Below are 72,089 nucleotides of genomic sequence, written 5' to 3'. Positions count from 1 at the left end.
AAGATTTAGTAAAAAGTGAAAGAAACAAGAGGGAGATGAGTCAGCTGTGCCGTCTCACCACAGGGAACACATATCCATTACTTGACAAATACAACGGATCATATTAAAATGGATCCATATTAAAATGGCTCTTGGCCACTTTAAAACTTTGCAAGAAGCAAGTCCTAATCTTACCTGCCCTTCACCTTCATTTCTCTAAAGTCTCATGTTAGGTCGTCCACCTACAACCTAACTATACTATATTGGAGATCTTCTCCCCCAACCACACACACACAGATAAATATATAAATATATATATATATATATATATATATATATATATATATATATTCATGTTTGGATTTACAATATTGCTAATATAGTTAGTAAAATATAGAACGGGTATACATAAAAAATATGTAACTGCATTATTTGTCAGCTTTTTCTAAAACTACAATGAATAATTCGCCAATTATTTGTTCAATGTTGTGAACTTTTTTAGTTTAAGTGTGATTGTGTAAATCCTAGATTAGATTTGATTCTAATTAATCTTTCCTATATGAACTTGTATTCCTTGGGGATGAAGGATTTCTTCTCTCCTTTTACTACTATAAATAAAGGCACTATGTAGGGAGATAATAGATCCTAAACACAATTCCCTACGATTCTACAAACACATCTCTCTCTCAATCTCTCTACCCTTGCCGCCAGCCCCATTCCAGACTTCCCCTTGTCAGATAAAATAGGCTACAACACGTTATTAGCACGCTCCTACTGCTGCGCTTAGGAATTTGACGAGGAGATTTTCTGCATCAAACCAGTTCATCCATATCATCACGCAATCAGGTTCTTCCAAAACAACGGTTTTTATCTCGATATTTTTGTAGCCCTGATAGCATGAACATTCACCATAATGCATACCCAACTTTACGTTTTTCGAATTTTAGATTTGACATAATTTGTGTATGCATATTCATAATTGTTGAATTATGTAAATTTGATATTTTCCATGAATTGCATCAAATATATGTAGATGCATTAAAATTATTAAATTGAATATGCTATATATTGAATTGAAGAAAAAAAAGAAAAAAAAACATTGAAATTGCCATATGGGTTCTTCGAACCCAAGACCCCGAGCAAGCATGGAGCATCAGACTCCTTTGGAACTCGACGCCTATGGCATCCAAACCTAGAAAACCCACATCGCTTGAAGCGAGACCACGACCTTGTAGTGTAATTTTCTACCTATATCCAACATGGTGCCATGATTTTTTATCCAATATCATTAAAATTCCTGAAGAATTTCATCGAATTTGGGTGAAATTCCAGTTTGAATTTCTTAGGTTTCCTTTTCCCCTTGATGTTGAAGTACTCCCTCCATTCCTAGGAACCTGCTTGCTGTTGAACCCATGACCTTGCATCGAGATATTTCTTCCAAAACACGGTCACTTGCAGCGCCGGCGCCAACCTTCGTCCTCGATGACTGCACCCAGCTCCAGCTAGGGTGTTCTTGGTTGAAACCCTAAGCCCAATATTTGGGTTGGCCTTCTTGGACTACAGAGAAAGAATTTTTTTCTTTTTAGAACGATCTCGCAGATGCAGCCCAATACCTGGCTCGACCCAACACTGGCCCGAAAGGCCATGGTGTCCCAGCGATGTGTGCTGCACCACATCCCAACTCCGCTGACATATCTATGTTCCCCTATGTTATGACACACATGATTTGGCCCTCATCTAGGCCATCATTTTGGGCCTGGCTCCTTTTGTGCAGTCGGTTTACTATATTGGGCCTATAACCCATTATAAATATTCGGGACTGATCAGCCTGTGCCCACTCAAGCCCAATTTTTGGGCCTGGGCCGTATATTTCACACCACTTAGCCCACCCATGGAGTAAGGCCTTATTTTGGGCCCAAGTTTATTTACCTAATTATTTTAGGCCCAATGGGTTTTTTAATTTTTTACACACATTTTAATTTTGGCCTGAAGTTCTATTTGCATATTTTTGTGTATATATTTGTGTTGCCTGCAGAAACATATGAACCTGAAGTTCATAATTACTTTGAAACCTGAAGTTTCTATAAACATGCCTTGTTTGAAAACCTGAAGTTTTTTTTAAAAACATCACCCATGAAAACCCAAAGCTTTTTCATGTGAATTTAACCAATACATGACTTTTAGAACCTGAATGTTCTACTCCTAAGTGAATGGATTGATTTTTTTCTCCATTACACTAACCACATCTTGTCCATCTATTTTGTGATAAGAACATGTCGAATTTGAACAAACTCGACTTCACCGCTTTGGAGGTCTTTGGAAGGAACTACCTCCAGTGGGTCCAAGAAGCTCCACCTCACTACAATGAACTTGCATCATGCCATTGAAGATGAGACGGACAACCCTGTTGACGAAGCTGAGAAAGCCATTGCTATGATCTTCATCCGAAGACATATTCATAATGCCCCGCAAACTGAATACCTTGCTGAGGAGGATTCGTGTGCACTATGGGTCACATTGGCTGATCGTTTTGATCACTAAAATGACATTTTCTTGCATGAAGCAAGGCATGACTGGCAACATTTGTGCTTCCAAGTGAAGGAAGATTTGTGAAAAACAAGTTCATTTGAGCAACATCAACAACATGCAATTAACAATTAAAAGGCGGAATCATGTTTATATGCACTCAAAAACAAAACTTAACCCATGAACTTCAAAGCCTAGTAGATAGGTGAACCAAGACTCAACTCAAAACAAAGTGAGTTGAGAAATCAATACCTTTGTAGATTCCTCTTTGCATAAGCAAAGGCTAATCACCCAAAGAGAGGGCCTTCATTCCTTGCATCTTAGATCCATGGATTTGGATGGATGAAAAGGTTTCTCCAAGTTCCCAAAATTGAAAACCTCTAAGTCTCCACACCAAGGCATATTGTAGAAGAAATGAGTGACCTTGGAGGAGTTTGATTGCTAGATGATCCCTCCAAGGTGGCTGAAATTTTAGAGAGAAAGGAGAGCTTGTGTTCTCATCCTTTCCCCAAAAATTACCCTTAATGAATTTTGGCTATAAAGTCATACTTATTCCTTAATTCATTTGAGTGGCAAACTTGTAAATAAGTCCAAAACCACTCCTTCTTTAACATGGGATTTATTGGGCTATTTGGGCATTTGTGAATCATTATTCATTAAGTTGTCACACAACTTAAGTCAATGGACTTGACGTTCGAAGCCCATTGGGCCTTAAGGTCCAAAACTATCCCGTGGTCTTTTAACGAACTTATTCGTTTGATTAATAATCATATTAATTAATCCTTGCCATAAATAATTAAACCATTTAATTATTCTTACTCATCTCCGTTGAATCTTCAATCTCTACCTTACACGGTGTACGATCCATTAGGTTCCTTTTAGCGAGGCAGTGGGCGATTCAAACTCTTTCAAATCGATTGTGAATTGAAACTTACTTTCAATTCTCCCGTTAGTGATAATACACTTTTAGGGCTTCCACAAACCATGGTTGACGCCTAGCAGCATGTCATGGTTACCCAAGCTAATCAGAAGAGGTGGAGAACCTATTCAGTTTTAGGATTACAAATGCAATACGGTCTTTCTCTAATACAATACTCTTGACCACATTGTTTGGTTTGATAGTTTATTCATGTCTACTATCCAATGTGAGTCTTGTGCTTATATGATTACCTTGAATGTGATTTGGAACACATTCCTAAATCTCATTCATACTCTGGCCAGAGATTCTAAATCATATCATAGAGTATTCTCCCTCAAACAGTTTGAAGGTTAGAGATCCCTTGTTGCGCATTCACTTGTCTCCATGGCTAAGTGGCTTAACCCCAACGATGCCGTGGACACCCTCCTGATGGAGTGACTTTGACATAATCAAAGATTAAGGACCTAACCACAAGACAACTGTGATGCCTCAGGTCAAAAGACTAATTTGCATTATCCCAACCATGAGTTCTCATGTGACATGAATATGAGAACTCTTCGTTGATCGTGTTCAGTGAACTCATTCTCTATTGAGCACCTACGTACTTGTCTTGATGTCACACACACCAATGACTCGAGACTAGTCACTCTCCCTGAGAGAAGACATAGCACGTGCTGATCTTAACGGACTGTCAATGCCCAATTGACAATCCTATGATCAGGAACGTTTAGGATGTGTCAACGAAAGAATGGTCTCATGAATCTAACTTCTTTAGATCGCATTCTTCCAATCACATATTCCTTGGACTTATCGTTTAAGCATATAACATTTATATGAGACGGCTCAAACAATAATCTTTGCCCTTTACATTAAACTAGATTAGTTTAACATGTGAAATGTCCATAAAGTATCATCATATGATTGGTTTTAGGGCACATTTCCAACAATCTCCCACTTGCACTAGAGCCAATCAGCTTAGTCATCAGTGATGATACCTCTTCTGTAGTCATTTCATAAATGGCTGAGTAGTAGGCCTAGACAATGGATATCTATATGTTATCCATAGAAGCAACCTTGAGAATAACGACGTCACCATTATACATGATTCTCAATCATGTGGTTCAGTCTCTCATTTGAGTTCGGACCTTGATGAGACCTTGATTCCCTGGCTTGAGCTATCGCCCCATTAGTGTCATACACTTTCTGGTTGGAACCGAATGGAGAGTTCATAAATGAACTTTCCCATCCAAACAACAATGTTGTAAGCTTCTATATGGCAATATATTTTGCATACATGATGGAACACATTAAAGTCATTACTTTTAACGTTTCCACCCAAATATCTCTTTAGTCATAATAAAGAGATATCTCATTATCACTTCATTCATAATGAAGAGATATTCTATGATGGATTAGATTCATAATCTAATACATTTACGCTTCCATTACGTTACTCTAATTCTTACTCATTCTTGAGGAATCCATCCTTAGTATTTCTTAAATACCTAATGATTCACTTGACAGTTGCCATGGTTCTGATCCTGGGCTTGCACTGATATCATCTTGTACCGTTCTAGGTACAACTTATATCAATGTTTTCATACAATATGAAATACATAAATCACCTTTCTGCGTACGCATAAAGGATTCTATTTACGCATTATTTCTTTGGGAGTCAAAGGGTACATTCCCTTTGATAAGAACAACTTCCTAGTCTCACTAGAATTGTCATTCTAATTGAAGTTTATCATCATATGAGAAACTTCCTAGCATCTCTTGTCTATTTTAGGGATTGATATAATCCAATTATATCTTGAAATATATCTTTATAGATTTCCATCCCATAGACTTTATCTCCCATATACATTCTATCATTATAGAATGTTTAAAGTCATAACTTTAACGATGAAGAATTCCTTTCATTTTCAAAATTAATATATATCATGTATATATATATTCAAATTTAGGAATATGATTAGCTCCCACTAATCTTTTGTAAACCTAGTAAACAAAAGATTCATTTACATCTTTATGAGAAATCAAACGATTTGATCCTTTTTCTCATAAGATGCTTATAGCTCCCACTAACTTGCTGAGATTCATGATGGATGGATCTCTACAACTTATATGTCTTGAGACGATTTATAAATCCTTCTCGACTACCTTGGAGCTTGTGATGTAGGAACTAGGTTGTTATATTTGTTGATCATATCAAACAAATATTGCTTATTAGCACACAACCCCAAATCTTAACATGTTTAAGATTTGTCTTTCTTTCCAACTACATCTTATGGAGTTATGAAAATTTTGGAAGATCTTCTAATTGACAATCATATTGTTTTAGAAGTATATATATCCTATATATGGGTAATAGATAACATCCAACGAACTAAATTTTATTCAAGTTCGTTCTTCTCCTAATGGAGAAATTCATTATCTTATGATGCCATTTTCCTTGATATCTTTCAAGGAAACTCATCTAAAGTGTTATCTTTCCTTGGATCAAATCCAATGAGGTAAATACTTTAGACGTCTTACTCATCAACTTACATTTCTTGAATTCTTTGAAACCTTTTGCAAAGTATTCGGACTTGTGTTTATTCAAAATAAACTATAGTCCAACCGAGAGTGATCTTCGGTGAATGTCATACAGCATGAGTAGTATTATGTTGTGGACAAGTGCCACTAATATCTAAGTGAATTAATCTCAACAACTTTGTGATTCTTTCTTCTTTCCAAAAGAATAAAGATTCAAACATTTCGCCTCTATACAATTTTAACAAGAAGGTATTGGATCCGGATCTAACGATCCAAAGCATCCATCTATGACCAACTCGTAACTTATATTTTAGAGGTATCACAACTCAGTTGGGATTAGTCACTACCTTGCAACCTTTTGGGTTTTAAGCATCATCGTATTCTAAACAGTTAAACTACCACATCATCTCTACTATAGAGACAACCAATTAAATTACAATAATCTAATTATTGATTAATAAAGAACAATGTTTTGTCAAACAAAACATTTATCCATCTCTACTATGGTGACGGATTTAAGTTCCTTAAAATTGGAATGTAAAGACAATCTTTAGTGTTTTCCAATTTCTTTGGTAGTTCATATGAGGAAGTAAGTACAATCCGCTTTCGCAGAGATCTATATTTTATTCACTTTCCGAATGTGAAGTACTTTCTCTTCTCTCATTAATCTTCTACTTTTTATTAGCACACTTTTACAACAATTGTAAAACATAGTTGCTAATATAGAATCATGTATTCAAGTAGAAGAACCAACTGTTTTGAACTATTTCAAGAACATATTACAACACCTTCGAAAGGTGTGTTCTTGACACTTGCAAGACATTTCTTGCAAATACCCCTTCCAATGTCCATCCTTTCATAAAGAAAGTTTGTTCCCTTGGAGTTATTTTGCCTTCTTCATTTGACTTCTCCTTTGACTACAATAGTCATGGTCCCTAAACTCCCACTATCTCTCTTGAAACTTATTTCAAATGTGTTATACACATCAAACGATTTGGAGAGCGTGCGGTTATTGTTCACTATATAGTTTATCATAAACTTAGTGAACCATTAGAATAGGGACACAAAGGTGAAGTCCTTGCCTAATTTCCGTCTCGTTAAGTGGTTTAACACTTCAACACTCAATGATTCAAAATCATCATAAGTCCATGTTGATGTACTATTTTTGTCAACCAACCATTATGTTCTCAACATAATTACAAACTTTCAAGAGTTGTTCAAGGCAACCCTCATTTCTTCATACAACAATTTGTAAATGGAGAATCATGGCACATAAAGTGTCCATGCCCTTGTGCTTACTTCTCAAGTTCCTTGTTCATGTAACAAAGAGACAAGCATTAGAGTTTGCATTGTCCTCTTCATGGTAGACTTATCTAACATGTTCTTCCATTGATACATTATCAATAGGAAGATTGTGAGGATGAGACTACTTAGGCACTTTTACAATCCATTCAAGACAATCTATGGGATTGTGGTACCAAGTTCGGAAACTAAAGCGTTCGGTTTTTCTTTGTCAAGTTTTGGATAGCGTTTGCAAATATATTGGTAAACAAATACATAACGAATATAAATTGATTGATTTTAAGCTATTTGATCCGGGTCTTTAAATCAAAATAGCACCACCCACTATTTTTAGCAAATTCCATATCCCTCATCGGAATTCGAGAGTTTTTGGAGGAAACTCTTAGTAGGGTATGGGAGGCTCACTATTACCAAGCCCACCTCACGATGATACGATGTTGGCTAGCATTAATAATAATGAGAGAGTACTCTTACTCATTTGCATCTCTTGCAAGTACCCATCTTATTTGGCCTCTAGAGAATGTTGCCTCACAATGATATGATATCGGCGCCATTGCACTTAGTTAAGTTATTCCCACCATGCTTAGTTCATGAAGGGGTTCAAGAATAGCCTCACAATGATATGATGTTGGCCATCCTCGTTGCCTACACTCACCTCATCATATGCGTATAGACTCCTCCTGAGTGTAAGCATGCACTTTGTACTCCCCCATGATAGGGTGAAGCCGGTGTACAAGTCACAAACGATTGGAGCCTACCACGGTGGAAGGCCACGAAGAGATATTCAAAGCATCTCTCGCTTATCAACTTAATAATGGTTTGTTGAGGGTTTTAGGTCTCATCACATATAAACATACATTTTAATCCAATTAAAACATTTTGGTCCTATTACAACTATTGGTCCATATGATTGATTTAGTAGTATATAATACTCCCACTATGCTTTTAAAACGGTTTTTAAAGCAAGACTATATGGTACTACTAACATAAGATTTGCATTCATTGATGGACTATATAGTTGCCTTAGGGCCTTAGGATGACTATGAACCTTTGATTCGATTCAACACGAGCCTAGTGTTGAATCTCGGTCTAGGGGTGGTGATTGATTTTAGTTACGCGTTTAATCACATTAAGGCGTGTTGTCTTATTGGGCGTTGGACCCAACTACTCCAATTTCATGCATATTGAATAAAACAAGAAAGGAGTACTTCAAAGTAAATAAGAGCTTATGCTCTTTTACAACAATTGATCAAATCAAATTACTTTAAAGTAAAGAAGAGCTTATGCTCTTTTACAACAATTGATCATATCAAATTACAACCAAAATTTAATCTACACATTCCCATGGTTCAAACAAATTTGAAACGGCCTTTCACATAGCTCAATTATAGTAGACTTAGGTTCATAATCACCCTTTCTTTAATTAATTAACGTTTTAACTAATTAAACTTGAATGCAACATTTTCATTTGGTTTTTGTATCCATAGAATTGATTTAAATGGAGCTAAATGAAATGAAAATCCAATTCTCATTTAAAGAGACAAAACAATTTTGTTCTCTACCTAATTTGGGCAAAAAACAATGACCTCAACTTGTTTGGGCCATTTTGCAAAAACTTAAACTTTTGGGGTCACTTTGTAAAAACACGAAAGTCCACTACTTCATGTAATTACAACTAGAACCCAAAAAATTTCCACAAAAGCTAAAACTTCATTAAAGGAGAAAACAATTTGTCCTTTTAGTGATTTTGGACCTTTACGTAAAAACGTAAACTTTTGGGTCAAAGTACAAATACACAAAAGTATCAAAACTTTATGTAATTGCATAAAAGCCCCACAAGGACCCTAATTGAGTAGGGTGGTTGGTTTTGAAGCAAAGTAATAAAAAAAATTTCAAAGTTTTTGTAAGTGGGGTGGGTGAAATGGAATAAATCATTATACACCTACCCACTAAAATTTCTTTAATCTTTCAAAATAAATATCTAATATATTTAAACATAAGAAATATTTCAAAACAAAAACTTTATGAAATAAATCAAAACTTTGAATCAAAACACCAAACCTTTTGTTCTTGGCAAGAACATATCAAGAACAATGAAGAACATCCATGAAAACCCATAAGAGCTCCATGAACATTCTTCACCCAAAAACATACCAAAACCACTCAAACTTAAGGGAAATAACATACAACCATACTAGGGTACATAGGGGTTCCAAAAGTCACTTTAAAACACTTTTAACAAGTCAAACAAGAACCCAAAAATCCACCCTTTGGATTTGGCCGAATTTCCCCAAAAACATGGCACCAAAATTTAGCTCCAAAATTCATGCTCATATGAACTACATCTACAACATTTGAGATGGCAAATTTTCTAACAAAATTTACATTCAAAAAAGCAAGAATAAAGCTTGTAACAATTACAACATTCAAATCACAAACTATGAACTACAAAACCCAAAAGGATTCACCAACTACTAGACTTAGGCTCTTGATACCACTCAAAGGAAGATTTGTGAAAAACAAGTTCATTTGAGCAACATCAACAACATGCAATTAACAATTAAAAGGCGGAATCATGTTTATATGCACTCAAAAACAAAACTTAACCCATGAACTTCAAAGCCTAGTAGATAGGTGAACCAAGACTCAACTCAAAACAAAGTGAGTTGAGAAATCAATACCTTTGTAGATTCCTCTTTGCATAAGCAAAGGCTAATCACCCAAAGAGAGGGCCTTCATTCCTTGCATCTTAGATCCATGGATTTGGATGGATGAAAAGGTTTCTCCAAGTTCCCAAAATTGAAAACCTCTAAGTCTCCACACCAAGGCATATTGTAGAAGAAATGAGTGACCTTGGAGGAGTTTGATTGCTAGATGATCCCTCCAAGGTGGCTGAAATTTTAGAGAGAAAGGAGAGCTTGTGTTCTCATCCTTTCCCCAAAAATTACCCTTAATGAATTTTGGCTATAAAGTCATACTTATTCCTTAATTCATTTGAGTGGCAAACTTGTAAATAAGTCCAAAACCACTCCTTCTTTAACATGGGATTTATTGGGCTATTTGGGCCTTTGTGAATCATTATTCATTAAGTTGTCACACAACTTAAGTCAATGGACTTGACGTTCGAAGCCCATTGGGCCTTAAGGTCCAAAACTATCCCGTGGTCTTTTAACGAACTTATTCGTTTGATTAATAATCATATTAATTAATCCTTGCCATAAATAATTAAACCATTTAATTATTCTTACTCATCTCCGTTGAATCTTCAATCTCTACCTTACACGGTGTACGATCCATTAGGTTCCTTTTAGCGAGGCAGTGGGCGATTCAAACTCTTTCAAATCGATTGTGAATTGAAACTTACTTTCAATTCTCCCGTTAGTGATAATACACTTTTAGGGCTTCCACAAACCATGGTTGACGCCTAGCAGCATGTCATGGTTACCCAAGCTAATCAGAAGAGGTGGAGAACCTATTCAGTTTTAGGATTACAAATGCAATACGGTCTTTCTCTAATACAATACTCTTGACCACATTGTTTGGTTTGATAGTTTATTCATGTCTACTATCCAATGTGAGTCTTGTGCTTATATGATTACCTTGAATGTGATTTGGAACACATTCCTAAATCTCATTCATACTCTGGCCAGAGATTCTAAATCATATCATAGAGTATTCTCCCTCAAACAGTTTGAAGGTTAGAGATCCCTTGTTGCGCATTCACTTGTCTCCATGGCTAAGTGGCTTAACCCCAACGATGCCGTGGACACCCTCCTGATGGAGTGACTTTGACATAATCAAAGATTAAGGACCTAACCACAAGACAACTGTGATGCCTCAGGTCAAAAGACTAATTTGCATTATCCCAACCATGAGTTCTCATGTGACATGAATATGAGAACTCTTCGTTGATCGTGTTCAGTGAACTCATTCTCTATTGAGCACCTACGTACTTGTCTTGATGTCACACACACCAATGACTCGAGACTAGTCACTCTCCCTGAGAGAAGACATAGCACGTGCTGATCTTAACGGACTGTCAATGCCCAATTGACAATCCTATGATCAGGAACGTTTAGGATGTGTCAACGAAAGAATGGTCTCATGAATCTAACTTCTTTAGATCGCATTCTTCCAATCACATATTCCTTGGACTTATCGTTTAAGCATATAACATTTATATGAGACGGCTCAAACAATAATCTTTGCCCTTTACATTAAACTAGATTAGTTTAACATGTGAAATGTCCATAAAGTATCATCATATGATTGGTTTTAGGGCACATTTCCAACACCAAGACCTTAAGTCTGTGAATGAATATAATTATGAAGTTTGTCGAATCCGATCACTTCTCAAATTTTGTAATGAAACTTAGACTGAAGAGGATCTCCTGGAGAAGTCCTATTTGACCTTCTCTGCTACTAATATTGTCCTACAACAACAATATAAAGCTCAGAAGTTCACTAAGTTCTCTGATTTGATCTCTATTTTACTTATCGCTGAAAAGCAGAATCTATTGATGAAGAATCATCAAGCTCGACCTACCGGGGCGACTGCTATGCCTGAAGCACATTATAGCATAAACCAATGCCCAAAACGCCAAAAGAGGCATGGTACGGGTGGCCAGAAGCGATCCTGCCAAAGTCAACAGAGCCAAGGCCCATCCAACGGAGGAAAGAAAGCCCAGGCTCGCCCAAACCTTGCTCTTAAGGCCACGAACTTCAAGAATAAGGGCAAAGCATCTAAAACCATGGATGCGGATATGTACTATCACTGTGGTTCAAAGGACCATTGGTCCCGTGTTTCCCCAAAAGGTTGTAGCTGAATATAATTCTCGTAGTAAGAAGTTTGAATCAAACTTTTTGCAAGTGGAAGAACCGGAGAATACCAAAATGGAGGTTTCTGACTTCCAGGAGGATACCACCCCTATGAAAGATTAGAATCTTAGACATAGACTTATTTTTAGTTGAAATAAGACATTAGGGTCGAATTCCATTTAGTGGCCGACCGCCCCTCTTTCTTTTTTTTTGGTTAAATTTTGAACAATTTTCATTTATCTTTGGATTATTTGTTGGTGATTTGTTTTTGGATATTAAGTTTTTAATTAATTATTGTCCTTGAAATACTTAAAATTATTTTGAATTGATATTTGTTTTTAAGAACTTTTATACATGTAATCAGTTCAAATTAATTTTTCATTCTAGGTGTATGACTAGTGGGGAAGTTAGGTGTTTGGCAGATAGTGCAACCACACACACCATTTTGAGTGAACGCATCTATTTCACTAACTTCATACCTAAGAATGCACCTCTGACAACTCTCTCAAGCCCATCCATCATGATTAAGGGATGCAGTAAGACATGTATAATATTTTCTAATGGTACAATTGATGAGGCTTTCTATTCTCCACGTTCTGGAAGAATGTTGTTGAGATTTAAGGACATTAAAGATAACAATTACCATGCTGAAACTCACGTAGAAAATGGAATTGAATTTCTGTGCATAACTTCCTACAAATATGGCCAGAAGCGTATTCTAGAGAAGATAGAACGTATCCCGAGTGGTCTGTACATTAGGACCATACACCCCATAGAATGCCACTATATGGTTAGCCTTACATCTGGGACTGCGCATGAAATTACACTTTGGCATGATCGTTTGGGACATCCTGGACGAATAGCAATGTGTCGTATCCTTAAATCATCACACGGGCATCCACTAACTCGAAGTTTAGGTTCGATTCAAGGAATCACATGTCAAACATGTTCTATAAGAAAGCTTATTACTAAGCCTTCTTATGAAAAGATTCGTTCGAATCCTCCTATTTTTCTACAATAGATTCAGAGAGACATTTGTGGACCGATTCACCCTTCATGCAGACCATTTAGATACTTTATGGTTTTGGTTGATGTTTCCACACGTTGGTCACACATGTGCTTGTTGTCCACAAGGAACACTGCATTCTCCAAACTGTTGGTTCAGGTTATTAAGCTCATGGCTCACCACCCTGATTAGCCGATCAAATCTATAAGATTGGATAATGTTAGAGATTTCACATCTAAAACTTTTGATGACTATTGCATGTTGGTTGAGGTTGAAGTTAAACATTTTGTACCCCATATTCATACCCAGAACGACCTGGCAGAGGCATTTATCAAGCATTTACCAATGAATGCTTGATCGTTGGTTATACGTACCACGCTCCTGATCGCTGCTTGAGGCCTGTTGTGACACAACCATTTAATGCCCTTCAGTTGGTTACCAGATATGAACCTGACATATTGCATCTATGTGTTTTTGGTTGTGCGGTCTATGTGCCGATTTTGCCGCCCTTACGTACAAAAATGGGGCTTCAGCGAAGGGTGGGAATCTATGTTGGATATGATTATTCTACGATCATTCGTTACTTAAAACCTTTAACAGGCGATCTGTTTATTGCGTGTTTCACAAATTGTCACTTCTACGAGGCATTCTTCCCGTCGTTAGTGAGAGATAAGAACGTCAACGTTCCTGAAGAACGATGCAAATTATCATAGACGACTCCAACTTTGTCTTATTTAGATCCCCGTACCGCTCAGTCTGAAATTGAAGTGCAATGCATATTAGATATCCAGAGCATGGCTCAGAGCATGCCAGATGTTTTCACCAATCTAACGCATGTGACAAGATCACATATTGCAGCAGCGAATACGCTTACAAAGATGGATGTACCAAATGTATAATGGATTTCCCTCCTGGAAGCTCAGGATGCCAATTTTGGCAATCCACGTACATTAGCAGCTAGCCAATTATCTTCCCCTACACGAAAGCATGGGAGACCTCTTGGTTTAAAGGATTCACACCCTCAGAAGAAGAAACCCATGGCATAAGGTCCCGAAAAGCCTACCATGAATCTGACTATCGCTTACTCATTCTATCCAACTCATGAGAAAATTCTTGTTTATCGAAGCGTCGTTGAAGAGATGAATCCTCTTCATGCGAATCGTGAGATTTTGGTCTATTATGATAGTGTGTGGCGTAGAAATGAGATGATCGTCGACGATGCATTAGCATATGCAGTGGCTACTGAGATCATGTTGAACAATGACATTGAATCGCGTTCCGTTGATGAATGTCAATGTATAACTGATTGGTCAAACTGGAAACAAGCAACCCACGTCAAACTCCATTTGATTGCGAAATGTAAGGTGTTTGGACCTGTAGCTCTTACTCTTCCACATGTGAAGCCCGTTGGCTACAAGTGGGTTTTCGTTCAGAAGCATAATGAGAAGAACGAAATTGTGCGTTACCAAGCTCGTCTTGTTGCACAAGGCTTCTAACAACGCCCCAGGATTGGCTATAACGAAACTTATTCACCCGTTATGAGTGTGAATACTTTTCGCTACCTTATCAGTTTGGTAGTTTTCGAAAAACTAAGTATGCAGTTGATAAGCGTAGTAACTATGTATCTCTATGAAGATCTTGATACGGAAATTTATATGAAAGTTCCTGAAGGACTTACATTGACTGGTTCAAATATTTCCCTACCCCAAAACACGCTTTCAATTCGGCTGAGGCATTCACTTTACGGTTTGAAGCAATCCTGAAGAATGTGGTATAATTATCTGAATGAGTATTTGACTAGTCAAGGATATGTGAACAACAAACTATGCCCTTGTGTGTTTATTAAGAAGTCACATTTTGGATTTGCAGTTGTTGCAGTATATGTCGATGACATGAACCTTATCGGAACTCCTGAAAAGCTCGAGAAAACTGCCGTACACCTAAAGTTGAAATTTGAGATGAAAAATCTAGGTAAGACTCAATACTATCTCAGTCTCAAAATAAAGCATTGTTCGGATAGAATCTTAGTTCATCAATCGAACTATACCCAGAAGGTGTTGCGCCGCTTTAATGAGGATAAAGTGAAGCCTTCGAGTACTCATTTGGTCGTTCAATCGCTAGATGCAAAACGAGATGCCTTATGTCCGAAAGAGGATGATGAAGAGATTTTGGAGCCTGAAGTTTCTTATCTAAGTGCGATAGGCGCTTTATTGTACTTAGCTTAATACACTAGACCCGACATCTCCTTAGTTGTTAATCCATTGGTAAGATACAATAATGCACCAACACGTAGACATTGGACTACAAATTTAGGCTTGTTCTATCTGTACGGATCCTCGAGTGATACTGCACCCTCTAGTTCTTGAGTCGATTCTCGCCTTATTGGTTATGCCGACGCATAATACTTATTTGATTCACATAAGGCATGCTCTCAAATGGGTTATGTCTTTACCGTTAGAGGCACCGCAATCTTTTGGAGGTTAACTAAACTGTGAGATCCCACGTCGATCAACGGAGAGAGGGTAATGTGACTTATATGTGCATACCCACCTCCATATAACACGAGGCATTTTGGGAGCTCATTGGTTTCAGAGTTCATCGGAACTCCGAAGTTAAGCGAGTTCGTGCGAGAGCAATCCCAAGATGGGTGACCCACTGAAAAGTTCTTGTGTGAGTTCCCAGAAACAAAACCGTAAGGGCATGGTCGGGGCCCAAAGCGGATAATATCATGCTACAGCGAAGTCGAGCCCGTGGGATGTGGTGGAGCCTGGGTCGGGTTATGACAATTTAGTATCAAAGCCACTCTGCCGTTTGATACGGATGTGCCGGTGAGGACGCCAGGTTCCCCTTAAGTGAGGTAGATTGTGAGATCTCACATCGACCAACGGAGAGGGAGTGATGTGCCTTATATGTGCATGCCCACCTCCATATAACACGAGGCCTTTTGGGAGCTCACTGGCTTCGAAGTTCATCGGAACTTCAAAGTTAAGCGAGTTCACGCGAGAGCAATCTCAGAATGGGTGGTCACTGGGAAATTCTCGTTTAAGTTCCCAGAAACAAAGCCATGAAGGCGTGGTCGGGGCCCAAAGCAGACAATATTGTGTTACAGTGGATTCGAGCCTAGGATATGGTGGAGCCCAGGTCGGGATGTGACATAAACAGACCTTAGTTGCCACTTCGTCTAACCATGTTGAAATTCTCGCCTTACATAAAGCAACTCGGGAATGCTTTTGGTTGAAAGCGGTAGTGGGCCATATTAAAAGCTCATGAGATGTTTACCTCGCCGTTAATGTCCTGACAACAATCTATAAAGACAACGCAGCTTGCATCGAACAACTCAAGAAGGGTTACATAAAAAGAGACAAACACCAAGCACATTGCACCGAAGTTCTTTTTCTCACATCAACAATAAGAGCATCAAAAGATTGAAGTCACACAAATCCGTTCATAAGACAATCCGGTCGACCTCTTCACTAAATCACTGCCAAAGAAGACATTTCAAAAGCTTGTTCAAGGAATTGGTATGCGTAAACTTTCTGAGTTGTAATATTGCTATTTCTCTTTGGAATTGTGTCAAACTTAGGGGGAATAACCTAAAGAATACTTGCTTGATTTTAATGTACTCTTTTTTCCCTATGATTAAGAGCATTTTTCCCACTAGGTTTTTGCTACCTAACTAGGTTTTAACGAGGCACCCACCTTGGCCTGGTCATATCCCCGATGATGTCCCGTAGATGTTTCTTTTGGCTTTGCATTTCTCACGCATTTTTCCTTAGACTATGAATTTTGTCCCTACTCGGGTTTTTGCCATAGCCTTAGGGTTTTTTAGTGAGACTTACTTCAACTTACTCCTTTATGCCAGTTCCTACCTTATTGGATAAGCGTTGTTCCTTAGAATGAATGCCAACGAGTCGACTTCCTCAACTTCTGCATGATGCTGAATCTACCTTGAGTATTTACACACTCAAGGAGGAGTGTTGTGAACTTTCCTAGTTGAAGTGTGATTGTGTAAATCCTAGATTAGATTTGATTCTAGTTATTCTTTCCTATATGGACTTGTATTCCTTGGGGATGAGTGATTTCTTCACTCCTTTTACTACTATAAATAAAGGCACTACGTAGGGGCGATAATAGATCCTAAACACAGTTCCCTACGATTCTACAAATACATCTCTCTCTCAATCTCTCTACCCTTGTTGCTGGCCCCCTTCCCCTTGTTAGAGAAAATAGGCAACATCAATCAATAATATGTTTTATTTTGTCAAAATCATAAATTTTGTTAGATTAGATATTAAATTGATCACCAACGGGGTTCGAACCCACACTGCCATGCACTGGTCACCAACGAGGTTCAAACCCACATCGTCATGCAAGGGCTCAACACCTTTCCACCACTGTGGTAAGGAGCCACTTGCTTTGTTCAATAATATGTTAAAAATATTGTATTTGAATTTTATAAGCATGTGTAGCAATCGTGAAAATACATACATACCGCCATAATATTTGTATAGTATGTGTAATTTTAAATATAATTATGTTAACAATTCACTGTCAAAAGTGTACAAATAAAAGAAGAATACTTTTAATAATACATAAGGACATAATACCCATATTATACCCAAATTTTTTTATTTTATAATTGTAACCTCACGTAATATATTGATGTGATAATACAATATTACCTTATAGTCCTATTATATTAGAAATGTGATTGTGTAAATCCTATCATATATGGGATATTTTTATGGGATTCTTCCATATCTCTTAGACTAGATATTGTAATGCCCCGCCTTGAAATATATATTTTCAGGAAATAATTACCATAGTAGGCCCAATTAAACTCTTGTTTAATGTACTACCATCAAACACTATTCTTAATTTAACATTCCTTAATAAGTCATGTAATCTCAATCAAAAACATCTTATCAAACGCATAAGATTTAGTTTCATCTTATTCATCAAATTTCTTTCCTTAAATCAACTACCCAACCAAAATGGAATTCTTGATTATTCGAGGCTGCATATAACCCTGTTAGACTGCCTACGTACCCTTGAGGTGGATCAAGCCTTTCGTAGTTCACATTTCCACCTTCTAATTCATTTTCAAAAAACATTTAAGTAACTCACAATCATTAACTAAGTTCAAAAAAGTGAATCACAACAAATGCATGTTAAATATGGATTCAGAACATCGTAATTAGCATAAAAACACAACATTGGCTCACTGGCCACACGCCGCCACACGCGCCACTGCGAGTGGCAGTCGGCCACCCCGACTCGCCGAAAAATTCCAATATTTCTAAAAATTCTCAAATATTACAAAAATGTAGAGCAAGTTAAGGGGAACAATTTTTATACTTGGGCCAAAGTCCAATTTGGCTGGGAAAATCCCCAATTTCACTCAATTTCGCCGAAACCCTAAAATTTTGTTGTCCTCGATTTGTCACCTCTGGTGCTCTGCAGCCCCAACCAAGGCTTGGGACATGTTCCTAGGTTCACTAAAAGTCCATTGAGGGTGTTGGGGGTGGAAGTTTGCTTCAAATACGGTGGATCGCAACCAAGGAGTTCCGATGCACCACTGTTTCGATTCGACTCGAATTGGGGCCTATCTTCCGTCAATTTTGGAGTGAGAATGGAAGAGGGGGAGCTGCTGAGTCGAACGGTAGCAGTGCGACACTCAACTCATTGGGAAAACGCCGGAATTGGCGTCGGAGGTGAGGTTTTCTAGGTCAGGTCATGCGGGTCAAATAGAGGACCTGTTTCCCCTTTTTTTTTCTTCTCCCTCATTTCCCTTCCTTTCCTCTCTCCCTGATTGGCTAGTCCCATTCCTCCCTTCTCTCCTTCTTATCCCAGCCGTCCATCTCTCTCTTTCCTTTTCTTTTCTTTTTTTTCCTTTTATCCCAACCACACACATGGCATATCACATGGCTCTAGATTTTCTGGAGCCTTCTAGATTGAAGTAAAATTACTAAAATATCCCTAACTTAAAACGTTAATAACTTCTTCGTTATAACTCCGTTTCATGTTTGCGCCTATGCGTTCGTGAGATCGAACTCTATTCAAAAATATAAATCATGACCTCTAAAGGTCTACGGATTTTAAATAATTATTTTCCAAACTTCAACTTCATAACTAGTTTAATTAAAATTCTAAATTCAAATATATTAATATAAATTCTCAAAAAATAATATAAAATCTCAATAATACAAATATGTAAATTATAATAGTCTTCGGAAACAAAACTTTAAAAGTTCTCAATTCAACTTTTCACAACCATAAATCAAATTTTTTTTTCTTTTCGATTTTCTCCACATATTCATATATTTGAATTTTCAAGGCATCGCATATATTATCCTATTAGATTTGTAATCCTATTGGGGTAAGGAATTTGCCTTCCCTACTACTATTAATAAAGGCACAATGGGGTGGCATAACACACTCCTCACAATTACACATCTCTCTCTCTTTCTCTCTATTGCTGCCGCACCCTCTCTCTATGTCCTTTATATTGTTCAGTAAATTAGGTCTACAATATGTTATCAGCACGCTCTTGACGCTACTCTAAAGAGAGTTTGATCTTCAATCATGGGAGTATTACGTTTTAATCATTCATTTTATGATTAATTTATTATTTTATTGAATTGATCTACATGCTATTGATTCAATTTAATTTTTCTTTGTTGAACGTGATACAACGCATTGGAGATGCAACAATTTTCAAGAAGGATCTTCGACAAATTCAAAGACTCAGTTGTTTTCTACCGGTCAGGTATGCTTATAATAAAGGAAGATATTTGAAATGACCAAGAAGCATGAAAACATTTCCAATGATGCATGAACCCCCTACATTTACATTTACCTTCCGATATATATTGTATATGTTTATATATTTGTCAATATATATAAACATTCATGCATTTTTGCTATGTGGAATTTGTGAGTCAAAGAATCGAAGGAAAATATAAAAAATTAGGTGTGTGAGACCACCATGTGTAACAACCCATCCTAAATTTTACAGTTGTTATAATTTTAAAGGTGTGATTTTACGAAAATGCCATTTGAGGTGGAATCATTGATTTTTGTTGACCCTCGTATTGTGAGACGTATAACCCATTTTGTCAGTGTATCCTTGTAGTACTCGTCACTACGAACGCATGGGCGCAAGCGGAATTGAATTTGGAACATAAGGGGCATTTTGGTAATTTTACTGTTTTGTCTTTTCTTGCCTTATTTGGTGAGCAAGTAGGGCCCACCTTTGCTTTTTGGTCTCCTGGCTCTTTCTCTTTTTCCCCCTCTTTTCTCTAATTTCTTCCTCCTCGTGAAGCCTCTCTCTCAAAAACTCTCTATTCTCTCATCTCTCTCTTTGCCCCGAGGGCACCACACGCAAACAAACAACAATGGCAACATCACCAAACCACCACCACCCTATGAATCATGTTGTCTCGACCTTAGGCCAAGGCCTTAGAACTCCGGCAGTGGCAGAAACCACTGTTCATCATCTTCCCCGATAAACCCATGGCGAGTTCTTGCCAACCCCGACATAAGTAAGTCCCTAGAACCCTTTAGATTGTGTTTTAGGGTTAGATTAGTGAATTTTAAGTTATACTTGTGTGTTGGACACAAAAAAAACTCGGGAAACCCTTCCTTAGTTTTTTGGCGAAGACCATAACTTTTACAGGTGTTTTCTGGCCAACTCCTTCCACAACTCAGCCTCTTTTTGGTATGAATCCCTTCTTCTCATTCCAAGCTTCATTTTCATAGGTAGAACGATGATTTTGGTTGAGAAATGAGCTCAAACAAAGCTCTGGAAAAGCTGCCCAGAATCAGGCTCATTTCAAGCCTCGCGAGGAATGCAAGTATGCTTGTTCTTGCAGGCACTTGAGGTGGCACATGGGCTGCAATGCTCGATGTGTAGAGCACACGCACCTCCACCGGCACGTGGTGATATGTGGGGGAACTTGAGGTCCCTCCTTAGGTTTTCAACACCCCGAATGAGAATACGATGTCTGTTTTTCTCAAATTCAATAGTTTTAGTAGGTCTTACTAAATGGTCTTTCTATGTGCTTAGGTACATTTGTTAGTGGCGACCCTATCCTCTCTAGTCTATATGACTCTTCGATGACGGAGTATCTGTGAATGGCCCCCTTCTCCAATTGCATGTTTTTATAAAAATATTAGGCTTGCATACATTTCGTGAATTAATTTCATTTTACATGTTTTACGGAACACATGTTTATGAAAATAACGTTTATGGAGTTGTTTATGATTTCATATGATGATGTTTTAAGCCCTAAGCTTTGGTATGAGTTTTGAATTACGTTTTCTGTGCTTAAATAGTGGGTATTCATATGACAAATACACACAACATGAGTATGTATACGTCTATGACCATAGGACATAGTTAAAGAGCAGTGAGATATTTATGACAGACTCCTAGAGTGTCAAACAGCTTCACTAGCCACGGCTAGTGTCGGTGTGTTATGTTATATTTCTTCTTTGGCGTAACCCAAAGTCGTACATCTTCACGTTCGGGTGATAGAACCTACCATATTTCTTCATTGGCGTAACCCAATGTCATACAATTTCACCTTCAGGTAATGGATATGCCTTCAGACGACTATTAGTGTTTGGATTATGAGCTTTTCCGGATTTGCCTTTGGAGGATTTCAATACCACTTTTAGATATGGTTTTATTATCTACGACTGTTTTCATGGCATGTTAGGGTTTCCGAAAAACCTATTATGTAGTACGATATGAGCTTTTCAAAACAAGGGGTTAGTATGTTCAAAAGAAAAATGGTTTTCTTACTAATATTATATTAAATTGGTCCACTCACGCTTTGTTTTGTGCCCCTTTAGGATTTAGAATTGAGGCGTACGATCCTTGTGTCAGGGCACTCCTGCATAAGTATCTTTGAGTCTTCTTAGTGTATGACCCATTCCTTTGTTTGTACCTTTTTATAATAATTCTTTCACAGTATTCTTAATTAGTTGTATGCTCTAAACACGTTTCCGCATTTGCTTATTTCTATATTTACATATTTTATTTACTTTCATTTACCGATATCACTTGCATGCATGTTAAAATGGTTTCGTCACCCTCGGGTGTCGGCCATCTTGTGCCCATCCTGATATTTGGAGATATCGGGATCTGGGCGTGTCAATGCCTTCGGCCTAGGATGTTTTTTACAAGTTGGACTTGTAACCCTCAGTAGCATATGCTGTTGGTCTCCCTTCTATGCCTTGGCCCACTTTAACAAGCTTGATGCTTGCTCGACCCGCCTTACGCCTCAACCCACCAGCAAGCTGGATGCTTGTTGGGCCTCGCTTCCTCTTGGCATGCTGCCACCTATAGCTATCTGGGCTACTTTGCACCAATGACTCAACCCCTAAGCCTATAGCTTTTGCTGCAAGGCCGTGACTTTGTAGCCAACCAATTCGTGTTAAGCTGTAACTTTTTTTCGACTAGATGCCATATTTTGGCATCCCCCACTTCTTAACCATACCCAAAAAAATTTTAGGGCATTTTTGGTTAAAGTTGTACCAGGCTATAATTTCATTATCGCTTGGTCTGAAGCCAATCAATGTTAATACGACCCGGACTTCATTATTTGGTTCCACAACCAACCCCGAATGGTCCCGATTTATTGAGTTAATTAAAAGTGAGCACTAGTCCATTAATCTGACAAGACATTCAAAATTATCGGCCTAAAGCCCACTTTTGAACATTAACGATTCAATATTTTATTTTTCTTCTTTGAACCATTAACTCTCTTTCAGAGTCCCGAAGCGCTCACACTTGAGTTCTTGAAGTAACCCAAATCCACTACACTTAAGATTGTACGTTGTAGTCTGTATTCTTGCAGGTACCTCCTTTTTATGAACCAGAAGTTCATAACTAAATCGAACATGCAACTTTGGATTTAGTGCATTTGAAACTTGAAGTTTTCTTAAAACAATACACCCATGAAAACCCGAAGATTTTCATGTAAATCATGTCTAAGAACCCGAACGTTCTAACTTTGATACTTATGGTTGTTTTATTTCCCATAGCACGAATCACAATCTTGTCCCTCCATTCAGTAAATTGACGAACCATCACAAGTTCGATTTCCCTGATTTGGACGTTTGTTGACAGAAACCACTTTATGTGGGTACAAGGCATGAATCTCTACTTGACTATCAAGAAGCTGAGAAACCATTGAAGCTAACCATGGCATGGAAGAATTGAATAAGCCTCTGCCATGATCTTCATCAGAAGACTTATGCCTCCCTAATGAGGATTCCATGGCTCTTTGGCTTGCACCTCTGGACCATTTAATCGTGAAAGATATTGCTCGAAACACACCATGATTACGTCCATGAATGAGTACAATTCTAAAATTTATAAATTCTATCGAATTTTGAATGGAGAATATTTTTCTCATCCTTCCATGTTCCTAACTTCTCCTGAATGAGCAGTGTAAAGAGCAGAAGTTTACCAAATTACTACCACAAATGTGAGAAAAAGGTATAGACCCAACATGGGCTGGGGTTTATCGAACGACATAGACCCAGTTTGGTCAAAGCTTACCGAACTGTATACCTTGCTTTGGTAAGGATGTACCAAACAGACTTGCATGGTTCAGATGGAACCTTTTGAACCTGTATGTCTCTCTTTTACCCAATTTAAGGTGGTTTCACAACATATGCTAGAATCAGGGCCCATTAAGGGGTGGCATCACAGCTTGAAGTGTGATCCTTGACATCTAAGATCTAAAACTTCAAGAATAAGGATAGTATTCCTGAACCTCAACCTTGCAGAATCTACTTTCGTCTTGATGGAAGAGATAATTGGTTACGCACCTATTCGTTCCCCTATCAATATCATTAAGGAGTACCATTTTCATAGCCAAAATTTGAGACTAATTTTGCTCCACCAAACACCATTGGAAGAGAAGAATTTTGACCTAATGACCTTGTTGGCGAATCCCCTTAGTAACTTTGGTTTACTTAGTAAACATTTTTCTATGTTCTTGGATTCACGTTTGGTGTTTGTTTTAGGGTTATGGATAATCTTATTGATATTATCCTCGAATATGAGTTAATTGAATCATGTTTCTTAAAACATGTAACCAAATTCAATTAAACATATGATTAGGTACATGTGGGAAAGTTAGTTATCTGGATGACTTGTGGGAAAATTCAATTAAACATATTACGTATACTAACTTTATACCTAAATCAAATTTCTAGCAACGACTTCAGGTCGATCCAACCTGATTAAGAGCACTGGTATGCCCCTCATTGTATGAATGGTACTACATTACCATTTAAGAGACCTTATATTCTCCCTATTCTGGAAGAACATGGTTGTGTTTTAAGGATATTCAAGAAAACAATGATCATGAATGAAACCATTGAAGAAAATGGAGTAACATATCTTTTCATCACCTCAAAAAATGAGCCTGAAGCTTTGCTTTAGGGCCAATAGGTTGTCTCCCAACTGGGAACACGCCACATATGGCTGGCCTCGAGCCTGGTGATTAATTAGTTTACTTGCTTTGGCATGACCATTTAGGACACTTAGGTCGAACAATGATGCTATGACGCTCCTTACACAAAGTAAGGATCTTGTGCTTACAAGCACACTTTGCGAAGCTCGCTCGTTTGGAAAATTTGATTTCTATATCATCCCTCTCAAAATACGAAATGACCATCTTTTCACAATGGATTCAAGGTAATATATGTGGACTAATCCAACCAAACTACGAACCATATATATACTTGTGGCTTTGGTTGATGAATCGACAAAATGGCCACATGTTTTTTCACACACATTGCTGCAAACCTCCTGGCCGATTTTAAAGGATCACCATTATCCCATAAAGTCTAGAAAACTAGATAATGCTAAAGAGTTTATATTGAAGGTTTTTTTTTTGTAAGTATTGCATTTCTTTTGGGTTAATTGGACATCAAATTCTTAAGTTCACCCCAAAAGCAGCCTCGCAGAATGATCATAAATCACAATTTAATTTATTGCCAGGACCTTGGTGAACACACTAAGCTTTCAATTTCTGCCTAGAGTTATGCAATCTTGTACGCAGCTATGTTGGTCCGCATTTAGGCCTATTACCACCCAATCTTTTCAACGTTACAATTGGTTACTGGGTATGAACCTGACGTTTCGTACTTACATGTTTTGGGTGTGCATTCCATGTGCCAAGTTGCACCACCACAACATACCAATATGGGTCCTCACATAAGGATGTGAATCTTTGTCAATCATGATTTTCCTTCACACTAGCTCTCTTAGAGCCCTTGCAAGCGATCTCTTTACCGCTTAATTTGCGTGGACGTTGCCCACTATGTCTCATCTCGATCCCCGTATAGCCCATACTATATAAGTGTGATAAGCAAGTGCTACATATTCTATCGTTCAGAATGTTGCTCCAAACACATTCCTCTAATCTAGCTAAAGTGACAAGATCATATACTAGCTACCAACATGCTTGCAAGGATTAACATACTTAATGAAAGTCGAGTCAACATCCTCGAAGGCTGTGTTGCCCCTGTTGGACGGTTGGCCCCTTTGTTGGACGGTCCGGTAAACTAGCAGATAATCAATCAAACTGTCTCGGCATGAAGCACGACAGATCACTTGGTTCATATTATTCACCTCCCTAGAAGAGGAAGACCACGACACAAAATAAATTCATACTCGATCGTTGTCTCAAATCATTGCCATCTCATGAGATTAATCCGAATTACTCCCAAGACTTAAAGTTCCTAGTCTAGTATACTAGTTTAGATAAGATAAAGGAATGGGAATAAGATTATCATCGATGATGTTTTCACTTATATGGTAGCTACCTACATAAATGAAAAGCGACGATATCAAACTATGTTTCGTTGATTAGTGACAATGTAGAACTAATTGGACAACCGAAATCAAAATCTAGGTTTAATTCCTTACCAAAGTGTGTTTTGGGCCAGTAGTTCCTAAACTACCCAAGGTAACCTTACTGTGTTACTAGTGAAAAAGGAAGTGTAATGAGATGAATGAAATAGTACAATATGATGCACGCTTTGTAGCTCAAGGTTTCTCTTAAACGCCATGTGATTGACTGTAGCATTATGAAATGTGGTTAATGTTTCTCAATGAAGATTAATATGGAGATTACATGTAAATTCTTGAAGAAATACATGGACTGGTTCAAATAGTTCCAAACCACAAAACACCCTCTCAACTCGTTCGAGGTGTTCACTTGTGGATAGAAGCAATCTGGCGGATGTGGAATACCCATCTAAATGATTATTTGATCAGTTAATGATATGAAATTACGCCCTTACTTGTTAAATTATGAAGTCTTATTCCGAATTGCTAGAGTTGTAGTTTATGTCATTGACATGAATCTCACTAAAACTTTGGAAGAGCTTGAGAAAATTGCATCTAAAGATAGAATTTGAGATGAAAGATCTTGGGAAAACTCGTTTATGCCTTGATCTGAAGTTCAAGTGTTGTTTTGAGGGTATTTTGGTTTACCAGTCGAGCTATACCCATAAGGTGTTACCTTTAAGTATACCTTTGATCTTCTATACGTTATATGCAAATGAGACCTTAGAAGAGGTTATGGAATTCGAAGTTCCATATCTGAGTTCAACTTTGCGCTTTGTTGTACTTAGTTCATTGCGTTAGATAGGACATCTCCTTCGTTGCTGATCCATTGGTAAAGATGTTGCACTGCACCTACAGGCAACCATTGAATTGGTATTAAAAGTGTTTTCCATTACCCTAAAGGTAATATGGATTTGGGCAAATCCCTACGCATCTCAAGAAGATTCAACCCCCTTGATCCTTGAAATGATGTTTGCTTTGTTGTTATGCTGATATAGGTTACTTATCAAACCCGCACAAGGCACGTCCCTGAATGGTTATGTCTTTACTATTAGGGATATCGTAATATCTTGTAGGTCCACGATATGACCTTAGTTGCGAAATCTTCGAATCGTTCCAAGACTTACCTCACTTTATTACGCAATATGTGAGACATGGTTGAGAGTTCTTGTTGAGCATATTCAAAGTACCTGTGATGTTTTCATCCATCGTTAAGTCCCAACGATGATTTATGAAGACTATGTTGCATGTATTAACCCGACCAAGACATGATACATCAACGACGTCAATGCCAAGATATATTGCGCCTACATCAAATCAGCAAAGCATCATGATATTGAAGTCATGAAAGTCGATCACATACAACCTCGCTGACCTCTACATGACGTCACTGCAGAAGTCAACCTTCCACAAGCTTGTTTGCGGAATTGGTGTGCCTAACTATTCATATGCAATGTTTGTAGTTCTCATTTGGAAGTTTTGTCAAATTGGAAGTTCTATCAAACTCAAGGGGAGTATCTAGAAGTATACTCACTTGATCTTAATATACTCTTTTTCCTATGATTAGGAGCATTTTTTCCATTGGGTCTTTGCTACCTAACTAAATTTTGACGAGGCACCCATCCTGGGATGGTCATACCCTTGTGAGCTCTTCTACTTGCATCTAGAAGACGTATAGTTTTGACTTAATGCAACTTCTCACTTTTCTCCTTAGTCTATGGGTTTTTCTCCCACCTCGGGTTTTACTATAGCAAGGTTTTGTGAGTTTTACCTTTTATGCATTCTTTTGTTGAATTGAGACTCACATTCGCTTATTGTGCCGACGACCTCACCAACTGTACTTACTTCATTGCTAAAGACCTGATACGCCATTTACTTAAGTATTTACACACTCAAGGGGAAGTGTTGTAGTCCTATTAGATTAGGAATGTGATTGTGTAAATCTTATCATGTATGGGATATCCTTATGGGATTCTACCATATCTCTTATACTAGATATTATCCTATTAGAGTTGTAATCCTATTAGGGTAAGGAATTTACCTTCCTACTATTATAAATAAAGGCACAACGGGGCGGCATAACATACACCTCACAATTACACATCTCTCTTTTTCTCTCTACTGCTGCACACCATCTCTCTCTGTCCTTTATATTGTTCAATAAATTAGGCATGTAGTCTAAATTTTTTCAAAAATAACACGAAATTACACACTTTAAAATATTGTATCTATTATTTTACATATATTAGAATTTGAATGAAATAGCTAGAATTCCACATCAATATATGACTATAGTGTCATTGCTATGCGCAAATTAAAATATTCACATCACATTACTACAGAATAATTAATATTGTCTAAGGGTATCGTAATTTGGATGGTTCACAAAAATCTAGGGAAAGATTGGTTACTCTCACCATGTGTGCCAGGACATACCCACAACTTTGAGCCAGAATAACTTACGCGTGACACCTATCTGTCAACTGCCACTAATATAGATTTGCATAAGAATTTACAAATGATGCACCTACAAAGACCACTGGCAGTGAAACTCATACCTTGGTGGTGCGACACACGATACAAAGATCTTACCAACTGAGCCAACCTTCTTTAAAGTTATAATAATCTGGCATAATGGCGTGGTGTTGCAAATCCCACAAGTTGTCACATTAACGTGCATGCTACTCGTTATTGTACATCATCATCAAATAAGCCGAACTTTCAATCTACTAATAAAAAGTAATTGTACCTAAATTATGTTCTTTTCATTTGGTAGGTTTTTTTAATTCATACAATATTATGGGAAGTCAAGAGTGAGCTAAGCCTTGGTTTGGCTTAGCTTTACTTTTAAAAAAAAGTGGGTATGACAAAAAGTTGGAGCATTTTAAGTGTTTGGTAAACACTTTAAATCAGCTTTTTTTTCAAAGTTATGGATGAAAAAAAAACTAAAAACTAGAAGTTGGAAATAACAGCTTCAACAAAACAGCTTATTTTGGTCAAACATGGATGCATAGTAAAAAATAAATGAACTTGGTAATACATCGGGTTGCAAAATTCAATCTGATTGACGAAGGTGATCTAACCCTGACCATCTCCTTTCATTCAAAGGTACATTATCGAATACGTAGTGAGACAAAGAAAACGTTTTTCTTCGATCCAGAAACAACAAAACGATGTTCAAATTGTTTTGCGTGATCGAAACGCCGAACATAAGTGAGTCAATTGTAAACGTTCCGAGCTGCGAGGTGATCTCCCCATCAAATGAGATGTGCGTTTCAATATGGGGGACAAAAAGGGAGAGAAAGAGAGAGAGAGAGAGAGAGAGAGAGAGAGAGAGAGAGAGAGAGAGAGAGAGGGGAAGGGTATGAAGGTGGGTGAGGACTGAGAAATTTCAGGAGGGGGATCGTCTGTTTGTCGATTGTTGTTAAAGTGAAGAGAGAAGGATATATTATTGTGAAACCATGGTAGGTTCCTCTGGTTTTGCTGGGTTACTTACATATTGCGAAACCTTTCTACCTCCCCCATTTCTCAATTTATTGGTTGAAAAAGGATAAGCATTATCCATCTAAGTCCTTAAATTAAGAATTGCTAATCCAATCCCAATAACAAATCCAACACCTCAACCTCTGTTCCTAAACTACAAGATAAATGATGAGCAGCACCAATCTAAAATCAAAATCCAAAACAAAAACCAAATCTAAAACCGAAACAAAAAGATGGAAGGAGCAGCATCAATCAAGAAGAGAGCAGTTCAATCAAGAATTCAGCTGCGCAGCCGGATGCGATTTCAGTTTTTGATGTCTTTGTTTATGAATGGGGAGTGACTACGAAAGAGATGAAATGGAGGGGATGAAATGACCATCTTATCCTCACATGTGAAATTATTTTTTTAAAATGTCTTAATTATAAATATTTAAAATAAGGTTTACAAATATTTTTATTTTAAAAAATAAAACATATTTAGTAATTCACCTTTATTTGTTAAGAAAATTAAATTAATGGCATATCTAGTATTATATCTTTTTTGGTCATTTAACATAGTCACAGCCGTTTTACATAAAAGTTTACCAAACACTATCATACTACTTTTTTTTTCTTATTCCAAAAGCACTTTTACAAAAAAGTTTACCAAACACTCTACTGTTTTATTTCATAGTTGCTTATTCTCACAGTACAGCAGAAGCAAATTTTTTCAAAGCATAGCAATACCAAACCAGCCCTAAATTTCACGATTAGTTAGTCATATAATTTGGTTGAAATTCATTTTTAGAAAGAATTGAATCTAAAATCTCCAAAAAAATAACACTAATTAAATTGAGCTCGGGTTCAGCAAGGTAATATTTGAGATGGACTCAAAACTAAAAGAGGTAGTTGAAAGTACAAAAGAGTGTGAGGGTTGGTGGGTGCTGATGGAGATTTAGTGGAAGTAGTAGTTTTGATGTTAACGAAGAGGTTTAGGGGGTTTGAATGCCAATGGCCGCAAGGATGATAAATGGCGTAGCCCATTAACTTGCTCAAAATGCATGATTTTGTAGTTTGATAGAGAGGATCGTTTCTGATATTTTAGGGGTCTTGTGCGAATTTAATAAAAAAGTCTTTCTTATTTAAAAAATTATATATTTTTTGAATAATTTATTCATACAGAAATTGACAATCAATATTCAAACTTAATTGAAATCAACATTTCATTCTTATTAATTAAATAATCTCAAGTTGTCATGAAAATATGATTTAGGGTTCTTACATGAAAAAAGGAGCACGACCGAAATAAAGATATGAAAATACCCTTGTGTTTGTGAAAGAAAATAATAAACAAGTTAGTTTTTTTTATTGCTAGAGAAAAGTAGAAGAAAGTGATACACAAATTTATTTTTTGCTGGAAAAAAAGTGAAAAATTAATATATTAAGTATTGATAGGAGCATATTTATGCAACTTTGTTATCTTATTTTTTTGCATTTACTTACTTAAATTCCATTTATTATAGTAATTTAAGTTATTTTCGTATTATTGTAGGTCCAGTTGGTTAAGATGACAATAAATAGTCAAATGGAGCAATTTGGAGCGGTTTTGGACTTTGATTGGATAGCATGCGTGGATAGCATTTGGGCTAAACGTTTTTGGTGTTTAAATGATGTTAGACGTGTGCTAAAATCTGGAGAAATTAAAGTTGAGGCTTGGAAGACAAGGAATTACACAAGAAAAAAGAATCCTAGTGGAGAGGAACCTTATGTTATCTTATCTTAACCAATCTTATCTTATCTTATCTTACCTTATCTTATCTCTAGCTGCAAGGAGGAATCCTTATCACATTCCAACACTTTCTACCTGATTTTTAGAGTCCTAAAACAACTCAAAAACGCCAAAACCCTTTCCTCCTTGGATTCAGCCATTTTGCCCTATACATATGAAATTCCTGCAAAGATTTAGGTGTGCCATGCCTACCATTCATCCATTGAAGTTGCTGGAATTTTCAAAGTTCTTTCTATCTTTGTTTTAAGTTTCAATGTTTATTTTAGATTGTTTTTCAGTTATGATGAACATGTGTAACTAAGTTCATCCATTGAAGTTGCTGGAATTTTCAGAGTTCTTTCTATCTTTGTTTTAAGTTTCAATGTTTATTTTAGATTGCTTTTCAGTTATGATGAACATGTGTAAGTAAGTTTCTTTTTAGTTAGAGGTGAATTCGAAGCCATGATCATATGTTTTATATAAATTGATTACATCAAGTTATTGTTTCATAAAACATAAATGCGATTTACTTATTTGCTTTATCAAGAATTTATTCTTGTATGTTTATTAAGGGTGCACACTTAGTTTGCTTGCAGGGATTTGATGCTAGAATGTAAGGGAATTTCACCTAATCGTTATGAACTTATATTTGCAAGTAGTAAAATTCACTAGTCATGATTAAGTTAAGTAAATTCTTGGCAGGAATATCATGCTTTTCATAGTTACGAAAGCTTTGTCAATGCTTATGATTTTCACAAAACTTAATGATCTTTGAGATGTATCTTTATCATGTTTTTCGTAGTTAGGGAACTTGAGAAGAATAATTTGGTTGTGTCGCTGAGTCCAATTCAATGAACTTAGGAAAATCTGAGAGTTAATTAGTGCTATTCACAGTTAATTTGGGGCATTATCATTCATTGTTTATAAGAAGAATAACTGGAAATCAATTTGTATGCATATGCTTCATGTGTGGTGAAGAATCCTTTAGCTATCATTTCATCCATATTTCATTCACAACTTAATTTACTTGCTGCCCTTTACTTTTGTTTTAGTTAAATTCGTCCAAAATCCCCCCAGTCATTGTTTTGTTTTTAGTTTAACTTAGTTTTCAATTTTATAAGGTTAATTTGTGTTGATTAGCATCCTTCTAATCCCCAGAATAGAACGATCTCTACTTACTCATACTACGATTGCATAATTTATAGGGTTTAATTTGTGTGTTAGTTTCTACCACATCAAGTATAAACTTTACTTAATCAATTATAATACAGATATAATCATATGATGATGATTTTTTTTCAATTAAAAACTTCTTTGTTAGAAAATTTATACTCATATGTAATATATAGGAGGATGAAAATTTTTGGGGCCTTCAAAAATTGAGAACCAAGCTTATCATTTACTTGTACATATATAAACAAGGTTATCATTTCCATTTTCCTTAGGTCTTTTAATTTGCAATCCTAAGAGTTTTTTATTTTTTATTTTCACATAGGGAACCATGCTTATCATTTCCATTTTCCTTTTTGTTGAGTGAAAGTTTAGGAAGAGATTGGTTACTCTTACCACCAACATCAGGGCATACTCACAGCCTCGAGTTAAAAAAATTTACACATAATACTTAACTGCCAGTTGTCACTAGTATATATTTACGTAAGAATTTACAAAACGCACTTGAATCTTGATGGGAAGACAGACAAAACAGAAGCCTTACCGACTGAACTAACCCATGTGGCATCTCCATTTTCCTTTTGGTTGATTATATGTTTGTAATCTTGGGTTTTATTTATTTATTTTTTTCTTTTTTGTTTGAGGAATTATATCGATTTGACGATAAAACCAAAAGGATAAGGCGACATTCCAGCTCCCAATAAACAAAAGAAGAAATTATGTTCAATTACTATTTTTGAAGAATGCTTTTTGTAAATTCTCTGAGTTCACTTCATACTGTAATGTTAGGGATACCAAATATTTAAATTTAATTTTATAAACTAAATAATATAGTTGTTAATGATTGAATTATTACTCAAGTATTAATTAACATGCTGTTTTTTATTAGTGACACATTATTTAGTTTACGAATTTAATTTAAAATTTTGATTTCCTTAATATTATTCTTTGTTAATAACACATAAAACACGTTATTTCATTCTGAAAGACACGTTTTGAAGATAAATTTACATTCCCCTAGTTTTGGCTTTAGTGATTTACGTTCCTCCAATCCTGCTACACATGTTGCAACATGACAATGGTTACACAGGCCGAATCCCAGTCCAGATCCTTAAAATTTGATCTAACGGCTGAAAACACGGGCACACTCTAAAAGTTATAATAACTTTAGCCGTTGGATCAAATTTCAAGAATCTGGATTATTTGATGAGGAGGATTAGGTGGAAGGGATCCGGAGAGGATCCCTTTCCGATTACATGGAACCGATGAATAAAAACATGAAGATTTCAAAATTATGGCCCATTTGGAGAGATTCAATTTGTAGACAAAAAATAATGTGTCGCGAATAGAAATGAACACGTTTATGAAATCTTAAATAATAATTCAATCATTAACTTCTACGTCATGTAATTCACAAATTTTTATCGATAATTTTAGTCTTCCTAGTATTATCTCAAAATTATATATAAGATACGTACGATGTGACCACACACGGGCACTGCACTGTACCTGCCCACACCACATTCGCTGCTATACATCCACAATTAAAGCCAAAAAGTCTCGTTGTATTTAACTTGACCTTCATTCCTCAATCATATCCTCAGCAGCGAATGAAAAGTTCCCTTTGTCCAAAAACAAAAAAAATTCTCAGCAGCCAAGCCATGGGAACTCTCTCTAAATTCATCTCCCATCTCTACACCCTCACCATAATCTTCTTCACTCTCCTCATCCTTGAAATCGCAATCCACGTCCGTTCCATCGCCGGACTCAACCTGAATTCAGGCAAACGTGTCATCACCACCACACAGTATCTCAAACTCATAGAGCAAAAGAATCCCACAATTTGCTACACAAAAAAACTGAAGGCCACAGAATGCTCAGTTTGCTTATCAGATTTTGAGGAAGGTGACAAGATTAGGCAGCTGAAATGTAAGCACACATTTCACCAGGGCTGCCTGGACAAGTGGCTGCAAGAGTATAGGGCCACGTGTCCACTTTGCAGGACGAAGGTGTTGCCGGACGATGTTGTGGCTAGTTATCAGCGGCTGAGAAATCAGGTACAATACGACGGCAGCGATGCGGAGTTGATTTTCTTGTTATCTTCGTTGCAGGGGAATACTTTACATAGATTTTTCTAATCAGCAGCCTTGTCCTTTTAGTTGGATTAATATTAGTACAGTATATATAAATATTTTTTTTAACTCTTGTTTTTTTTTTATTTTTACTTTACTTTTTTATCTTTTGTTTTTATTTATCATGATCTTTATGTAACTTTAATCAGTATTATACATAATGTAATTTGGCAATACGACGCGATTAGTTTGATAAACTGTAGTTTAGTTAAGGGCCTAGTGGGAGAGTGTTTCCAAACAAAGGATATATTTTTGTTGCTTCCCTTCTCTCTTAATTTGTAACAGTACATTTCTGCATAATCTACATTAAAGCATTTTTTGTTTCTTTTTTGAGAAAACTGTAAAGCATTTTTTTCTGGGAAGTGCTTCGTATTTTCTTTTGTTTATCCAACAATTATCGTCAGTGGCGGAACTGCACGCTAACCAGCTCAACCGGGGATGGCCACCATCCCCCACAGGCTCAACCCAATTATTTTATTTTAATTTTCATCTTTTGTGCCTGAAGTAATACACGTGGGCGACTTGAGAGGATGAAGAAGGTTGTTTAGTGAAAATGTAACAAATAAAGAAAGAACGAAGAATAAGATATCAAGTTTGATTCCTCCGGTTTGGGTTAATATTTGAATATTGAACCTAGATGAAGGAAAGCCCTAGGATGCCAACTAAAAGGGGACTTGCCCGAAGCCCAGCACCAAGCCCAGAGGCAAAGTGAAGCCTTCTCAGCCAAGATACAAGCCACGTTCTTACCATTGAAGAGACAAGTGGTGGAGACTAACCTACTACTAGCCAACGAATACTTTCTAGTGGCATTCCAAGTAAAAGGCTGATGACTCACTACCCTTCAGATGCTTTTGGGCAAGAGCAAAGTTATAGCAGTTGGGCTAATTGGCCTATAAAAGGAGGAAGAAGCCCCAGAGACAAGGACACTCAACCAATCAAACAAACAAACAAACAAACTCTACTCTCAAGCCAAATTTGCATTCAAAAGCTAAAATCAACCCAGATTCAGTTCTTTTCAACGACAAGCTATCTCTTGCCCAGTTTAAAGCTCTGTTATCTCCCTTAGTGGCGTAGTATCGATTCCTTTGTGTAAACTTGTTTACCATCCATCCCTTTTTAGCATATAAACCCCCGTTAATTCAAAGAAAAGTGATTGCAAGAGGTTCAACCTTGACAGACAAAGTGAAATCTTGCTCGACGCTCTTTGTTTGTTTTCTAAATTTGTAGATCTATTACTCAATGCATTCTCCAGTATGTATTCAAGTTATTTCCATCAATTTTCCTACTTTAAGAGTTCCATTTGCATCTAGATTTGGTTAGTTTAATGGATATGTTGTCATTAAAATCAATTAAGAACCAAGCAAACGGCTTAAAAGGGCCTGGACTCCTTTCATTTGAACATACAAGACTGTGAACTAAAAGTCCTTGTTTACAAGGCAAGAAAAAGAACTTAATGTGGACTTAACCTATCCACAACAATCCTTTGATAACAAGAAGTCCGAGTAACTTGGGGCCCAAGTAATCGACTAAAAACACTCTTGTTCTACATCTCCTATACTGAGATAGCAGTGGCACGCCTAGCACTTGCTTAGTTTTGATTGCGAGCCTCAAGGATTACACCTAAGGCCCCACAAAGGCACCTTTTAGAACTACTTTGTCATCTTCTTGTAGCACATCAACAAGCAAGAGCCCGATTACACATCCAAAGTGCCAATCCCTTGGGGAGCTGTGCTAAGGTCCGAGGATCCTTCTCCAGAGAAATCTTTGCCCAAACATAGTTTTGGCATGCCCGATGGGATATTCATAGTCATGTATGCCAAAAAAAAGAAGGAAGGAGAAAACCTTCAGGTGGAACATAGAATACGGGCCATCTTAGTGTCTACCAAGATCGAGCATGACAAATCATCCAGAGGATTTTCCTTCCCTGCAAGGACCAGCTATTCTAGAAAGCCTGACTTCATCCGAAAAGTCAGGAGGGAAGGTAACCAATGAAGATTTGCAAGCGACCATGGTCCAAGTGTTGAAAAGTATGGAGAAGATCACCTTAGAAACCAAAGGAGAAGTAAGCAGATTCTGTTCCTTAACAAGGAGTCTGCAAAGAAGATTAGATCTGGAGTACTATACTCCAAAAAATGGTTATGCTAGGGAAATGATAAGGGAAGAGAGCCCTGAGAAATAACCAGTTATCCCCCTATTTCCTGTGCTTGAGGAAAAGAGGGATAAAAGAAAAAACAAGGATCTAGAGCTAGTCACCCAGTATTGAAGGAGATCTTGGAAACAGAGTTGCCCGACCCCTTATTATTTTCATTAGGTAGTAGGGGTAGAGTGGGCAAGAAAGAAAGAAGTATGGGATGCCCCAGTTAATCGAAAAATCCAGTAGAAAAAGGCGAGCCTACCAAGGCAAACAAGTCTTCTCCTTATAGACCCCCACCATTGGCCAGTAGGGGAGGGGGTGCCAAGTGCAGACAGCCCGACCTAAAGAAGGAAACCTTCTCGGGCAATGATTACAGCCCGAAATAGGGAGCCCCACATACCCCATACAACAATACAGCTAACCAGTAGCTCAGAGATGAGTTAGCTGAGTTAAGAATGATGGTGGCCCAAAATGCTCAACCTTAGGCTCGTCTTCTGTTTAAGATCATTTACCAAAAACCATACCCGAAGTATATTGATGAGCATAATCCTTTTCCACTCATCTTCAAGATGCCCATATTTCCCACTTTTAGTGGGGAGGATGGCAGTGTATCCTCTGGAGATCACATCTTCAAGTTCTCCATCATTGTGTGGCATTTGAAGACAATTCTAATTATAAGTTAAGATTGTTTGGGAACTCTTTGGTTGGCCTAAAATCTCAATGGTATTCTCTGTTGTCTCCCAATTCTATTGCTAACTGGAGGCAAATTGATATGGCTTTCCATGAGCAGTTCTATAGGATGGAGCCCGAGATGTCTATCAATGACCTAGTGGAGGTGAAGCAATAAAAACATGAGTCCACAGAAGACTTCATGATGAGGTTCAGAAGGACAAGAATGAGTGTCAATTCCTTGTCAATCATGCCTAACTCATATCCATTGCTCAGAAGGCTTTTGAGGCTACGTTTGAGGAAAAAGTTTTATGATGTACAGTTCAATGAGTTACAAAAGTTGGTAATTGCTGCCACAAAGTAGGAAAAGTTGTTGCTTGAGGAACAGCAAGTGAAGCACTCAACTAAGGCTTCTTCTTTTTACAAAATAAAGCTGCAATTCACCAAGTGGATTTTGAAGGAGCTAAGCTAGAACAAAATGATGGCCATGGAAGAGAAATGATGGACATGTGTGCGGTAGAGATTACTACCCCCTTTAAACCTTTAACAGTGAAGAGTTTAGTTTAGCCAGTCAAGGATCAAAAAGTGGTGATGAATGATGGTGGATTTGTCCCTATGAAGCCCCTAAATACCAAAGTTAATCTTTTTGATCTAATCAAGGCCTCAGAGATCTATGAAGAGTTGGTGCAGGTATGAGTGATTATGCCTGACAGACCAATATGAGGAACTATCAAGTTGCCCTATAAACCTAAAGCAACCATAGTTAAAGGGTTAGTGTTGTGTAGCAAGTGCCACGGCGAATGTGAATTAGAAGTACCAGCATCAGGAGCCATTATTGATCAAGAATTGATTAGAAGAAAAGAGAAAAAGGAACAAAATGTCTGGAGAAATTTCATGTAGGCAGTGGAGAAAGAGGCCTCAAGAAATGTTTTCCAAAGTTTAGGAGAAGATTCTTAACCAAAGGGCTTATCAGAGGTATTAAAAAATTATGAAGCCTCTGAAAAGGTGGAGGACTGAGAAGCCAAACTACCAAAATAAGTAAATGTAAGGCCTCCCTAACCAAGTTACAATGGTGTTAGAATGAAAGGAAGAGCAAAGAGCATTATATCCCCATTCACCAAGAAAGATTATGCCCGACTTAGGCGGAAATGGTACGTAGTAGGAAAAGATGGGAGGCCTGTCAAAGAAATGGGAGCCTCTATGATCAAAAGAGTTCAGAGGCAGCACAAAGCTCACATGAACTCATTAAAAGTCCCCACTACCTCAAAAACCTCTGAAAATATGAAGTTTGAGAAAGTACCTCATCGGGGAAGAAACTAAGTTCATTGGAGAAGCAAAAATGAGGTAGAAAAGGCAAATAGCAAGGTTGAGGGGGAAAGAGATCATGTGCCACATAGCCTTCATCCTGGGAAGTACAGAATCCTAAGGAGAGCTCAAGAGGACTTGGTAATGATACCAACACTAAGATGGAGCCCAGAGCCAATATGTTTTGGAACTATCTCGCCTGAGAGAGGAATGCCTCCACTGTTGCTGGTTGATACTCTCTGTGAAAACCTAGCGCAGGCATAGAACTATGGCATAACTCGGGAAAAAAGGTTGCCCGAGCTAATGTTGCCAGAAGAAGCACATGCCTAGTTAAATGAATTCATGGACCACATTGAAGGCAAGAAGGAAGACTTACCTGAACCTAGTAACTTCCATGTAAACAGGACATTTGTTCTATCTGCCATGTTTTGTCCCAAGTATGATCAACCTGCCACAATGGAGGGTGATTACTTAGCAACATAACCTATAATGGCACATGTTAGTCTTGAAAAAAAAGGAAAACATGAGTCAGTCAGAATAGGTTTGCCCGAGCTCATAAAAAAAGAGCCCGAGAAAGTGTACTCAGACAGAATGGTCTTCAGTCACCTAAGTTTGACCCTAGCCAACCATTTTAAGCCTATATATGTAACTACTCATCTGAAGTGAGTACCATTCAAAAGGGTTTTGATTGATGGAGGAGTTGTTGTCACATCCCAGCCCGAGCCCCGACCACACTAGGCTCAACTCCACCGTAGCACGATATTGTTCCCTTTTGGCCCTGACCACGCCCTCACGGCTTTGTTTCTAGGAACTCACACGAGAACTTCCCAGTGGGTCACCCATCATGAGAGTGCTCTCGCGCGCTATTCGCTTAACTTCAAAGTTCCCATGGAACCCAAAGCTAGTGAGCTCCTAAAAGGCCTCGTGCTAGGTAAAGATGGGAATATACATATAAGGCTTACATGATCCACTCCCCTGGGCGATGTGGGATGTCACAGCTGCGGTCAATGTGTTACCATATAAGCAGATGAAAAGGGTGTGTAGAAGTAAGGAGGATCTCACCTCCACGAATCTAACAGTTTCCAGTTTCTCTGGAGCCATCACTAGAACTCATAGGATATTGCCCTTAGAGGTTAACTTGGGCTCCAAACAAATCATGATATCCTTCTTTGTTGTGGATAGTACTTCCACCTATGGAGCTTTACTAGGTCGAGATTGGATTCATCAGAGTCTCTTTGTGCCTTCCACCCTACACTAACAGGTAACAGTTTACCACGAAGAAGAAGCCATGGGACCAGGATTTTGGGAAATGGTGGAGGCCGAGTCACGGCCATTCCTCCCCACTACCAATGCTGCAGAAGCCAACTTTTATAATCCTAGTATTGGTATTCTCTAGTGCTTAGGAGCTGATGAGAACAGCCGTCCAACTAAGGTGACGGCCCAAAAGCTTTTGGAGCAAGGATTGTTCCTCTCCAGGGAAAAATGGGATAGACCCCATATTGTCCCAACTTCCCAACACCAGTAATGTCAGAACAAAGAAGAAATGACCAAATAGTTGTAGTCAGATCCTTAATCAAAAAACTGTTGGTGTATGGAAGGAGAGGAAGCAGGAAAATGAGAGCTGTTGCCCGAGCATACAACAAGAAGGTAAAGGCAAAGACCTTCAAGGAAAGAGAGTTAGTATTAAAAGCAATTCTGCCTTTAGGAGCTCAAGTTAGAGGCTTTGGGAAATGGAATCCGACTTAGGAAGGTCCTTTCATTATCAACCAAGTACTAGACAAAGGAGAATATTACTTGGCAGATATAGAAGCAAGCTTACAGAGGCATCCAGTTAATGCTAAGTTTTTAAAGAAATATCATCCAACTCTCTAGGATGTTAAAGATTGTTATATTGAAGAGAGTTAGTGATTTCAAAGAGAAGTAAAGTTAGATGGTGCAATAAGAACTTTAATATAATGCAAGTGAAACAAGTAAAGGCAAAGAATAATTTTATTTCATAAAAAGAAAGTTACAATGGCCCTAGCCTAACAGATTTACATCTTTACCCAGAGTGATTGTTTTGGAGTAGTAAGTCTGCATAGTTGTAAAATTTTTAGTAGGCTCGATCAAAACACTGCTACTATTAACAAGTTAAGACTCAGTATGTTCCAGTTCCAGATTTGCCTTTTTCACTTCTTCGATCTGTTGTTTGAGTGTGCCAATGAGAGTTGCCTGCTCAGCCTTTAGCATAGCAAGTTGCTCTTCTAACTTCTAGATTTCATAAGTCACCACCTTGATCCTCTCCTCTATCACTGAACCTTCATCTGCCAACTGTTGAATATGAGTGGAAGTACTGGATTGTTTCTTCTTAAAACACCTCACTCAATTTGCTTGCCTCTCAGCCTTCTAATATTGATCCCTAAGAGCCTTCAAGTTCTCAAAATATGAAAGGAATGACTCATGTTAAACTCTTAATAGTTGATCAGCCTTGAACATATCTGTCATGGCCTTCTCTATCTTGTGAAGAACTTTGAGGCTGAAGGAAGTTGAGAACTTCCTCTTCACTCACTCTTGAAAAACTTGGCGATGCTCTTGAAAGCCAGAAGATTCAAAATGATGCCTTGAGGATTTTAGCTTTGTCTTGAGTTGCCCGAACTCTTTAGAAAGCTCGGGCAAAGCTGCAGTTGTGGAAATAGGTAAAGAAGAAGAGGGCAGTGCTTCAACTTCTTCAAAGGGCGCAGCAAAAGAGGAGGTCTCAACAGAGGATGAAGCCCAAGAAGTGGGAGCAATGATGATTGTAAGAGCAATGGTGGTCTTAATCTTCTTCTTAGGCCTAATGATAGGAATCCCTATGACCCCAGAAGCTAAAAGAGGTCGAGAAAGTTCCGTTTTACGCACCAGACATGGAGGAAAATTGCCCGAGCCCTCCCCAAGGCCCTGTAGCAAAACCAAGTAAAACAAAGTTGGGAGAAGGACTACAATTCAGAATGAAGAAAAGTAAGATGAGAGAAGTCAATATACCTAAATGGAGCTTGAGGCCTTGAAATGAGGGGTAATGATTCTTGGTTATGGAGGGGGATCACCCCCACTAACTGGAGAATGAGGAATTGTGCCCGAACCCTCACCAAAAGCCTATAAATATCAAAGATAAAGAACAAATGCTAGTAACTAAGTTATGGAAAAGAAGATATAAGTGAAGGTATTTCTATACCTTAGCAAGGTCTTGAGTAGAAGGAGGAAGCTCCTTTGTAATGATTACTGGATGAGGAGAAGCCCGTAGGCTAATTGCCTCTGAAACCACAGAGATCTCAGGGACTATAGGCTCCCCAAATGTTGTTGTTGTTGGTTGCTATGACTCATGTGTTGGAGATGGCAGGGGAAAATAAGAACGAAAAATAAGTATAAATAAAAGATATTAAGACAGAAAGATTCAAGATAGAAGTAGTCACCAGATTGTTGTCATATTCCACAAAGTGCAACATCTCCCTAGTTGACGGGTCAAACTGGGAAGTAGAAACCATCGCTAATGGAGGAAAAGTTGAAAGAATAGAGGTAGAGCTTTGCCCAACTAAAGGTACAGCTACTCCGACCTTAGCCTATAAAAAGAAAAGTTAGGTATTAAAACTCTATGATGATGGGAATACAAGTATAAAGTGTGGAAATGAGAAATACCTTTAAAGGCTTAGCCCAAGAGAGGAAATCATGCGTTGATTGGGCAGACCGAGATGAAGCCTCGGGCTGAATGGACCTTTCACCTCTAATGCCCTATTTAAAAATACAAGTACAGAGTCAGTGTAAATATTGAAAGAATAAAGAAGAGCGGGGTACTTAAAAGAATCAAACCTTTACCTCCAATTCCTTGAGGGTAGCATCAAAAACAGGCTTGTCTTTCTGATAAAACTTTGCTCTAATGGTTTTTCCTGGAAACGACAATAAGCTTCTTGGTTGCTTGAGGCCCTAAACACAAAAAAAATGAAGTTGTTAGCTCTTAGAAACAAAATGCAAGTAAGAATGAAAGGTTAAAACAAAATTCACTTACTAGAAGCTTTATGTTTCTTCCTACCCACGCTCGCCTCAACCACAGAAGCAAAAAACTTGAAGGATTTAGCAACCTATGCCCTTGTTCTCTTCTTTGTAGGGGTTGCTTGCAAAACCATGGATGAAAAGCTGAGCCCGAGATAGCTCTTTAGGCTCGGACTCTAAAGATTCCATTACTGTTGCCCGAGTCCGCCGTGTGGCTCAAGTTTCCACAACAGGCTCAACCTTACCTTCTGAGTCTCCAAGTAGCTCAGAGACATCCCCACCTGCTCCAATGCCTTGTCTCTTTGCCTCAATTGCGGCTTCTTAAAGGACAAAGGCATCCCCAGCCTCTTCATCATGCCCGACGTCCATTTTTGTGAAGTTGCCTTGAGTTGCAAGTGTAAGAAACCAAGAAAAGTGTTAGAACAAGACAGATTCATGAAATTTCATGAAATTACAAGTTAGAAAAAAAAAGGTAAAAGGTACCTATTAGAAGGAGTTGATTATTCTGATGAATCATTTCCTTCCAATATGCAAGCTCATTTGGCTTTGGATAGGATTTGATTAAGAGTTACTTAAAAAAAGGGTCATGGGCTTCACGCAGGTTTCCTCCATACTTCTTAGTCCATTTTTATTCCCACCAAGAAGAAAAAGTTGAAAGGCATTTGAAGTTCAGGGCCATGGGCTTTCAGGCAACCTTGCTCAATACCTCGAGACTTCGTTGGGCAGCTCGGAATGTGACTTCTTGTGGAGAGTGAAGACAATATGAGGTACTACAATGAATAAATTCGAAGAAGGGCACCAGAATAGCTTGTTTAAACCCCAATTATCTAGCACAGAAGTTGCGGTGGTAAACCTCCAGCCCATGCTCATAGCAGTCACTCCTCACTCCCCAAGCTAAGTCCCTTGGTTGTATACAGCTGATAAATCTTTATCTACAGAAAGGCTAGCATTTCTTCCAAAAGCATATTGGAAAGTTTGGTCAGACAACTAAGGATATCTCCTCAGCACGGATGTTCCCCATTCTAGGTCTGCCCGAGTCCTGCAGACTCTGAAAAAGTAAAGGCAGTAAAAGGTGGAATGATTAGTGGGAGGGGCCTCAGCGAAGATTCGAGCAGGGGCCATTTTTTATGGAAATTCAAGGTTGAGAGCCCGAAGCTAGGGGAAATACCATTGAAGCCAAAGCTGGATAATCCAAGTTGGACCATTAAGGTTAGTTTCGAATGGTTCACCCTTGGTAATCTCGTACAGGAGATGATAGAGACGAGCAAGGAGGAAGGGGCCCGTGGCTACATCATCAAAGTTGTGAAGAGTTTCTACTAGAGGAATCCATTCCATTTTCACTTCTTTAGATTTATTGGGGAAGACGTGTTTGTTGAGCTAGTAGAGGAGAAAGTACATGTGCTCCTGATCTCTGTTGGTATTGGAGGAAGATGGGCCAAATTCCTTCTTTGCAAACGGGATGAAGCCTGTAAATGAGGTTCCGTAGCTCTTGAAGGTTGAGGAGTTATACTCCATTTCAAGAAAGAGAGCAGAGCTGCCCGAGCTTTCAACGGTCGGGTGAGAAAGAAAAACCCAATCATAGGTAACATCTACGACCATACCCAAGGGCCTTAGCCCCAAGACATGTGCTATATCGAGGATGGTTAGGGACATGGGCCCCATCCTAAAGTCAAAAATGTTGGTGCCCGAGTTCCAGAAGAGGAATGCAGTTGTCAGTAGCTCAGGCTTAGCAATCATAGTCGACTTGCACAACACTATCAGCTCATAAATTGCGTTGTTCATCCATTTCCTTTTAAAGATAGGCTCGAGCTCATTTATCCATTATGTCTATGCCTCATTTTTCATAAGTCGGAAGCTGCGATGGTGGTTTGACCATTTAGAAGACTAAATGCCCGACTTAGCCTAAAATGGGTTAGGGGTGTACCAATTCTCCTTGGGCATATTGTTTTCTATAGCTACAGGGACCTGAGAAGTCCATACAGGCCCCAAGAAATGTACTCATCCCTCCTCAAAAAAAAGTTCAGTATGCAAGCCTGCCCGAGGGCAATGAAGGCCGTTGAGCAAATGGCGCATAATGGAAATCCCTTTACCACTCTCGCAGGGAGATTGAGTTCGAGCAACTTTGGGTGCTATTAGATGATTTTGAGGAGAAGATGGGAAGAAAATCGAAATTATGGGGCAAGAACTGAGGAACGAGATAAGTTTCTAGAAAGTCTAAAGGCTCTGAGAATTGTGCGAAGTTCTGGGAATTCGAAGGTTTGAAGTTGCTAAGGTATTTAGCCAAAGGGTTTAAGAGATAATTATATAGTAAGTGGTTACTTAACGATAGAAGTCGTGTGTTAGTGCAAAGGTTTAGTTAACAACGGCTATTTTAAATGGTGCAAGTCCCGAGTGAAGGCGTGTGACAGCTATTTAATCATTATTAGCGTCTTGGGTTGCAAACTTAAGAATGATTAAAAGGGGCATTGTTTGGGTTAATATTTGAACATTGGACCTAGATGAAGGAAAGCCCAAGGATGCCAACTGAAAGGGGACTTGCCCGAAGCCCAGCACCAAGCCCAGAGGCAAAGTGAAGCCTTTTTAGCCAAGATACAAGCCACTTTCTTACCATTGAAGAGACAAGTGGTGGTGACTAAACTACTACCAGCCAAAGAATACTTTCTAGTGGCATTCCAAGTAAAAGGCTGATGACTCACTATCCTTCAGATGCTTTCAGGCAAGAGCAAAGTCACAACAGTCGAGCTAATTAACCTATAAAAGAAGAAAGAGGCCCTAGAGACAAGGACACTCAACCAATCAAACAAACAAACATACAAACTCTTCTCTCAAGCCAGATTTGCATTCAAAAGCTGAAATCAACCCAAATTCAGTCCTTTTTAGCGACAAGCTATCTCTTGCCTAGTTTAAAGCTCTGCTATCTCCCGTAGTGGCGTAGTATCGATTCCCTTGTGTAAACTTGTTTACCATCTATCCCTTTTTAGCATATAAACCCCTGTTAATTCAAAGAGAAGTGATTGCAAGAGGTTCAACCTTGACAGATAAAGTGAAATCTTGCTCGATGCTCTTTGTTTGTTTTCTAAATTTGTAGATCTATTACTTAATGCATTCTCTTGTATGTATTCAAGTTAGTTCCATCAGTTTTCCTATTTTAAGAGTTTCATGTGCATCTACATCTGGTTAGTTTAATGGATATGTTATCATTAAATTCAATTAAGAACCAAGCAAACGGCTTAAAGGGGCCTGGACTCCCTTCATTTGAACATACAAGACTATGAACTAAAAGTCCATGTTTACAAGGCAAGAAAAAGAACTTAATGTGGACATAACTCATCGACGACAATCCTTTGATAACAAGAAGTCTAACTAATTGGGGGCGCAAGTAATCAACTAAAAACACTCTTGTTCTACATCTGTTATACTGAGATAGCAGTGGAACGCCTAGCACTTAGTTAGTTTTGATTGCGATCCTCAAGGCCTACACCTAAGGCCCCACAAAGGCACCTTTCAGAACTAACTTTGTCCTCTTCTTGTAGCACATCAATAAGCAAGAGCCCAACTACACATCCAAAGTGCCAATTCCTTGGGGAGCTGTGCTGAGGTCCGAGGATCCTTCTCTAGAGAAATCGTTGCCCGAACACCTCCTGTGGGAGCAAATTTTCAGTGTGGATTGAATTGACAAAAACCTACATACATAAAGAAAGATACAAATAGAATTAGATTAACACGTTGTGGTGTTTGCCAAAGGACCTCCAATGCCTAAGTAAGAAATATCGTACGAAGTAATAAGAGTGTGGTGAGAGTTCTTGATTACCGGAATAAAGTGGCAGACCTTGAATATTTATAGAGAATTTGAGAAGTTAACCCCTAGCGTTCAGGTTCGTTGAACATGTTACGTCCAAGTTTATTGAAACTATTAGTAGAGTGTTACTTAATTTACACACCAATAGAAGAATATTCATCTGAGATTCTGGGAATATGCTTCAGAGAAACTTATTATGCTAAGAGACTATAGGTAAACCCATTACATATTAGGATAATCTGTGCAGGTCGCGTGGCTATTGACTTGGATCGTTTGTGAAGAATTGGGCTGGGAGGCTAATTGGTTGTGGGCTTCATAGAGAATGTGTTTCGTTAGCTCGTTGGAGTTTGACCAAAGATATGCTTATTCCATAAAGGACACAATGATCATATTTGATAAGTTATACAAGTAATATGTTTTCATTGATCGAGATATTTTGTGTTCCCACACCTCCTTTCCCTCTTTGATAACCTGTATAATAAAAATGGTACTAAATGGATTTATTTATGTGAAATAGCGTTGGTATAATTCAAATGATTTTTGTAGACATTTTGTAATTTATAAATAGGTTACTTGGCGTTGTTAAAGTTTTACCAATATCTAATTCTATTGTGATTGTGTTATTTAATAATACGGTTTAGTAGTATTCTTCTTCACTTAAAAGTAAGAGATTTTAAATTTAATTCTTGCCAAAGACGAATTTAAACCACATTATTGGTAATTTATTGTGAGGCTAAAACTACTCCCTCGCCATTAGTATAATATCATAGTTACTGTGTTTGTCCTCTCCAAAGACAAATTTCTAGTTCTGGCGCTAACTATCGTTGAACACAATATCTCCTCACCACTACAGTGACAAGGTGCCACTAAAACGAATGGTGATTGGCACATAAGAGGGCTTTTTCTAACCATATCTGAAGACGCGCTTTAATCAAATACTATAACATTGAAATGCTTTTCTGGTCCTGTCAAATGTATATCATTTGTTTTGAACATCGTTATTCCAAAGTGAACTTTTATGCTTGATCTTGATCCATCACAAATTTGAAAAAGGAAGGCAGGATTCTTTGTCCTTTCGATTCTGACACTGTGACTTTAATTCCTTGTATTATATTGACCTATCAGTATAGTCTATACCTTTGTTCATGAATTTTAAAGTATTGGGATAAGCTTTTCACGAAAGGAAAAACAGAATTCAGTGAAGTTAATAACAGTAGCTTGTTTATTTCGTGTGGTATTTGTTTTTATATTTCTTGAATTCACAATAAATACAGCGTTTTATTTATTTATTTTGGAAGAACACATATGCAACTTCATTAAAACATGGTCTAAATATAGAGAATAGAGAGAGAGTAATTTTTTCACGAGTTTTTAAAACACAAAGCTCAAGGGCAAGTATTACAAGAGTCTCAAAGCAAAGCCTGTCTATCTAGCGCAGTTGGGAACCACCGCAAGCCACAATCAGATGTCAGAGAGTGATCAAAATTTGCAAGGGAATGGCTACAAATTTAGCTTTCCTAAATGCATGGTTAAAAAAAATACTCAAAAGTACATTCGCTAGCCCCAAAATGTTAGCGATTAAGGTGGAGATATGCTAGGGAACTGCACATTCGCCGTGCACACACTTGATAACCAAAAGAGAATTTCCATCAACAATAACCTTAAAATAGTCAGCCCTTTCAGCCTGACAGAGACTCCACTTAAGCACCCTAGCTTCCACGAACAAAACAACGCAATCACCAAGAAACTTTGCACCAACAACAAGAGACCTTTTGACTTGCCCCGATCCCGAGCTACATCCAGGATCAACACGTAACATCATCACGTACCTGTTCTTTTATCATGCATCGCTTCCAAGGCATAACCATAAACAAACAACAATTCAACAACGCATTAGCCTGTCTTTATATCATTATTGCATGTAACCTTCGTGTTATACTGCCTACGTATCCAAAGATAGAATCAAACCAATCGTAGTTATCCGTTCACTAAGCTATGACATTTGTTATAGTATGTTCTAGCAGAAAAGTATAGAATTTCATAATCATTCAATGGAATTTGACGAGCACGATTCATTAGGCTCGATTATAGTCAAAGACGAATTTGAACCACATTATTGATAGTCTCTTGTGAGGCTAAACCCATCTATTCATCCTTAATATAGATAATATCGTTTGTTTTCCAAAAAAGAAAAAATATATATCTATAATGTTTGTAGATTATAGATTTTATATAATTTTCATCATCGTAGTTACTATATTTGTCCTCTCCAAGGACAAATTTCTAATTCTAGCTCTATCGTTGATGGAACATATTATCTCCTCACCTCTACGGTGACAGGGTGCCACTAAACAAATGGTGATTGGCATATGTGAAAAACACACTTTAATCAAATACTAGAAATTCAAAAGCATTTTTGGTCCTGTCAAATGTATATGATTTGTTTTGGATATATCTTTTTTCCAAAGTGAATCACAAAATTGAAAAATGAAGGCAGGATCCTTTGTCCTTTCGATTCCGACACTGATAGTGTCTTGAATGGAGTAGGATTCTCTCCCATTCTATTCTCATTCTCTTCCCTTTCCTTTCCTCCTTTCACACATTGTTTTTTATCTTATTATCTCTATAAAAAAATTAATATAAGATGTTGACGTGATTTAACCGTGACCGTTCAAATAGGAGGAGAGAAAATAAAAGAGATTAGAAGAGAAGAGAATTCCACTCCGTCTTGAATTCCTTGTGTTATATATGACTCTATAGTCTATACATTTGTTCATTAATTAATATGGAATTTGAGGGACACTCATGACAGTAACTTATTTATTTCATGTGGTATTTGTTTCTATAATTTTTGAATTCGTAATAGATACAATGTATTTATTATTTATTTATTTATTTATTTTAAAAGAATATATATGCAATTTCATTAAAAATGATGCAAATACAGAGAACTAGAGGGAAAGAATTTTTCACAAGCTCTTTTTTTTTTCTTTTTTTTTTTTTTTTGAAAAATGAGAAAAATATTAAAACACAGCCTCGGGGGCAAGTATTCCAACAAGAGTCCCAAAGCAAAGCCTGTTTATCTAGCACACTTGGGAACCACCGCAAGCCACAAACAATCAGAGGTCAAAGAGTGACCTAAATTTGCAAGGGAATCAGCTACAAAAATAGCTTTCCTAAATACATTGTTAAAAGAAATACTCTCAAAAGCATTCGCCAGCTCCAGAATGTCAGCGACTAATGTGGAGATACGTCAACGACAAAGAATGCGCATTCGTCATGCACTCACTTGATAACCAAAGAGAATCTCCGTTAACAATAACCTTAGAATAGCTAATCATTCGAGCCTGACAAAGACTCCCCTTAAGCACCATAGCTTCCGAGGACAAAACACCCCAATCACCAAGAAACTTTGCACCTGTCACAAGAGGCTTGATTTGAGTAAGTGGAAAGAAAATGGCTAAAATACTTGCGTCTGTAATTTGGTTATATGTGTGGTTCATGTGCTAAAAATTAACAGAGTTGAAATTTTTTTAAAATTTTAATATAATTTCTAACAGACTTTACCACAAGAGCTTAAATCTTTTTTTTTTTTTTTTTTTTTTTAGCTACATTCCAATTACTATATCACCACAAAAACTAATCATCCAATTAGGCCTTCTGTAATGGATACGACTTCGAAAGTCAACAAATACTCATTTGTTGCATGAGACAGTATCCATGCGGTACACTAGTGTATGTGACATGAAGTGACAAACTTAAAGGTGCGACCTTGTGAGCTGTGAAAATATTCAGTTGTCACCCATTTGGGCGGAGCCTTCAATCACCGAATCCCCTTGTTTTCATCGACAGTATTCGGACCTCCCTACCTTCTTCTCTTTTATCTCTCACTCTCTCTGCTTTCTTCACCTTCAACCCATCTGCCTGTGGTTCTTCATTCTCTCTACTCTTCTTCTTCTTCTTCTTCTTCTTCTTCTTCTTCTGGGACAATTGAAAAACGGTATTCCCTCTCAACGCGCATTTACTGAATCATTATTATCGTTTAAAAATGGCAGAAAGATCCCATTCTTCTGGCTAATGTATTGTCTTGTTTTGATTTGTTCGAATACCAAATTTTGCTTTTGTTCTGAAATGGTAGCGAGTCACTTATGCTGGTTTTTGTTCATTTGGTGTAACTGGGTTTACTTAGGTCTCATTGCTTTCGAAAATGGATGCCACAATGCCCATTTGCAGGACTGTCACTCCGACTCCCGTAAGTACCTCTTTACCCAATATCTGTTTATATTTTCGGAATTGTGTCTGGGTTTTGGATGTTGGGTTGTGTTCTGATTAGCTGCAATTGGGCTGGGTTCTGATAACTGAATCATCCAAGATTGATGATTTTGCTTATGTATTCATCGAAATGGATGATGGATCCGCTTTGCAAATGCGTGTTAGTTAGTTGAAGGTTTGCTTTAACTTTATGATCTTAATCATGCAAGATAAGTTCCTTCTGTATCTTCACTTTTGTAGAAAAGATCAAATCCCTAACTTTTTCTTTATCCAATTTTGCCAAAGAGATGATAACTGAAACATCCTGAGTTCCTAACTCATTTGGGAAAAGTAAATAATCGGAATTCCTAGATAAATAGAATTTATAAATCAATGAGGTCTTCTAATGTCAACTACAGGGCTTATTTTTTGGGAGGACAAGAGAGATCCGGAGTTCCCAATGTAGCTTTATGGTAGGAAATAAAGTCAGCTTGCTAAGGCAGAGAGCTCGGGGGGCTCAAGTTAGTTTTAAACCCAGGAAGCATGGGGGAGCTCTCCATGCTACATGTCGTGCTGAAAAAATTCTGGTGGCAAACAGAGGAGAAATTGCTGTTCGCGTTATTAGAACTGCCCATGAAATGGGAATACCTTGTGTTGCAGTTTACTCAACAATAGACAAGGATGCACTTCATGTGAAATTGGCCGATGAATCAGTTTGTATTGGTGAAGCTGCAAGCAGTCAGTCGTAAGTAGTTGATTATGATAAATTTTGCTTATCCTTTGTCTCAGTTTCTGTCACTGAGGATAATGGTTAAATCTGTGCATTTTGATCTGTCTTTCTACAGGTACTTAGTTGTTCCAAATGTTTTATCTGCTGCCATCAGTCGGAAATGTACAATGCTTCATCCAGGATACGGTTTCCTTTCTGAGAATGCATCCTTCGTTGAAATGTGCAGAGAACATGGAATCAACTTTATTGGGCCTAAGGTAAGTTTGTCAAATAAAAAGAAACATAAAATGTTCAAGCCAAGACTGTTTGATATTATTCTCTTTATTCAAAATGTAATGTCTAAGCTTCCTTAACAACAAATAAAAATAATACTTTAGATCTAACCATGATAAGTTAATGTGAATGCTACTAATAGGGACTTCAGAAACTTTTACATTCCATATAAATATTTATTAAATTTTTCTAAGAATTAAGGACGGTAGTCTAAACTTTCCTAACAGTTAAGGGGCTTAGTCCATGTGGATACGTTGGCAAATCATGTATCAATAGTTGGGCTGTTTGAATGAATTTTGTCCTTGGTTGTAAGGATAAATTTTATAAGTTTTTAGGTATGTTAAATTTTTTGGCAGGGTCTATATGTCAAACTCCCTAACTTAATTGAATGTTCTTGTGCCAAAATCTCATGTAAATTTAGATTGATAAATCGACAATCTGTGAATAGTAATGGATAGATATTCAACTTGGAATGAAAAAAAACTTGTTCTTTTTTTCTTGAGTTACACTTTAATTGGTTTTGATACATTATATTGCATTTATATGACCTTCTATTCTTTGTATTTCTCATGTCTTAGAGTGGTTTGTAATTATTAGGTCATGAAAATATGAGCACATGACTCTTTGTTCAGTTGCTTATTCTTTAATTCATGTTCTCATGTGGAACAAATGCTTGCAATTTTGGTCACATTTTGCAGCCTGATAGCATCCGTGTTATGGGTGATAAATCAACTGCCAGGGACACAATGAAGAAAGCAGGCGTTCCAACTGTACCAGGAAGTGATGGATTACTACAGGTATCTCCTTTAACATTAGATATTTTACTTTTCAACACATCCAGAACTAGGTGCTCCTATGAATTAATTTTGTATTACTTCTTTCAACGGTTTTTTATTTTCCCTACAGAGCACAGAAGAAGGAATCAAACTTGCAGATGAAATTGGTTTTCCTGTTATGATCAAGGTAAAGTATCATGTCTTATTGATCGCGTGCTAATTAAAACGCATTATACTTGCACTGTATCTTACATTGCACACCCTTTCATGTTAACTCCCAAAATTCTAAAGTTAAAACATATTAATGTACCAAATTAAATTCTTTGTTTGGTTTGAAGAACTAAACTTTTCATATTAATAATTATTATTAATTACATTTCAATTCTAAAATGAGGGAGTACATGCCTATTTTGGTAGAATGGCTGCTCAAGAGTTAAATGTGTTTGAAAAGCAATGACAAAACGCTACCCAATTACCTAGCCATAGTGCTATACTAGGAAAGATTTACCATCTCAATGAAGCTGGATAATTTTTATAGGTTTTAAAACATAGAGTTGCTAATAAAAACTTCAGTTGGTGGCTTTTAATTGTTGCCTCTGATTTCTGGAGGAGGCTGTTCTATCATTTGGCAGAAAAAATAAATCTGGCCGTCTTGTTTACTAATGTGTTATTTATTTACTTGAATGAATCGGACATGAAAATTTTAGTTCTTCAATAAATTAATCATAAATCCTATGAAATCAATGATTATTTTAGTATTGTGGCTTTCATTGAAACTTTCCTTTACTTCGTGTTAGCGAAAACCAATGTACAATTTTATCTGTTATTTCTTTGTTTCTGTTAAGTGATAAGGATGATTTGCTATTTAAGGCAACAGCAGGAGGTGGAGGACGTGGCATGCGTCTTGCTAAAGAACCTGAGGAGTTTGTGAAGCTGTTACAGGTAGAGCATCCAATGCATTATCTTCCTATTTTTGTTGCTTAAGTGATGCCTTTTTCCGTTCTTGTTCTTTGAAAGTATTTCTTTGACTCATCTTTGAAGGCATATTTGAAGTTTTTTTGTTAAAAAGTTTATCCTGTTGATTGTACTGTTTGGCTCTTAGTTTAGTTGGCCTAGTTATCTGTAAACAAACTTTATATTTTTGCTTCTATGTCATAGTTTTCTGCCTTGATTTGATTGTTTTTTTTCAGCAAGCAAAAAGTGAGGCCGCAGCTGCTTTTGGAAATGATGGAGTTTATTTGGAAAAGTACATCCAAAATCCTAGACATATTGAATTTCAGGTAACGTACATGCAAAAGATACTGTAAATTTCACGGTCATACATTTTTATCCTGAATTATTTTATAATAATTAGGATTTTAATTGACATTTGATGACAACATGCAATCTCCCGATTCTCTTGTAAATACAGGTTCTAGCAGATAAATATGGAAATGTTGTTCACTTTGGAGAGCGGGATTGCAGCATCCAGGTACTTTAAATGGCCTTATTGTCTGCTTTAATCTCTGTGAAGGTTACAGTAGTTTCTAGAAAACAGCTTTCTGCATATAATTTTAGTTCTAATTTCTTCAAGGGAAGCAAAATTGGTTATAACCTTACGATGTGACTAACTCTTAGTAACTCTAGGATGTATATCCTCTTTTCTTTTCTGAGAAATGTAAAATTCAATGACACGTGCCAAATTGTTTATCATGTTTTGAATGTAACCATCACACAGAGAAGGAACCAAAAGCTGCTGGAAGAAGCACCTTCCCCTGCATTGACCCCGGAATTGCGGAAAGCTATGGGTGATGCAGCAGTTGCTGCAGCTGCCTCAATTGGTTACATTGGTGTTGGAACCGTTGAATTCCTTTTGGATGAAAGAGGTTCCTTTTACTTCATGGAAATGAACACTCGGATTCAGGTTTAACTAATCCTTTGATGACAGCTTTGACTGGTAGAACTTGCTTACTTTTGTTGAACTAAGATTTTTTCCCCAATTAAACCACAGGTTGAGCATCCTGTGACAGAAATGATTTCATCTGTTGACTTGATTGAAGAACAAATTCGTGTAGCTATGGGAGAAAAGCTCCGATACACACAGGTAATTAGCGAAGTAGTTTTGGAGATGCGTACAATACCTTGTGTTCAATGTCTTATGGAGGTCGCTCATTCTGCAGGATGAGATTGTGCTAAGAGGACATTCAATTGAATGTCGTATCAATGCAGAAGATGCTTTTAAAGGATTCCGACCTGGGCCAGGTATGTGTACATTGCTATGTTCTGGTTCCCACGGTAATTGCTGAGTTTGTGTATACTCTTGGTCTTTTTCTGTATTGTTATCTGATATGCTCAACCCTTGATGACATAGGTTCTAAGTTAGTCCAGCACTTAACGCTTTGCCATTTATTTTACTATAATAACGCGTGCATTGACTTACCAATGAAATTATGTATTCATTTTTTAAATATTCGTATTCTTCTGCCTTTTTTACAGGAAGAATAACAGCCTACTTACCATCCGGAGGTCCCTTTGTTAGAATGGATAGCCATGTTTATCCAGATTATGTGGTTCCTCCAAACTATGATTCCCTTCTTGGAAAGGTTTGTGGACCAATAACCCATTGCTAGTCATTGTTGCCCAATATAATTATAACTTTCTAGTTTCTTGTTTCACTGACTACGGAAATGCTTTCCTATCGTAGCTGATTGTATGGGCACCAACAAGAGAAAAGGCAATTGAACGAATGAAGAGGGCTCTTGAAGACACTGTTATAACAGGTAATATAGAGTAACTGTTGAAATCGTTCTATTTTAGTTACTTTTTGTGCGCTTTATATGGAACAAATTTGCGTGTGCCAATTTCTTTGTTTAAGTCCAGAATTAGATAGTAAAAATGTAATTTTCTCTTTGTTCATGACTGGTAACGTAGATATTGGCTTTGTGCCGCAGGGGTTCCCACAACCATCGAATATCATAAACTTATCCTTGATATAGAGGATTTCAAAAATGGAAAAGTTGATACTGCTTTTATTCCAAAGCACGAGGAGGAGCTACGAGCGGTAAGAAGCTAGTCTAATGTTGATAAGTTCACTAGTGAGACTTTAAATTTTCATTCTGCTTTTTCAATTTTATTTTTCTGTGCAGTAAGACAACTAGAAACAGGCTTCAAACACTGATTAGGTGATTAGGATTTTAAAGTTTTAATCAGTCGTATAAGAATTCCTTTTGATTTTTGTTGGGAGCTGTTATTGACACTCCACAATAATCATCACACTCCTTCCTAAATGAAAAAAAAAAAAAAAGAAAAGAAAGAGGAGGGAGGAATGCTAGATGGCTATCCTGGAGTGCTACTAACAATTACCTTTATAATTTATTTAGAACTGAGCTATACGTGCAGTATTATTGTAATGTCCTGGGAAGTTGTTCATCTTTGGCTTTGCCATTTGATATATTAGGTCACCCGCCTCATTCTGAAGAAATTATATTTCTCGTTAATCCATAACTTAGTATCATTAACGCGATGGAATGGTGATATCATCTTTAATATGAGAAGAAAAATTGGTTACATTTTATTGGATTACTAGTTTCTGTGCTGGTGTTGGGTTTGTATTTGTCAAACTTTTGTTATGTTTACTTATTCCCTTTCGTGTGCCTACAGCCCCAACATTTGGTGCCTGCAGCTCCCAAAGAACTAGCTGGTGCATCTGGTTAGATGGATGAGAGCCTTTCTTTTTCGTATGTCGGGGACATGCTTGGCATGTGGGAATTCCATTTGAAATTTTGATATGTTTCTGTATTTTGTTGGGTGTTCAAACATGTACTGCTCAGCATATATGTAGGAAATGATGAGGGTATTTCCAGCACTGGTAGATTTTTTAGGTGACTTTTGGTTGAACTTAATTGTTGGGTTGTTGGCTGAAATGAAGATGCAAAGCAAGGAAACATGTTTCGTTCAAGATCCAGTTTTATGTACATCACATGTAGTGCTCCACCAATTCCTCTCCACTCAAATCTAACCTGCCTTTGTCTAGATTCTTCTTCAGGTTCCAAAGTAGAGGATGGAAACCTTCTGACTTTCGACACCTTCTATTTGTTTTATATGACTGGTGGACCTAGTGCACTTTTCCCCTAACAGGAGGGACCAATTTTCTGGTTATGCACTTTTCCCCTAACAGGAGGGACCAATTTTCTGGTTATGGATTGGAGGATATTGATTTTTCACCTTTCGGCCTGTTTGGTGGGCACGATGGGATGGACTATATCCAACTTAATTGGACTTGTAGTGGAGCCGATGTTTGGTGAGAAAAATTGTAACACGGTTTAGATTGGCTACAAATCCGAAACAAGGGAAAATACGATGGTTTATGTCATCTAACCGCACACAAGGGTTACGTACCCATTCCTGCCAATCCAACCCTATCTCTAAGGTCTAACTCCATCGAGCTCACCAAATGGGCCCTTTTAGTTCAAGCTCGATGGAGATACAGTTTAATCTTCTTCTTCTTTTTTTTCACTCTAAGCGCTTGCTATTCCTCAAAATACAATACAGTATTTGGAATACATTTTAGAGCCCCCGAGGATGAGTGTTGCTGCAATACAGAAAAATACAAAAACCAAAACCCACTAACTAAAAGCCAACAATTCTGAACCTGGTTTTACAAGTCTGCAATGCCAGTGCCAACTCTACATCATGCCCACTTGAAGGTGTAGACGCCACCAAGCTAATCCAGTCCCACAACACCAATAGATTGATTTTTATCACCCACATCGTCGAGTTTTCCTCTTCATCCATCGGATCTGTAGTACATCTGCTATCTCAACCCCCAAATTTGAGATATCTTCCATCGGCACAATACCATTAAGTGTGGTCTTCTTTTAGGTAATAGAGCTGAGAGCCTCGTACTTGAGATATTTTATAACAGAAGAAGATAAATAGTGACAATTTATGACCGTTTGATAACCATTTTTTATTTTTTCTTTTTTGGTTTTTACTTTTTGAAAGTTGAAAACTGAAATTTTGTTTAGTAATTATTTTCAGTTTTCAATTTAAAAAAAAAAATGAAAACTGAAAACCAAATACTAAGAACTCAAGGCCAAATTTTGAAAACTCAAGTAGATTTTAGTTTTCATTTTTTTGAAAATTAAAAACTGAATGTAAGTTACCAAACAAGACTTTAATTTTCAGATTTCAAAAAAAGAAAAAACTAAAATTGAAATGGTTATCAAACAACCCCTTATTAAAAGTGCTAGTGTTGTTAAGAATATAGATTTTTTTTTTCTTTTACAAACAATAGGATATTTAGAAAAAAAAATTAGAATGCACCACAACTCCACAACTAGGTTTAGGGGTGGGCAAACGGGCACTAGACTCGCAGGTTGGGGTGGGTACTAGGCAAGTCCAAAAATTCTATACACAAAGCAGGGCGAGGTGGGTCCAAAATTTTGAGGAAGCAGGCCCTCAGCCCGAACCATTTCCACTATTGATTTAATCTCACTTAAATCTACACCATTGATTCCTAACCCTATCACAACACACGGTCTCCCTTTCATTCTCAATCTCTCAGACTCACATCACACTCACATTTGTAGCAACGCAGCGGCCCAACCATATCATGGTCGAGCTTCCTCCTCTTTCTCTGTCTCTCGCTCATCTCTCCCAATCCCAACTCGAGATCTATGTCTCCCGACTTCGATCGACGAAGATGGCGCGATGCTCCATATCAGAATCTCATACTCAAATAAACGATGGTGTGAGGCTCTAGATCAAAATCTCAAGCTCCAAATCAAAGATGGCACAGGGATCTGAGAGACCTGCGGGATAGCAAATATCGAAGATAGATGAAGGTGGCACGATGGCGATAGCAGACCACATCGATGACAGTGGTCTCCAAGTTGATGAAGATGGCACGAGGGACGTGCCTTCTAGCACCGGTCTCGGATAAGATGGTGTTGAAGGTGGGTTTTGGGTATTTTCTTATTTGAGCATCTAGGTTGTTAAAAAGGAAATGATTTGAGCTCGACAACAAGGGAAGATAACTTGAACGACATTGTTTCCTTCTATGGACCCGGTCCGAACCAGCTTATTTCAAACGAGCCGGTTCAGACCGGTTCCAAGTTCAGAAATTCCATTACCCAGCATGTGCCCATCCTTAACTACGCTAGGGTAACACGAGGATCACTAGCCACAGTTAGGTATTTAAATTATCACAAACAAATACCGTCCTCACAATTGATATGAGTTGAACTTGCAAAGTTTTAAGTGGTGAAGAAATTAAGTTTCCACCATAAAATCAATTGGCAATATGAGGAGTAGCCAAACTCCTTATAAGAACATGTGTTAAGCCTCGGGGGGGGGGGGGGGGGGGGGGGGTGGTGGTGGTGGGGGCGAGCGCCATTTATTTCACATTAATCGCAAAAGATGCTTAGCAAAAATGAAAAAAAAAAATTTCTTTTTTGCTAAACGGCCTTTTCTCGAGTCGACATTTTGTGGGATTTACTCACAAAATGCCTTCTCACGTGTGTTCGCCATTTAAGCCTAACATGTGGACAACATAAACTCGGTAACATGAAACATGTGTAGTGTTGAGCTTCACTTGGGTCAACCTGCTTTGATATGATGAACGAAGTTAAGGTTCCACCATATAACTAATTATAAATATTAGGAGTAGCCTAATTTCTTATAAGTACATGTAAGATCCCTTTTTTTTTTCAACATGAGATTCACTTTCAAGGGAGATAAATAGCAATAGCCTAGAGACTAGTTGGAGTTATGAATATATACAATTGAAGCCATTTATTGGGAAATACCTAGAAATAAGATAGTTTCTTAATCTTGGGACAGAAATAGGACATTTCAAATACGCACACGCTATGCACAAAAAATCGGACATAAATAGGATTTTCCTACATCGTGAAATGACTTAATTGCCCTTGTATATAAATGGGTTATTTGCTCCCATTATCTTATTTCTCTCTCTCTCTGCTCTCTCTCTCTCTCCCTCCTCTCTCTTCTCTCACTTTCTCCCTCACGTACTCTCTCCTTTTCACTGTGCACACACGGTGCACTGTCATCCCGACCAACACCGTCCAAATCGAAGCCACCACCAATTTCATCTCGTCTTCATAAGTCCAAAACACCTAGCCTTGTCACGAATCTCATCCTCAATCGTTGGGATCAAAACTCAAGCACGCCACGAGTTTTCTGGCCATTTTCCGACAACACGGCAAACAACCGAGGCTCGAGACCACCACCACTAGACTCACATCGAGGGTGGGAACAAAGCCCAGTCATTAAATATTGGTGTTTTGTTTGATGAATTTTTCAGGATTTGCCCACTGTATGTACACAACATGCACATGATATGCTCATATATATGAGCCAACCCAAAAATCCAGATGAATTAATACTTAGAAGTTAAATTAGGGTTTGTGTTTCATATTGAGGCCTATGGATTGTGGAATAAATTTCAAGTTTTGACGTGCTATAAAACTGGGATGGAATAATTTCTAGTTCAAGTGTCAAATTGCAGAAATTTGTTAAAATTTTTCCGTAATGTGCATGGTGACATCTTAAAATGAGAAGCAGAAATGTTCACTAGTCATGATGCACGTATGTTGTGCCGCAAAATTTAGCAAGTACGACCACAACCTAGTTGGCCTTGGCCAAAAAAAAATTAAGAAAAAGCTTAGAGAATGTTAAGGATCATGTGTGTCCATGAAATAACAACGAGTATCATGTTTTCCACGTGCACGGTTAAGCGGTGATTGCTATACGTAACAAGACTTTTCAAACTGCCACTATAACCTTATTTATATACATAACAATTATGTTTTAATTGTATCCATTATACCAATAGGTTGCCGTTAAAGTTTCTTATTAATGCGAAAAGCAGCTCGTTGCTCAATCTCCAATTCTGTGCATATAATGTGCCTGTAATGTACATATGATGTGCATGAGGTGTGCATATAGTGTATATGGTGGTGACGTCGTAGATGATGACGTCATTTTTCTAATTTCGAAAAGAGAGCTATGAGCTCTGGGTTTTTGGAGTTGGACTATTATTATGAAGTTTGCCATGCACACCATATGCGCATTACAGAAAAAATTTCACAAATTTCTGCAATTGGGCACTTGAACCAGAAATTGTTCCATCCCAGTTTTGTAGCACATCAAAACTTGAAATTTATTCCACAACCCGTAGGCCCTAACATGAAACACAAACCCTAATTTAACTTCTAAGTATTAATTCATTTGGGTTTTTGGGTTGGCTCAGATCTGTGAGCATATCATGTGCATGTCGTGTATATATAGTGGGCAAATCCTGAAATATTTATCCAACAAAACACCAACATTTAATGAATGTGCTTTGTTCCCACCCTCAATGCGAGTCCAGTGGTGGTGGTCTCAAGCCTCGGTTATCTGCTGTGTTGCCGAAAAATGGCCAGAAAACTCACGGCTTGCTTGAGTTTCAATCCCAATGATCGGGGATGAGATTCGTGACAAGGCTAGGTGTTTTGAACTCGTGAGGATGAGATGAAATTGGTGGTGGCTTCGATTTGGACGATGTTGATCGGGATGACAGTGCACCATGTGTGCACAATGAGAAAGGGAAAGAGAGTGCGTGAGGAAGAAAGTGAGAGAAGAGAAAGAGGAAGAGAGAGTAGGGAGAGAAATCAGAAAATGGGAGCAAATAACCCATTTATATGTTTAGTAATTTTGGTTTTATGCATGCTGTGCATGGCTTATGCATGGCCCGTTTGTCTTATTTTTATCCCAAGATTAAGAAATTGTCTCATTTTGAGGTATTTCCCTATATTCTATTTTAGGTGTAGGTGAGGGATTTAATTGGCAGGTTAGCTTGAATAACCTTTAATTAGATTTAACGTCCAACTAGGCGCCCTCCATTTCTTCCCCAAAATAAGCACAGCTGATGTGGCATCTTTGTGGCACTAATGGGTTTGCCACAAGAATGGTAACACTAATTTTAATAAACCGACATTTAAAAATATGTAACACATACGCATCCACATACCCTTCTGGTGGTTAGAAATATGTGGTGTGGCCACCACTATTCCCTCTATGTATCTGTGTTCATCTTTGAACAAAAAGGATAATGCCAGTTTAATCATTCATGGGTTCTTATGATAATACCAAAAAAAGTCAGCCTTGAAACACACAAACATATTAGTGTGAATGTTCTCCTATAAATACTCACATAATCTAGAGTCTCTTACTTCACCAACCAATCCTCAAGAATTAAGTTGGCATATAGCTTCTTTCGAACTCCCAGGCCCAGGCATGTCTTCGATTGGCGCTAGCTATGCAGGGGTTTATGTGATGCAGAAGCAACAGAAGGAGAAAATGAAGAAGAAGAAGAATAAGCAGCAAGAGGAACTTGTTGAAGAGACCAGTAAAGTCTCTGCAGTACATGGTCATGGTAGGAATAATAACAAGATCCATCCTGGAAATTTTCATGTCCCCAACACTACTAGCACTGCAAGTCCAGTGGAAGAAGGCCATAACAACTCCTGAGCATACATATGTGACTGTGTGGGATCGATGGGAGTTTTTAGATTTGTATAAATCATTATGCATGCTTGTTGCTTGCTTAATTTTCCGAGTGTTCTCGTGTAACTTCTATTTTCTAAGTTTCCAAGTTAATTAGATTCTTCCATTTCACCTTGATCATGTGTGTATATTGAACAAAAAAATAAGTTAAGACTCTTATGATTTTATCATCAATTCCTATTTAAATGAGAGAAATAAATATGAAATTTGAAAAAAAGTCACAATATATAATTAGTATGTGCTAATTCTCTTATTTGAATTCATAAACATTTAGAATTCCAAGGTGAACAAACAATTGAAATTTCAAACTTCTATTCCGTGTAAGTAATTGTCATTCCTAAATTTCTATGAGTAAGATTTAAAAAATAAAAAAGTGAAACAGCCATTTATTCCCACATCATCACTACCACTCAATATGACGGCCACATTTCCAAGGACATCACCGCGAATCCCACAACTATAGTCATTGCCACCAACCTCACCACCAACATCTCCACCATCATCACCTCTGCTGTCACGATATCACAACCACCACCACCATACAGCCACCACACATTTTCATGATCATCACTACCACTCCCAACACCATTGGCGCCACCACAACCCACCACCCCCATCACCCACCATCATAATCGACGTTACCACCATGTGAACACCACCACCTATGATATCACATCTCTATGACCATCACCGCTACTCCTATCACTATTGGCCTGCCCACCACAAAGAACCAACACCAGCATTACCCACAATCGTCACTGATGATGCCAACACCAGCACATTTGCTAACTACTCTCTCATTTATGTATTAATTATAAAAGGCAATATTGTAAATATATCATCAAAAGATATTTCTTAGTTGTTAAGAAATCTATTAGTTTGTTTCTCTTAGTGGTTACAAACTGCTTGTTTATATATACCTAAGTTGTAATATTATTCGGTGCGAAATGAAATCATTTTTACCAAACATGGTATCACTCGCCTTTTCTGTCTAACGACTCCCACTTCTTTGATCCCAAAATTCCCGCTTCTTTCTGCGCTCTTCTTCTCTATTTTCTTGATCGATTCTTCAATCGTGTTCAAGATCTTTGATCGTGCTCTCGATCGATTCTTCTCTTCTTCTCTGTCTTCATTGTCAATCTGTCAATGGCGTCTTCTTTGATGGAATCGGCCTCTCCAGTTCATCCCCTTCCTCCAACTGCCTCTCCAAACCCTAATTCTTCAAATTCTACCTCAATCACGATCCAAAACATCGGATCCATGGTGTCAATCAAGCTCACCACCACCAATTACTTGACCTGGAGTGCTCTCTTTGCCCTGATCTTTCGCCGCTACAAGCTTGCTGGTCACACTGATGGATCTATGCCGGCACCGCCTCACTTTCTTCTTGACTCTTCGAGCAATTGCACTTTCAATCCTGATTCTGTTTCTTGGTATGAAAATGATCAAAATATTCTCATCTGGCTCAACTCCATGCTATCTGAATCCCTCATTACATACATTATTGGTGTGAATTCGGCTCGCGATCATTAAGCAAAATTGGAATCAAGACTTGCCATGGCCTCTCAGTCTCACATTCATGAGCTTCGCTCTCTACTTCGTAATCTTACCAAAGGAGATTCAACTGCTGCTCAATATCTTCAGCAAATTGAGGCAATTGTTGATGCTTTAACCAATGATGGCTCTCCAGTTGAAGATTCTGGTCTGATCTCTATCACTCTCCATGGTCTTCCCCCAGAGTATGACTCGTTTATTGATGCCATTCAATTCCAACTCGAATTTTCAACAATTGATGAACTACATGGCTTGCTCCTTAGCAAAGAGATTTTGTCACGCTCCGGGCCTGAAAATATTTATTTTCGAGCCCGGGACGTGACAAAATGGTATCAGAGCAAATGATCCTACTCTACGAGATGCACTATTCATGAGTCTTGTTGGTGTGCATTATGATATGTTTTGTGGTTGCATTAATTCATATTCTTAGGAATAAAGTGGCATTCATGTTTTATATGTGAAATACGTATATAAATTGTATTATGATTGTGGTGCAATTTCCTTGGTAAATATGAAAGTTTCGTTAATGGGAATTGTGATTTGCATTTATATTGCATTATTTCATAAGTTCTATGAGTATGACGGAAATTATGTGGAATGCATATATTGTGACTTATGATGCTTTGAATTGAATTGAATGGGAGTAGGAAAATTTTAAAATATCGTATTCATGTTATAGCTTCGAAGATGAGCATTTGATTAAAGTTTTGGATTGATCTTGAATTGAATCGATATTAGGCTATGCATTATGAAAATGTTGAATGTTAAGGTGATTGTGAGGTGGTGATAAGTAAATGGAGAATTTGTATTATACCTGGCAATTGAGAAATTGAATTAGGCAAAAAGGCCCATGGATATAAGGATGGATATGTGAAATGGGCAAAAAGGCATGTGGATATAAGGGTGGATATGTGAGATTGGGCGAAAAAGGCCTATGAATGTGAAATGGGGCGAAAAAGGCCTGTGGATATAAAGGTGGATATGTGAGATTGGGCGAAAAAGGCCCGTGAATGTGAAATGGGGCAAAAAAGGCCCGTGAATGTGAACTTGGGCGATAAAGGCCTGTGAATGTGAAATTGGGCAAAAAAGGCCCGTAGATGTGGAAAAAAAAAATAATAAAAAAAAAAAGAAAGAAGAAGAAGAAAAGAAAAAGGAAGTGTGATGTGTATTGGCCAGGTATATTACAATCTTTTCCAACCTACTAGTCACTGATTGAAATAAAAGAAAATGATGGTGAAATCATTGTTCTGTCAATGATAAGTGTAGGTAGAAATTTTAAAATGTTATGGGCAACGATAAATGTGGTTGGAAATGTTAGTATTTGTGGAAGATATGGTGATTTGTTGAAGGGGAATGAAATTATAAACTGTGATTATGGTTTGCCATTATAATGAGAATGGTGGGTGGATATGAATGAAATTTGAGTTCATTTAATATAAGAGGAATTATGGCATGAAATTATGATATTTTGTTATCCACGATAGTCATGGCTTGGAATTTGACTTTAGACTTGTAAATGTAAGAGGAAATTATTGGACCACTATTAGTTAAAAGAGATTCATTGATGCTCTATTTTCTACACAATTGGTTGCCTCTTGACATGCCAAAATACGTATGTGTTATTGTGACAAATTTGGGGGTGTTGTGTGGGTTCATGACAACATGTTTATATACTTCTTTTTATTTTCTTACCAAAATAATGACTATGGTTTTGGTTGGAATTTTTGCTAATGTCAATTTTAGTGGTTTGGTTTGACATTGCGATGTTTACATAGCTACTGACGATTACAACTAGAATTGATGGAGAAGTTTGTAAATTTAATTTTGATTGGTTTGGTTACTACCGTTATAAATTGTCATTGTTGAATTGGTTATTGTGAACCAAGTTGAGGACGAGCACTTATTCTCGTGGCTATGTGATAAATAAGGTTTAGTTTTGTTGGCCAATAGAGTGTTACATATTTCAATTTTCTCTTTTAATTGATGAAATGTGAATGACATTCTGAATGAGTGAGTCACTCATTTATTATATTTGTGGTTGCACTTTGAAGTAAATTAACAAGAAAAGCGATTGAAAGGAAGATTTAAAAGGCTTTAAATTTTTACCATGGGCAATTTAGTTAATTACGAAAATGAAAGGAATCATAGAATGAGAATTTATGTTAGTGGTGTTGCGAATTTGGCTTTAATCTTCTTTCCATTAATCAGTGAGTGTGATTGGAAATTTCCAATGAATTTGGTTGAAATTTTTGATATTTGGTTTGTCAATTATAAAGCTTTGGCTTGAAATTTCGAGATTCTACTAGGTTACTAATGGATAACTTCGAATTTTGATATTAAATTGGCTGAAAATACTTATGGCTGGAAATTTATAATATGTATGCTGCCAATATTGAGTATTTTTTTTTTATGTTGGTATCGTCAGTGATGGTGGTTAAAAATTTAGAAGAAGAATTGTGTTAACGGCTGTGTATAGTCAATGGAGGCCATGAGAAATTTTGGCTTAATGTGGATATTTATTTTGCCAATGGGCATGGTTAGAATTTTTTTATACTTATTTTGCCAATGAATGTGGCTGAGAATTTGAGAGTGTGAGTGAGAATCATGGTTATTATTCATTAAATGCTTATTTTGGAGCTCAAATGAAGTCGTAAGATTGAGATTATGATATCTTTCACCATTAAAGGAATGGTGGAAACAATTATAATTCTTTGTCACTCTTCGATGGTTGAAATCTCGGGGACGAGATTTATTTTAACGGGGGGTGATTGTAATACCCTGAAAATTTAAATATATGAATTTTATATTCATAATTGTGAATATGTGAAGAAAATCGAAATTAAATCGATGTACGGTTCCAAAGATAGAATTGGGAAAATCGTAAAGTTTTGTTACGGGAATTATTATAATGTACGTATTCGTGGTATTGAGAGTTTATATTATTTTTCAGGAATTTATATTAATTTATTTGAGTTCAGTTTAAATTAAACTGCTTACGAGGTTTAAAGTTTGGAAATTAACTATTTAAAATCCGTAGACCTTTTTAGGTCACAATTTATATTTTGAATAGGGCTTGAATTGAGGAACGTGTAGGCACAAACTGCTCGTGAAACGGAGTTATTAACGTATAAAATCAGGGCTATTTTGGTAATTTTATTTCCATTTAGAAGGCTCCAGAAATCTAGAGCCATGAATTGTGCCACGTGTGTGGCTATGATTGAAGAAAAAAAAAATGATGGATGGTTGTGATTAAAAGAAAAGAATAGAAAGGAGGAAAATGAGGAAGGAGGGGGGTGACCAATGGGGAGAGAGAACGAGGAGGAGAAAGGAGAGAAAAAAGAACGGAGGATGGGGACTTGGGTCTTGGTGACCCCACCCAATCGGCGCCATACATATTTCCGACGGGTTTTCACCCATTTTTCCGGTGAATTACATCAAACAACCACTTGGAAATCCCTCCACGACCTTCCATCTTCCTATTATATCCCAAAAATATAGGGATTTGGACTTTAAATCGAGAGAAACCGCACGGTGGGGTGCAGCGAGTGTGGGTTCAAATCAACTAAATCTGAAGCCAGCTACATCGATCTCCACCACCATTAGACTCCCCATAAGGTCTAGAACAAAGCCCAAACAATGGTAGGGGCGGTGGAGCACTGGAGGTGACGTTTTGGGGCCACCCTTTTATAGGGTTTCCGGAGCATTCGAGGCAAATTGGAGCCTTTCCAGGCCAAATTGAACTTGGTCACAAGTATAAAATTTTCTCTACTCTTTGAGATCTTCATTTCTATAATTTTTGACAATTTTTAGAAACAGTTGAATTTTCAGGTGAGCCGAGGCAACGGGTGCGGCGGCACACGACTAGGGAACTGACATTGTGTTTTTATGCAAATTTCGTTATTCTAATTATGCTTTTGAAACCTAATTGATGTGGTTTGAATATTAATATAATTGTGGTATATGTTGGATTAAATGAATATATTTGGATTTAGTTTGAATTTTTGGAAATGTGAACTACGAATGGCTTGATCCCTGTTTAGGGTACGTAGGTAGTCTAACGAGACGTTAGATGCAGCCATACAATAAGTGAGATTAAATAAACGAAACAAAGCTTTGATTGAGAAATTGGACTAAATAAGGAGTTTGGAATTTTATTATAAAAGGAAATCTTATGTTTTGCATATATAAATTGAAATTGGGCCTATCATTGGAACTATTTCCCGAAAATAAATATTTTCGGGCCCAGGGCGTGACAGATTCAGCTAGCCAATCGCAAGAAAAACATCTCTAAAACATCATCTTTTCAGGCTCTCAACACTTATGCGGGTATTCTTCCACTCTCTGCACCAAACCCTAACTCTCAGGTGTTTGTGGCTTAGACTCCTTCTACCTTCAACAATCAAAGTCGTGGAATGGATCATCCTAACAATCGAGGCCACTTCAATCGTGGTAATCACAAATCCTTTCAAAATTAGAGATCCACAAACTATAATCACCCACACACCAATAATTACCGCTATAATCGTGGAGGTCGAAATAATTTTTCTTCTTACAACAAGAAAAAAACCCTGCTAGATTTGTCATCAGTTTGATCATGATGCCTGTGATTGCCTGCATCGCATGAATCTGGCTTATGGTGGAAAATCTTCTCATGCAGCAAAGATTGGGTCACCCATCAGCCAAGATTCTAAATAAATTTGACTCTCAATCTTGTATTTATGTTTTAGCTAATACAAATAAGTCTTTATGTTCCGATTGTGCATTAGGAAAAAGTTCTAGGCTTGCTTTTGTATCTACATCTTGTACAACTAGCTAGCCTCTTGTGCATTAGGCAAAAGTTCTAGGCTTCCTTTTGTATCTACATCTTGTACAACTAGCAGTCCTCTTGAACTCATCCACACAGATGTTTGGGGGCCATCAACTATAGCTTCTTCTCAAGGCTTTTTGTGTGGATGATTATACTCAATATTGCTGGTTCTATCCTTTAAAATGTAAATCTGATGTGCTATCAACTTTTATACAATCCAAGTCTCTGGTTGAAAACTCTTTGTGTACCAAGATCATTACTTTGAGGTCTGATTATGGTGGAGTATACTTGAGTACTCAGTTTTCTAACTTCTTGGTTACACATGGCATTCAGCATCAACTCACTTGTCCATACATACCTGAACAAAATGGGTGTGCAGAGCGCAAGCATCGTCACTTAGTTGAAACTACTCGCACTCTTTTGATAGCTTCCAAAGTACCACACATAGATTGGGTTAAGGCATTCAACACAGCAATCTATCTTGTTAATAGATTGCCCACTACATCCAGACAATCTCCTTGGGAATCTCTGTATCATCAAGCACTAAACTATGAAGTTTTAAAGGTCTTTGGTTGTGCCTGTTTCCCATGGCTCAAGCCCTATACTTCCTCAAAACTGGATCCTAAAAGTAAGACATGTGTGTTTCTCGGCTACAACCTCAATCACAAAGCCTACAAGTGTCTTGATCTTACAACCAACAGAATGTACATTTCAAGACATGTTATTTTCAATTAATACAGTTTTTCATTCAACCATATGTCCACTTTCCCAACCTCAACTCCACCTTTACATACTCGGTCTGGATCAACTAAACCATCTACCCTTACTTTCACATTTCCTTTCTCTACTACAACTACTCATACCACCTCATCAACTCTATCCCCCTCTATTCCTCCTACTCCCATCTCAAGTTCTCTAGTGGCAGTTTCAGATCCCATTCACATCAACTCTATTCAAACCATCAACACTCATCCAATGCAAACTAGGTACAAATCTGGCATTTTCAAACCTAAAGCTCTCACTGCCACTAAACACCATCTACCATTTTATCTCTCTGTGGACTATATACCCAATACCTACCTTCAAACCTCAAAGTATGCTCATTGACGCCAAGCAATGCAAGAAGAAGTCAATGCTCTTATCCATACTGGTACATGGTCTCTGGTTCCTAAGTCTTCATCACAGAATATTGTGGGCTGCAAATGAGTTTTTAGAATCAAGAGAAAACCTGATGGCACTATAGACAGATACAAAGCCCAACTAGTTGCCAAGGGGTTCAATCAACAAAAGGGTTTAGATTACACTAAAACCTTCATGTAGCCAAACCAGTTACCATAAGGCTACTTCTCACTCTTGCAACTCAATTTGATTGGTTTTTGAACCGACTTGATGTTAGCAATACCTTTTTACGTGGCACACTCAATGAATCATTCTTCATGCAACAACCCCCTGGATTTGAAGATTCAACCAAGCCATCTCATGTCTGTCACTTGCATAGATCTTTATATGGTCTAAAACAAGCTCCAAGAGCTTAGTATGAGAAGCTTCATGGTGCTCTTCACTCTCTTGGTATTGTTGGCTCTACAAGTGACCATTCCTTGTTTATCAAAAAGGTTCCACATATGATTTTCATCCTCATCTATGTTGATAATATTTTGGTCACCGGTCCTAATTCTGCAGCATGTCGACAAGTAATTGAACAACTCAACTCCATGTTTCCAATCAAGGACCTTGGACCTCTCCACTACTTTCTTGGTCTTGAAGTTAAAAGATCCTCCTCAGGTATCTTTCTATCACAGACCAAATACATCTTGGATCTGTTGTCCAAGGCCAATATGACTGGAGCTAAACCATGTAGTACCCCACTCAACACCTCCTAACTTGATCATACCTCTCCCTCATGTGAAAATGATTCTGAGTATTGTTCATTAGTTGGTGCTCTCCAATATCTCACTTGGACACGACCAAATCTCAGTTTTGCAGTTAATCTTGTCTACCAATACATGCAAAATCCCAAACTCTCACACTTTCAAGCAGTTAAAAGAATTTCTCAGATACCTTAAGGGTTCACTTAATCTTGGTTTGTGGTTCTCCAAATGTTCCACTACTCCCACCATCACAGCGTTCTCAGACGCTGATTAGGCTGGTTGAGCCCTTGACAGAAGATTCACTGGAGGTTATTATGTTTATTTGGGCAACTCATTGATTAGTTGGAGTGCTAAGAAGCAACCAAATGTTGCTCAATCTTCCACAGAGATAGAATACAGATCTCTAGCCAACATTGCCTCTAAAATTACTTGGATATGTTAGTTATTGGTGGATATCGATTATTGCTTGCCTAGTTCTCCCCAACTTTGGTGTGACAACATTTCTACCATATCTCTAGCCAAAAATCCTATTTTTCATGCTCGGACAAAGCATGTAGAAATAGACTATCATTACATTCGGAAAAAAGTATTGGCTAAACAGATTTCTATGCATTTTGTTTGTACTCAAGATCAGGTGGCTGATATCTGCACAAAGTCTCTACCTAAGTCCATATTCATCTTTCTTTGTGACAAACTTCAACTTCGATTCCTCAATTTAGTTTGAGGGGGGATATAAAGGGTAATCTTGTAAATATATCATCAAAAGATATTTCTTAGTTGTTAAGAAATCTGTTAGTTTGTTTCTCTTAGTGGTTACAAACTGCTTGTGTATATATACCTAAGTTCTAATATTATTCGGTGTGAAATGAAATCATTTTTACCAAACATTAATAACTTGAGATATGCATTAAATTTCATTGTAGTTTTAGAATAGCCAAACAAAAAAACTCACAAATTATAGAAATCAAATTTCATCAGTTGAGAATTCTTTAATTAATGTTAAATTTTGTAATGCAAATGCATGCAGAGTTGCGTCTCTAAAAAGAATACTGAAGAATTGTCAGATGATTGGAATTTAAAATGACGAAATGATGTGATTAAATATTAGAGACTGAACAGTACTCAAACAATTTTGATCAACTGGAATATATATATATATATATATATATATATATATATATATATGAGGATGTGGGATGTAATTGAGAACATGTTGTCCGAGTCCACACAATTACAGTTAATGTTCTTCTAAAACTAAGGCCTTATTTTGCATAGAGAATTGAATCAAAATTGATACTTTTTCAATTCAAGGTATTTTGAAGTTAAAGGAGAATGATTTTGCATTTTAAGGTGATTAGAAGAAGATTAGACATGAATAAAACTTCTTTCTTCGAATCCTTCCATTTTGTGAAGGATTGGAACAAATAACTTTTCTTTAGTTAATTCATTTTCTACCTCTAAGTTGGTCAAAAAATTTCATTTTGTCTTTCAACAGACCTTGAAATAGTTGTTTATCTATTCAAATTCAATTCTCTCATTAAATGAGGCCTAAAGGAATACAGGATATTGAAGTATAAAACTTTTAAAAACCGTTCTCTAGAATCATAAAGAAAAACGATAACGGTTTTATGAAAATATTAAAAACTCATACAAATATTAAAGAGGAAATTCAAAATAACATCAAAAGATGTTCTCAATCGAAATAAACGTTAATCCCAGCATCACACTGCGTGACTCGTAGTGTTCAATCACACTGAAAATTTTACCTTAAGATGTCGTGGTAATTTGCAGCTAAAGTAACCCCATTTTGACTGCCAAGTAGGCAGGGAGGGACCCTCCATTTCTTCCCACAATAAGCATAGCTGATGTGGAATT

General features: G+C 37.5%; 1 protein-coding gene across 1 annotated transcript; it reads left to right on the top strand.

Moving 5' to 3' along the window:
• The first annotated feature begins 50,175 nt into the window (after positions 1-50,175).
• Positions 50,176-56,373, top strand: LOC137745016 (biotin carboxylase 1, chloroplastic-like). Its single transcript, XM_068484868.1, has 16 exons — positions 50,176-50,406; positions 50,596-50,658; positions 51,077-51,402; positions 51,503-51,644; positions 52,359-52,457; positions 52,567-52,623; positions 53,307-53,378; positions 53,627-53,716; positions 53,848-53,907; positions 54,154-54,339; positions 54,427-54,519; positions 54,596-54,677; positions 54,912-55,018; positions 55,120-55,195; positions 55,367-55,476; positions 56,076-56,373. Exons 2-16 carry the CDS (start codon positions 50,614-50,616, stop codon positions 56,127-56,129), a joined length of 1,599 nt encoding a protein of 532 aa, XP_068340969.1. The 5' UTR covers positions 50,176-50,406; positions 50,596-50,613; the 3' UTR covers positions 56,130-56,373.
• Positions 56,374-72,089: the final 15,716 nt, after the last annotated feature.

The sequence above is a fragment of the Pyrus communis genome, chromosome 1, assembly GCF_963583255.1.
Source record: "Pyrus communis chromosome 1, drPyrComm1.1, whole genome shotgun sequence".
Taxonomy (NCBI): Eukaryota; Viridiplantae; Streptophyta; class Magnoliopsida; order Rosales; family Rosaceae; genus Pyrus; species Pyrus communis.
Note: the sequence above shows the minus strand (reverse complement) of the source record. Positions and strands in the feature narration are given on the sequence as shown.

Coding starts and splice junctions, on each gene's coding strand:
- LOC137745016 (XM_068484868.1), top strand. CDS start 50,614: ATGGATGCCACAATGCCCATTTGCAGGACTGTCACTCCGACTCCC. Junction 54,340..54,426: donor AAATGAACACTCGGATTCAG/GTTTAACTAATC, acceptor ATTAAACCACAG/GTTGAGCATCCTGTGACAGA. Junction 55,019..55,119: donor ATGATTCCCTTCTTGGAAAG/GTTTGTGGACCA, acceptor TTCCTATCGTAG/CTGATTGTATGGGCACCAAC.